The sequence below is a fragment of the Macadamia integrifolia genome, chromosome 12, assembly GCF_013358625.1.
Source record: "Macadamia integrifolia cultivar HAES 741 chromosome 12, SCU_Mint_v3, whole genome shotgun sequence".
Classification (NCBI taxonomy): domain Eukaryota; kingdom Viridiplantae; phylum Streptophyta; class Magnoliopsida; order Proteales; family Proteaceae; genus Macadamia; species Macadamia integrifolia.
Window position 1 is genome coordinate 21,759,088 of NC_056568.1, and position 72,089 is coordinate 21,831,176.

General features: G+C 36.9%; 3 protein-coding genes across 6 annotated transcripts in view; 1 reads left to right on the forward strand and 2 right to left on the reverse strand.

The window, feature by feature from the left end:
• The window catches only part of LOC122058371 (E3 ubiquitin-protein ligase PUB23-like), a 1,519-nt gene extending 215 nt beyond the window's left edge, over window positions 1–1,304 (forward strand). The window contains exon 1 of the mRNA XM_042621031.1: window positions 1–1,304. This exon is cut by the window's left edge and continues 215 nt beyond it. Coding sequence (XP_042476965.1) covers window positions 1–1,176 — 1,176 coding nt within the window. The 3' untranslated portion in view covers window positions 1,177–1,304.
• Window positions 1,305–7,317: 6,013 nt separating this feature from the next.
• LOC122058235 lies at window positions 7,318–33,511 on the reverse strand. Its single transcript, XM_042620825.1, has 6 exons — window positions 33,201–33,511; window positions 32,993–33,105; window positions 17,242–17,484; window positions 10,550–10,711; window positions 8,270–8,359; window positions 7,318–7,743 (listed from the first exon to the last, which is right to left on the reverse strand). The coding sequence occupies exons 1-6, from the start codon at window positions 33,494–33,496 to the stop codon at window positions 7,556–7,558; spliced, it is 1,092 nt and encodes a 363-aa protein (XP_042476759.1). The 5' UTR covers window positions 33,497–33,511; the 3' UTR covers window positions 7,318–7,555.
• Window positions 33,512–53,137: 19,626 nt separating this feature from the next.
• On the reverse strand, window positions 53,138–57,845 carry LOC122058098 (BEL1-like homeodomain protein 1). Of its 4 annotated transcripts, XM_042620567.1 has the most exons (6): window positions 57,501–57,845; window positions 55,560–56,765; window positions 54,640–55,013; window positions 54,495–54,555; window positions 54,162–54,384; window positions 53,138–54,041 (listed from the first exon to the last, which is right to left on the reverse strand). In XM_042620567.1, the coding sequence occupies exons 2-6, from the start codon at window positions 56,517–56,519 to the stop codon at window positions 53,488–53,490; spliced, it is 2,172 nt and encodes a 723-aa protein (XP_042476501.1). In that variant the 5' UTR covers window positions 56,520–56,765; window positions 57,501–57,845; the 3' UTR covers window positions 53,138–53,487. The 4 variants fall into 4 exon arrangements, with proteins under 4 accessions (XP_042476501.1, XP_042476498.1, XP_042476499.1 ...); XM_042620564.1 differs by having other exon boundaries at window positions 53,138–54,384; window positions 57,501–57,843; XM_042620565.1 differs by lacking the exon at window positions 57,501–57,845 and adding an exon at window positions 57,100–57,472 and having other exon boundaries at window positions 53,138–54,384.
• Window positions 57,846–72,089: the final 14,244 nt, after the last annotated feature.

Sequence of the window (72,089 nt, forward strand, 5' to 3'; positions counted from 1 at the left end):
GAAATCATGAGAGATCCGGTGACTGTATCCTCCGGAATAACCTACGATCGGGAGTCCATAGAGAGATGTATATTTTCAGGGAAGAACAAAAACACTAGTCCATGCCCAGTCACGAAACAACCCTTGTCGTCAGATACGGATCTGACCCCAAACCACACTCTCCGACGATTGATCCAAGCATGGTGCACTCTCAATGCATCCAAAGGCATCGAACCAATCCCAACACCAAAGCCTCCGGTCGATAAAGCCCAAATCCTTAAACTCATCAATGAGGGTAAGGCCCTTCAACATCAGATGAGATGCCTCCAAAGTCTCAGATCCATCGCCAATGAAAGCGAAAGGAACCGAAGATGTTTGGAATCTGCAGGAGCAGTTGAGTTCTTGGCTTCAATTGTAGCCAACGAGAGCTCAATAGGTACTAGATCCAGTGATGAAGAAGCTCTCTACATTCTTTATTGTCTCCAGATCTCAGAGGCTGGCCTCAAGAAACTTATCATCAGTAGATCAAATGGTGAGGACTTCACTGAGGCCTTGATGCGGGTCTTGCAACGTGGGGACTACCAATCTCGTGCTTATGCTGCATTGCTTCTGAAATCCATGTTCGAGGTTTGTGATCCCATTTATCTAATGAACTTGAGAGTGGAACACTTTGTTCAGATCGTGAACGTTTTGCGTGACCAGATCTCACAACAGGCATCTAAAGCTTCATTACAGATCATGGTTGAGCTCTGTCAATGGCGTCGAAACAGGATCAAAGCCGTGGAAGCTGGTGCAGTTTCGGTGTTAATTGAGATACTCCTAGAGACAACAGAGAAAAGAGATTCTGAGATGTTGTTGGTGGTGTTGGATCAGTTATGTGGGGTTGCAGAAGGGAGAGCTGAGTTATTAAGGCATGGAGCTGGAATTGCTGTGGTGTCCAAGAAGATACTTAGGGTTTCAAATGTGGCAACTGATAGAGGAGTGAGGATATTGTCTTCGATGTCGAGGTTCTCTGGGACTTCATGTGTTGTTCTGGAGATGCTACAAGTTGGGGTTGTTTCCAAGTTGTGTTTGGTGCTTCAAATGGACTGTAGCCTCAAGACCAAGGAGAAGGCCAAGGAGATGCTTAAGTTGCATTCCAGGGTTTGGAAAAACTCTTCTTGTGTCCCTGTCCATGTACTCTCTTCCTATCCATAAGGTTAGAGTAGTTAGTTTTGTATATATAATTGGATAAAAGAAATACTATATGGGCGTGAAATTTTTGTATCCATCCAGCACAAAAGTAATTTCCATTAAAGAGAAACGTTTAGTTTTTCTTTTAGCAAGTTTCAATTTATGTTTCAGACTTTCTGGTTTAGTTGAAACAATGTGATGTATATATCTGTTAATTGATAGCATTGAACCCTATTACAAAGAAGGGCAATCTTGTCCTCAACCGTCGTTGAGATAAAATGGTATCCTAACCAGTGATCAGGATGTTAGCCTCAACGGCTACTCAAAGACGTAGGCCTCAACAAAGAATACTAAGGTGGAGAAACAAGAGAGAGGTCCCAAGCCAAGGCTAGATGCCTATTTCAAATAGAGTCAGGACTATGACTAACAGTCCACTTTGAAGGATTTTGTTTCTAATCTCAAAATAAATCTCTCCAAACTTGCTCAATTGTACATGAGGAGGTAGTCCATCTCCTTTTATTTCTCTCTCACTAGATGTGATGAATCATTGTACTAAAAAACAACTTACCAAGGATATCATAAGAAGACTTGCGGTTAAAAGCTTTTGAAATCCACCTCAATTTTCTGTCAAAAAGAAGGATAATTCTAGGAAAAAAATTTTGTTGCTGCCCGGGTTGCAACTAAGTAGCTGCAACCCCTAGTAACAGCCAAGGAAATAGAATCCTGGGTGCAGGTTTGAAAATACCCTCATAAGGTGAAATTTTTCACCCCTACCCCTAAGTACCTGCAACCCAGGCAGCAGCCAAGTTTCGTTCCACCTCTTGGAGCAAGCCAACATTTTGAAAGAATACCACCCCAGACTGACCTAGAAAAGGTATAGGAGAAAAAAAGAACTGGAGAATTCCTCATAAACCATCAGACTATTCCACCATTTTGGTCAATGGTTGAACCTGAAAGAGTCTTTAACAACTGATGTTCAACTATTTCCATTGTAGGGCCAATGTTCCAGGTGATTGAAATTTAATTAATATAAAGTATGATATGATAGGTGGCATTTTTCTATAGTAGTGTATTTTGATAACTCGTATAGTATGACATTGTAATCATATATCTCTTGATGAGAATATTCATATGGTATTGATCTTGAATATTATATTTTTTGGGGAAAAAAAAATTGGTGGAGGTGTGGCCCTAGCGCCCAAACATATGAAGGGTGAAATAATCAATATGCCCCCTACGAAATGAAAAATAACTCATTTATTGATGCTTCCTTTTACACTTCCATTAGCCCATGCACAAGCAGATGGAGGAGCTATAGGATCCATAGTCCCCCCACAAGAAAGAATTCGCCTATATTTTATAAGTGCTCTTAGCAAGTACATTGCTTTGATAAGAAAAAAAAAAAAAATCCCTTTTGTATTTATAATGCTTGTGATGATAGGATAAAAATTTGAATATTTGAACTACAATGTAGTTTACAAGCGATAGGGACAAGAGACAATGCCCAGCTTAGAGTTTGTTCAACTCTTTGAGTTTGAATTGGTAGACTTCTCATCCTGTGATGGAAATGATTTCAGTAGTTGTTATTCTATTATCTACAATAGTTTTGGTAGGATATCCTTTTCAAATTCACTACAATCCACTCTCACCACCTGCCATGAGCCATTGGTCAGATCCTTCGAGTTGTCAGTTGACTGATAACCTTAATTTAAAATTTTCTCAAGCCCATATCCTCCAAAATATTAGAGATTAATGTGAGGATTATTATATATATATATATATATATATATTGGAGGAGATAGACCAATTGAACTGTGACACAGTAGTATCAGTTCAAAACTACAATGGATGGTGATATACATGAAATCAATCCTTTAATGGTTAATTGACACATGTTAGGAGATTAAGCCAAAATAAGATTAGGTTAAAACCATCACATTTGATTGGGGCTCATCACCACACAAAAGACTGAGACTCTTGGTAAAAGTAATTCTCAATAAGGATAAAGATAATTTTTTTTTTCATTCATTGGGATTAGGGTTACATCGATAAAGATAATTTTTTTTTATCATTCATTGGGATTAGGGTTACATCACTCATCGCCTTCCTATAAATAAGAAAGGTGAAGCACAAGTTATAAATTACATTTCTTGAATCTTTTCTCTAGGCTACTATACTTTTTTATCTCAACACAAATTCCTGTTGTTGTAAGGAATTCTGATTTAAACTGTTCGAAGAATCCTCACCAAGTCTACTTCGACATTCATTCTTCAACCAATCTTTGTTTCTTGATTCAGATGAATACACGACGGGACGGCATAAATTCCGGCGACAATAGACCGAAACTCCAACCAATGAGGCAGAGGTCATCCACTCATGTCTGTCACAATTGACACCTCAATAGGGCCCAGCCCGCCAGTTTCTGAGTCTTGCATGTGCACTTTAAAGTTCTACTAAAAGGAGTGAGAGAAAAAAATAGCTGTAGCGTTTTAATTTTGGGATATAGCATATAATCATATATGTCTATTGTGTTTGACTTTTCAACACTGAAAAAGAAATTTTGGTCCATATGAGACTGGTCCAACTCTAACAGCACCTTATGTACTATTGAGATTGAAAGTGACACCACCATCTCTCATAGCAAACCCATGGTGTGGAATTCAAAAAAAAAAAAAAAAATCTATGGTGTGGAACAACTGTATTTAATTAATAGACCTAATTCATTTATTTTTTAATACAATGCAGACAAAAATAGAGAGAGAACATTAGCTTAGCTTAGTAAAGGTTGTTTCTGCTAGAAGAGTCGGCACCTATAAGGGAAAAGATCGTGGAATCGAATCTTATCTTATTTTATCGTATATATATGTATGTGTGTGGATATATGTATAGAAGTAGATGATCATTGGTTCTATCAACACCTAACAAGCTGACCATTGACTAGCGACACTTATAGAATAAAGTAGATAAGAGAGAGAGAGAGGGCCGTGGAGGGTTGATTGTTAGAAACTGTATTTGGAGAGAGAGAGAGCGAGTGTCTAATATATGGATAGATTTGAGAGCAAAAACAGTAGAAATGAAAGAAAGAAGAAAATTCCATATGGATGCTTTTTTAGAGTAGGAGCTAGCGTTGGTGTTGGTTTCAAAGGTTTCAAATTCTTGAATACCGTTCAGTGGTCAAACCACTTGACAAAAAAAAAGTGTTCAGTGGTCAAACCACAGAAAATGTGAGCCACGAATGTCACGAATTCTTTGCGCTTTTTCTCCAGCGGACGCACATACTGCAAGGCAACCGGAGTACATAATGGTGGGTATTGAAGAAAAAAAACAGGGCATTACAATTTTGGCCAAGAGAGGGAAGGGAATAGAGAATGAGTTAACGAGATAGTAGTTTTTTGGACGAAATTTAGTTGTTGCCCGGGTTGCTGTAATCCCTATAGCAGCCAAAGAATTGGAAAATACCATTAACTAGGAGGGTATTTGTGAACCCTAGGGGAAAGTGAAGATTCCATTTCTTTAGCTGCCAATATGGGTTAGCTGCAACTCAGATAGTAGCCAAATTTTTTCCATTTTGATAACTAAGAGGGTTCCTAAAAGGGTAGTGTGGCTGTTTTTTAAGTATGGGGGGAAGGCAATGGGAATGAAAATGGAATGAGAATGGAAACAGGAGAGGGAACAAGGGACATATTAGGTTTTTTTTACCTTTTTTGTAACTTGATGTTTGATCTTGTCCAATAGTTTGACTTTTAAATCTTCATTTCTAAACCTGAGAGATGTTATTCTACAATTAATGGATGATTTTAGTTTGCCAAATTTGGAAGGCTAGTAGCAATGCTTCTATCATGCTCTTGAGGAGGGAAGGTTGGATATCAATTGGGACCATACCAAGTATCCTAAAGACCCAATTCCAATTTCTTCTATCCCTACCACTTTTTCTACTGATACTATGCATTCGGATAGGGCTTGGAAATCTAAAGGTTCTTGTGGTGGCAGGGGTTCCATTATTAGAGTTTCCAGAGGTTGATTTCTCTGTCTTGTCTATGGAAGCAAAGGCACTAGGGGATGGAATTTTTCTGGTCTAGGAGCTTATCACTTCGCAAGTTTTTCTGTTACTCCAACTCTCTAGGGCTTATTTCTGCTCTCAACGGGTCAGTTCCTGCATCAGATTGGGCAACTGCCATTTTAGTTGTTGATATCAGAGGTGTCAACCTGTCAGGTTCGGTCGGCCCTAGTCTGACTTAGTAGGCTTCTTGGTTTGCACCATTGACTGCTTATTCAAGGAATTAGTCAGACTAGATTGGGCTCGATCGGGTTTCAAGTTTTAAGGGCCTCTATTAATCGAGCAAATCGGACTGTGATTATGTCTTTAATGGGCTAATGTACCATTAAAACCTTAAATGGGTATTGAATTGCTTTAATTATCTTGGATTTTAGAAATTTTAATATATTTATTAAATCATCAACAATGTAGAAATATTTTACACTTAATTACCTTCAATAATTGATTAAAATATAAATATATACCTTATTTTATGATTAAAAAAAAAAAAGAGAGATCAAAACATATCATATAAATGGTCAAATTTGTAAACATGTCAGGCAGGTCAAGCGTCCATCGAGTTTATATCGTGCACCATGAATTACTTCTATAGCTTTCTTTTTAATGGAGGAATTCGATTTAACCCATCAAATTACCCTGAAAGTTTCCAAGCCCAAGGAACATCACATTGTTTATGTACTGACACTAGAAATAATTAGGTCTAAATTTCTTAAGAGCTAGAGATCATTGCATGGTGGTATAACCCCTGTACCGTCATAGGGGCCATGAGAAGGCATATTGAGACATCAATATAAATGGAATTTTTTTGACTTTACAGAGTTAAAATGATAATTCCGCGTACCGTGCTTAGTCACAAGGGCCACATGACTCGACAGTTTCTCTTTCCTTGAACTGACAGTTTCTTAACTTTCTTTCTTCTTTTTTTTTTTTTCTGTTTAGAAACTGATAGTTTTTTAATTGGTATATGATAAAGAACCACATACAAAGGCAACTTTCTTTTTTCCCATCCCTCATTCAAAATTGACAATTTCTTAATTGGTTTTTTTTTTCTTTTTTCTTTTTAAATAAAGCGGCCAATTTAAGCTTTCCCAGTATTAAATGTAAAGAAACTTGAATAGATAAGACTATAAAAACAACAAATTCAGCCCTATCTCAACTTAATAGGATCATTACTATGATCACCAGGAGGTATGGTACAAAGCATTCTTATTCCAAAACAAGAACAGGCATTTCTGATTCTTTTGTTTTGATTACAAATTCAATAATCAAACACCCCTCTGGTTTCCCCGTTGGTGGGATCAATATGACCCTATGATCAATATCCTGCCGCAACAAATACAAGCATCTTTCCAAATATTCTACAAACATACCCAATATATATATGTATATATATATATATATATAACAAGAAGAAGAAAGAGGCATAACCAATAAGACGGGAAAATCTCAGCTAAATAGAATCAGCTACACGAATCATTACCCTCCAATAGGTTTTATTCAAGGTCATACTTGGAACAAGACCAAAACTATGAATGTCATTCCTCACTACTTCGCTTATGGTCATTTTAGGCCTGCCCCCTAGATCTTTTAGCTCCTTTAATCTGAATCAAATCACTCCTTACTGAGACGTCCTCAAGTCTCCTCAGAACATGGCCTTACTATCTCAAACGACTTTCACGAAGTTAATCTTGAAGAGTTAAAGACTAATAGTGTGAATTCCAGACCTGAACCAGCAGGCCCAACTTAGCCTGATTAAAAAACCCAAGACTGGACCAGCCATTTGTTAAATGCGTCCGGCTTGAACCCAGACCAAATAACAGTCAGTCCCTCCCAATGACGGGTCCAGCCCAACGATCATCCCACAAAGACTGACAAACTAATAGCCCGACTCAGCCCACTTAGAGCTCATTTAGAGCCCGTTAACAGACCTATTCAGACCAACATGCTTAACTAAAAGTTAAAACCATAATAAGCAAGACAGCTCGATTTAATCACTGGAGCTTCGGCCTCTTTACCTTTTTTGTTTTCTGGGAAAACGCAGAGTCAGCTTCGTTAATGCTAGCCAATTGATCAGAAAAGTTAATCATCAACAATATACCAGTCAAAAGTGGGAAGAAGTCCAACAGGATCATGTTTTCGTTGCAGTCAATATAAGTTATATTTTGGCATCGCAAAATGCATTTTCTGTCACATGAACCAATTTCCTGATCCTCTTATGTAGTAGTATGTTCATCAAATCCAGGAGCTCTAGTTCAGAACTCAGATGATATTGCTAATGGGTTAATTCAAGAAAATAGGATAAGAAACATCAGCAAAGAACTGAGATATGGAACACAAATAGTACTTCTAGTCAGCACCCCAGGCCTCATCCCTCAAGTTTTGCCTCGTGACTATGCGGTTCTTTCTGGCTTCCTCTTGTTTCTTCAACTCACTGGATCCAAAGGTTGGCGACAGCTTCTGTCCAATTATCTGAGCAATCAACCTCTGGGCTGTCCTTGCAGATGTTTTTGGCCTTGGAATAGGAGGTTCAAGATCTAAACATAAAGAATGAATCCTAGTTAAACGGTATAAAACAAGTGAGAATATACAGCCACAATATACAAAAATAGGCACAAGGTACAGTTGTCAATCCAGTACAAGGTGCGCTGGTTTTGAATTCTGGGCCAGTGCCTGGCTGAAACATGTAAAACAGTAATAGTATGAGGTTGAGGCCATGGTGGCAAGGATATGGGTTTCACCTTAAGGCAAAAGATTCCACAATGATCGTCGTTAGGCGAGACAAGAAGGAAGACTTTTACGATTTAATAAAGCTCACTCAACCAGAATGAAAACATGAAGGAATCAAAACCAAAAGACCCGCAAAAGTCAAAGGCAATAAAGGCAGCCAACCCATAAATGCTATCATTCAAATTAAGCTTTTGTAACTCCACTGAAACTGTTATTAATAGTTGTGTTTGCCATGGTGAGGGTAGGTGGGGAAAGTTTTCAGAACACAATTATTCCTAGGTGGTTTTTTGAAAAGTTTCAGGAGGAAAGCAGAGGAGATGATAAATGATATACCTCTAGTTGAAATTGAGCTCAAAAGTTCATCATTCTCATTAAGCTGACGTACCATGAATGGACAACAGACGCTTTTTACTGCCTCATTTGCTGTATCAAAAACGAATACACGAACTGAATCCAAAATTTATTTAAAATAAAGAAAAGAACATAGATAAATAAAGAGAAGAACATAGATAATGATACAATGACAACAATAAACAAGAACAGTGCCAGAAACACAAGAGACCCAACCAAACCCAATGGCTCCATCTAGTTGGACGTAAAATGATGAAAAGTAGTGTAAAATATTTAAAGGATAGAAGACCAATAACATTATAGGAAATAGCTATTAAATAGCAGTAGAAAATTGAAAATTTGAGGGCCAGATGGGCTGCCAAGTAGCAGATACCAGCTGGGAGTGTCATTAAGCTTGGTAACACACTGCCACCTAAAAATATGGCAGAACAAAAGTGTTGCTAACCTTAACAACATGTCCCAATCAAGTTTGGCCACGTGGCTGCTGATGTGGCAATTTCCAACCTTGTGGATAGATAGGATTAACCACATGTCAAATTCTGTGGTCAAATTCAATCAAACATCCAATTTGTATTCAATTATTCCCATGTTCTTTGAATGACCTGTAGTTTGGCTCTTATCATTGACTTTTTAACCAAAATTTGACCTACCTTTTCTTCATGTACAAATTGAGGAAAGTTTTTTAGAGGTAGATATGGAGTGGCAGAGCATGATTGTGTACCAAATTTGAGGGCTAGATGGAGTGGTAGAGCCTACTTGTTTACCATATTTGAGGGCTAGATTGACTGCTAAATGGCAGATATCAGCTGGGACGTGTTGTTAAGCATGGCAACAAGTTCGTGCTGCTATCACCTACCCGTTCCCCCTCTCCCTTGATCAGCACCAAAAAATTGAATTTCCTTATAACGAAAAGTAGAATTTGGCTGCCATACCTCTCCACTAAAATCTAAGTATGGATGATGAGTAAAATTCACTTGCCATATTCAGAAAATACTCAATTATTTCTGGTAACGATTAGAAAATTTTCTATTTTGTTATTCTTTTAACTTTACAACATTTTACATCCAACAGGGTGGACCAAACATATTTGATGAGTACCATGTACTCCCTATTCATTTCTCTTGTGGCTAGCTCATCGGCCAAGGAATTACCCAACCTCAAATCTCCACCACAAGGAGAAATTCCCACAAACACACAGTCCTAGCTCCCTTGATGAGGTGGATATATCTCCAAAGGCTATCCTCCCTAGCCTTTACCCACCGGATGACCAAATAATGGCCACCTTCAATCACAACTTCCAACATGGTCCATTTAGATTATCTACAAGGCGCTGAATATCTGCGAGAAGGCTGCTTAGTTGGATTTCAACTTTCGTGGACATATTGTCCACACCTTGCGTCACATGCAAGTTTCAGCCTAAAGCATTAAACTACAAGGCAGAATCAAAGGGCGACTTTATATAAAACTTCAAATGGCGATAGAAAAGTCTCAATCCATGGTGAGCCATATGATCGACATTGGCATTGAAACTTAACAGATGACCAATACAAATGATCTCCTATCTATCCAACCGTTGGAATTACCCACTTCAGCCCTCCATTGATTTGATCATTGAAAACACATAAGAGAAAATCCACTGGATGGCAGGTCATATGGTTGCAATAGGCAATGATATTTGACATACAAACAATACAAAGGGTGTTCTATCGATATAAAGGTCGAATCAACTAAATCAACCATCCACATTTCTCAGAAATGGTGGCCATGTATGTAAGCTTATCTACCAGGTACCTTGTAAGAAAGTTTCCCATAATGGTATAAGGGAACATTGCCACTTCAAGGTCCAATGTGGATAAGCTTATCATCGTGGCCCACCTAATTCTGTCACATTGTAGAATGATGTGGCAATTCCATCCATTTGATAGGTAAAACAACAACATTCAGATTGGCCACATAATTTCAAAACCTACATTCAATATACCTGGCATGTATGTCTGCACCCCCTAGGCATTCCCAGATATTTCAATGCATTGTTTTGCCACATTTGCTAACTCAGATGAGTCGAAACTTGACATGTGGACAGGGGACCATGGGGTCTGCCTGTCCACAAAATTTGAGCCCCATCCAACATGTGCCACATGGTAGATAAGCATGGGACAGGCAGATGATATTATCTTAGTGCCAATAAGGAAACATTCACCCTTATCATAATGCACACAAGGTCTTTTTAAGCTCAAAAAATTAGTTACGTTGAGATATTACCGATGGATGGATTTCGAAATACTGCAAGCGCGACAGTATCATGGACCCAGCGGATTGCAACATCAGAGTCACTGTAGTTCACAAAAAACTTCTCCAAATCTGTTGTTTTTGTACTTGGTGAGAAACCATCCAGAACAAGTACATGACTCATACCAAATCTTGCTGAAAATCACAATAATAATTGTTAGATTCTTAATTATTTTTTTACCAGCTGATCCTCTCAAAATGGAAAACAAAAATAACGTTCAAGCATGAAATAAAAGTCCAACAGCAATAATAAGTATAATTTTTAAGGCGGTAAGGCGACAGAGGAGTTTGAGGGTCTTTCGGAGCGCCTTAGCGATAAGGCGGGCATAAAGCATCGTCTTATCGACTAAAGCGTTCCTGTGTAATTTTTTTATAAAACCAATCTATTTAGTTCAAATACTAGTTGAATCATATTACTCATATGTTAAATAAATATTAAAGATTCATATTCATACCAATGTAAGATATTTATCAAGAAAACAAATCAATAAAGTGAATAAACTAAGTTCATCTTCATCAATCATCAATCATCAATCATCAATCATCATAACATATTAACATATAATATAAATACATAATTATGAAACAAAATTATAAATATAAAGAAAAGAAGACAAAAAATATCAAGTATTTATTATACTTACCTCTATGATGCCAAAATGAGTGCCTAAGCCCTAAGGTCATCCACTATATTTCTACTCCTGTCAAAGAAGAATGAAGCTCACCGCTGCCGAAGCAAAATGGTCGTCTGGATCAATGGTTCTTCCTTGTTCCTTGATTCCTTCTCAAATCCCTTTCATAAAACCCTTGACAAAATCCAAACCCTGTTTGTGAATCGTGTTTTTGTTTTGTTTGTTTTGGTTATTTTTTGTGGAGTAAAGTTGATCCCATACATCTCAAGTGTTAACAAAACCATACACCTAACAATAAAAAATCTATTTTTGGAATCTTCATCAAGTAATTTTAAAATGTGTTTTAAAAAAAAAAAACCCCATAAGGAGCCAACTTCACATAAAGCGGAGCACTGCCTTACCATCTCTAGACCATATCAGCGTCTTAAAAACTATGATAATAAGGCATCAGAGCATATGGCACAATTGCTTTCTCAAGCATGAATCATGCACTCCCTACATATATTCTAGGAGATGAGGAATGAAAAATAAAATAGACCAGTCTCCCCATTCTCCCCGCCCCCCGCCCCAAAAAAAAGAGAGAGAATGAGCCACTAGAAAATTTTCTTTCTTTTCATAAATAACAATTTTACAAGGCTAAAACAATGTAGTCATTCAAGACTCACAATAGACATGATCTAAAGACCCACCCCAAAAAAAAAATAAATAAATAAATAAATAAAAAATAAAAAAGTATTCCCCCTTTTAAATTCCATCAGGACCAATAACCACTTAAAAATCTTCAACATTAGGTAGGATTTCTCAAAACTGATCTTACAGTTCATTTGAGACAAAAGAACTTGCAATGAGAACTCCAAGTTAAGGCAATCCCCATACTTAATATCCCAAAACACCCAATAAGAACAAAATTTGTTGCTCACGTAAGTTAATTCTATCATCGTAATAAGCATCCGTAATGTAATTTGTAAGCAACAAATATGCATAATTTCTTTGATATGGGGACCAAGCTGAAAAAGGACATTCAGAAGCTGAAATCTGAACTCCAGAGTATCCTTCCAGGGAACCAATAGCTTTTGAGAATAGCATCCAATTCTTAGAGCTGATTTAGGAGTGGCCCCAATTAATGACAGGCTCCGAGAAAGTCATTTGAGATGGTATAGTCATGTTCAATGGAGGCTGGGGGGAAGCACTAGTAAAGAGGAGTGATATGATTAAGATTAAAGGAGACAAAATATCCAAGGGCAAGCCTAAAATGACCATAGGAGAAGTTGTGAGGAATAAAATTTATAGTCTAGGGCTGCTTTTGGTAGTCATCTAGAAAAACGTTCCTGATGTTTTTCTGTTCTATGGGAATAAAGCGTTTGGTGTCAACTTGGTGTTTTCGGTTTTTTTGGAATGAAAAGGGGAAAATACACTAGAAACTCAAAATGATGGAACGACGAAACCTTGTTCCGTCATTTCGGTTTCATTCCATATACCAAAAAAAAAATGTGAACTAGGGTAATCGTTCCAAACACTATTTTTTTGTTTTAAAACAACATTTTGAGACAAAACTAAAATATTGTTTTTGACACGAAACGTCGTTTCTGGAGCTGAATGACTACCAAACGCAGCCTAGGTCTTGTCCTAAGTATGACCTCGGATAAAGCCTATTAGAGGGCAAGGATCCATGTAGCCAACCCTATTTAGCTGATTTTCTCCTTACTTGTTGAGTTGTGCCTCTTTCCTCATACTCTTTCACCTCTGTCATTTCTCTTTTATCATTTCCTATTTTTTATTTTCTTCATTTCTACTTTTCAGTTTGGACCTCAATTTTCCCTACTTTGATTTGCATGGATCCTTGTAGCCGACCCCATTAAGTTGGGATAAGGCTGAGTTTGTTGTTGTTTCCGGCTCTTAGATCCAATGATTGACAAGGTGTTGTCACTTATTTTCTTATCGTGCTCCATTTTCTAAAGATGTCAAGGAACATATGTTCCCTTTGAGATGCATACTCTTGTTTTTCTTTGTACATTTTCTTCATTGATGGTTAGAATGCAATCATTATGGCAACAATTCGACTTTTCCCTCCTCTATGATTATTATTTTTTGGGGTAAAGAGAGAAGATTTACTCTTCAGCCCCGATTGTCTCAAAACTGTCACATGTAAAGGACTTAATTATGGGGTTCTCCCTTCTAAATTGAAAATGGAGTTCTCCTGTAAATTCATTACATGCTCCTTATCTATCAAACACTACCATCATAAAAATAATAGGGCTTTGCACAAGGAATGCAGCTTGGCTGGGTATCAGGGAACAGAATGCCTCTTCCAGCCTACTGGGATTTCATCTCTATTGTTATTTCCAAGTTTTGGGCATCTCTGCCACACAATCTCTGTAAATGGCTTTGTTCTGGTTCCTAGTGGGGTTACATCAACCATACCTTTCACTATCCTACGTCAAATCAGTGTGTTTTGGTTTAACATCATATTCATATTAGAACATTGGTTTACACCAGTAATGAAAGTTATTTTCCTATTAAGTTCATTCAAGCCAACAACAACAATAACTCAGCCTTATCCCAACTAAATGGGGTTGGTTAAATGGACCCGAACAAAGGCAGCAAAAAGAAAGAAAAAAAAAAGACGTTAAAAGAAAAAATCACCTAACTGGGGTCGGCTACATGGTAACTAGCACTCCAATTGGATCTAGTCGAGCTCATACTTGGGACAAGACCTAAACTATGCATGTCATTCCTCACTACTTCTCGTATGGTCATTTTTGGCCTTCCCCTAGCTCTTTTAGCTCCTTCAATCTGAATCAGGTCACTCCCCCATACTGGTGCATCCCTAGGCCTCCATTCAACGTGGTCATACCACCTCAGACAGCTTTCTAGGATATCATATGCCCTCATCCAAAGCCTGTATATCCCATATTAGATCTATCTTTACTTCTTCCCCCACCACCTAATTTTCTGTTTTACTCTTAAGAGATTTCTAACTGGATTGCATAATCACTGAAAAAACAGGATTTAGCATCTTTTTGTAATGTAGTTGAAAGGTCATCCACTTGATTGTGTCCACAGTATCTTCCAAGCTATAACTTCATGAAAAGGATGTAAATATACTTTATGTACCTCAGATTCTTTACATTATTGAGTAGGATTCACGAAACCCCAAGCTTGCCTACAATGAGGGAGGGGGAGCAAAAAAGACCACTACAAAGCCTAAGGGAGTACTTCCCCTTGTGTTGTAACTCTTCCCTTTTTAAAGTCCAATTCATTCATGCCTAAATCAAGAGTAGAGATACAACTTCAACGAAATAGCTGAATGTTTGAGAGGAAGAGGTGTGGATGTGGGGTACGTCATAATGACACTGGAATAACAAACTCATGGCATTATCTGCATAAACATAAATCACCTCAAACATAACTTGGATGGAGAGAGTGAAAACATGCGGAATGGGAATGAATATTTCTATATAAAAATTAATTATTGTTCATCTCCCTAATTTATCTCTCTTCCAATAATATAACAACAACAATAAATACATCCTCCTTGAGAGTTGAGATTACTTGAACACCACTACCACCAAGGATTTCCAAATTGCACATGTGCAGCAATGATAAATCAGAATTCTAAAGGATGAGGAATTTAAAGGCATGGTCCAATGGTTAGGTAGGAATGTTGCGACTTGGTGGTCAAGCGGTCGAAACAACCTCTCGACATTCTGGGGGTAAGGCTGCGTAGTTATCGCCCCTGACCTAGCATATGAGGGAGCCTCGTCACCGGGTACTAGGATTTGAAGGGCATGCTTTCGTTAGGTGAGCAATTGTGATGTAGATACAGCTGCCCTTGCCTGGTTGGACCAGTATGATCAGCTTTGGAAGCCAAGAGCCAAGAAGAACCAGTCCAACCCAGGGTTTTGGTCCAACAGGGGTTGAAAATAATTTAGTAGTTTATTTTCTATCTTTTATTTCACAAAATAGGAACGTAAGAATGTTAGTAGGAGTTGGTCGGTTTATGTGTTTTCTTTTGAATAAGTTTCCTTTTAGGATTTGATTCCTTGTTAGGAGTTTCTATTTCAGCTGAGTTTCTATTTTTTGTCTTTTATTTTCCTATATATTGGCTGTAACCAATGGATAATAGCTAGAGTGATTTGAAGAATTGGTTTGATTTGTGCTCTGTGAGAGTGTGTGATTCCCCTTCTCCCCCTACTATTCTGATCTTCCTTTTCTTCTCTAAGGGCCCTCCATCAAATCGAAAGAGGTATTTCGAGGTGTGACATGCAGCAGCTTAGTTGGAGTTCAAACTTTGTAACAGGTTGTGATGCAGTATGTAAGCACCAGTGGCAGCACCAGGAAGGAGAAGAAGAGCTCTTGCAGGTGTAGTTTTCCCCAATTTTCCTAAGCTTGCGGTTCCAGAATCCAGTCACTTCAGGAAACTGGAAGTCAGTCCAATTGCTGGAGGGAAGGAGGGAAGGAGGGAGGAAGGGAGGGCTTCTTAGATGCCTTATTTTTGTTTTTTAAATTATTAATTGTTACTAGTTTCAGGCTGGATTAGGAAAATATAAATCCAGCCCTGAATGGGTTTTCTTCTTTATTACCTAAAGTAGTTGAGTCAGTTTAGGAATCCCCAATAGCCTGATCGATTAGGGGGAGTTTCCCAGCCTCTTTTTTATTTCTTCTTTCCTATTTTTGAGTCCAAAACAGCTATACCCTATTCTACAAATAAGTGATAAGGCCTAACAGCTTCCCAATCTATTTACATGAATGAAGAAGCTACTGATTTGCTGATTCTGTGGATTTCAGACTTTTCTTCTCTGGAATCTGAGTGATCTGCTATGGACTCAACAGCTGATCCTGGTGGATTCCAGATCTCCAGTTTGAGTGGATTCCTGAACTGAATCTTCTATCCTTTCTTCTGCTTATCTCCATCAATTTTAGATTAAAATATTTACTTCATTCCCTGCGAGTTCTAGCTCTGCTGGAAATTATCAACTTCAAATTTGTGCTTTATTTCAAGATTACAACATTAATTCTTGATTAACTTCTGCTAACGTCTCAATTGAATGACCCGTTGGTTCTGAGATCTGTTTCCATTTTAAAAGCTCAGTTTTCTAAATCAAATTCTGGTTTCCTATTTGAATTCGAACTCTGCAAAACCTAACTTTCAGGTTTGGTTTTCTAGATCAGAATTCTATAACTATTCCAGGTTTCAGTTTGTTCCATCAACAGATAATCAAATCCTTATATCTCCCAGATTAATCTGTAAAACTCTTCCATCAATTCTGAAGGTTTCAAAATTCTGACTTGCATCAGGATTCTTTCATATATTAAGATCTGACCATTAGATTCAAATCATACTTTGCAGAACTAAACTTCTGCTAAACAGGTCACTTGACCAGAGTTTCAAGCTAATCTGACCATCTTACTGAATTTTCTCTATTCTGGTTAGTTCCTATCCCTGCAGTTCTGGAATTTTCTGAGGTTTTCTAAACCCAACTCCCTTAGTTGAATAGAAACCCCATCAGGTTTTCCACATAGCCCTCAACTCATATGCTAAGTTTCAGCTCAAAAGGATTACAACCTATGGTATAATATTTTCTCTTACCCTAATTTTAGCATAAGAGAAAAGTTTCTACACTGACTTTGGTTTTGAAAGTTTAGAGATGGCTAATCCAAAAGGTTCCCTCTCTATTCAATGATTAGAATATATGCCTCAGCCTATAAATGATGCTGAAAATACAAGGTAGAAAAATCCATTAAATGATTGGCCATATAGTTTAGATAGCAACAAAATTTGACAAGTAGAATCATAGGGTCCTCTATCTATTCAACAGTTGGATTAGCCACATGGTCCATATCAGCCATCCATACTGTAGAACCATGCCCCTGACCAAGAGATTTCTCTCCAGGTCTGTGCACCTAGAGAAACTTTTGCCCTTGTAAAATTTCAATGAAGTGACGAAACATAAAAGAACATAAGCTTCCACAACAGAACATGCTTTTGGATGCAGACAATTAGACCAAACTGTTGAAGTTCATGTGACTTACAATTTCTTAGTTCTGTATTTCCTTCTGAACTACGGCTAGGAGCTTCATCATCTGACTCACTTTCCCTTGCAATATCAAGTTTTTTATCACTATACAAGCCATTTTTCCTGTACAAGAATGCCCCCCTTCCCCGCCGCTTAGGAGTCTGAACTTTGGTATCTTCAAGTGAAAGTTTTTCTGCACCCCCTTCATTGTGTGGAGAGAATAATTCACCAGGTTCACGATCAGCAATAGCTTCCCAATCTGAACAAGATTCAAGATTTATAGTTTACAATGAAATTAGAACCCACAATATGTTATTTTTGACATATTTGTATCCAAAATTTAACTTCTTTTTCTCTTTTGAAGAAGACAACATGTAACATTATAAGAGTCACTAAAAGTACAAGGAAATTTTATTACACATTCTACAGCAAAGCAATGAAAAACTCTTTCTAGTTGAAATGCAGAACTATTCTAATCATGTTTAAGGAGTTCTTTGATCGGTAATAGGAACACAATATGAATATCAATACAGAATAAACTACGAGAAAGAGACTCCATACTAACTTCACTAATACAATAACTATAGAAATTACAATAAGGTAAGTGGTCGAGAGTTCCCAAAAAAGTAGAATTAATGTTACATTTCATTAGTGCTAATATGGGCATCAAATCTCTCCCCAATGCTGCACAATCTGTACAAGAAACTTCTTCAATGAATGTCCAGTTCGATAAGATAACACCGACATGAGCAAGTATCCTATGCAAAATTCTATCAGACTTGCCCTCAAAGATTTGTCTGGTCCACCTCCTCATACCAAAATAATATTGAAACATCCTCTAGAAAATATATCTTCTCACAAAACAAGAGGTCTTAGAGATCGAAATACAAATGGTTCTTGATGGCTAATCCAATCCGCACCAAAAAGACTAAGAGCCCGTTTGGTAACTTTCCCAGGAGGATCTTTCCTGTTCTTTATTCCATTTGTGAACAGAAACGGTGAAAAAAGTGTTTGGTGTCTTTGTGCCCAAGAAATGAACCGGTTCAAAAAGTCATCCCAAGATTAGGTTTTGAGAAACACCTCTAACCATGTTTCTCACTCCCAAGATGATTTTAGAGGAAATTTGTTCTCTAAGAACCCAATGAAAACCATGGTTTGCCCTCACACCTCTCAAGCCAAAACCCATCCGCAGCGAAACTCTCCATCAACCTCTCCCATTCAGAATTCTCCTGCAACTTGAGGAACACTTCCCTTTCCACCTCTCAATCTCTCTCCCATCAAGCATTCTCACTGAGAATCACAGCAATTGAAATCTCTTGTTTGAGCCAATCGAGCATCCCTTGCTGAGTTCTGAGTTGCAGAGCAAACCCTTGCTGAGAGCTTGAGAACCCCTCCTGCAACTTGAGGATCCCAGCTGCTCCCACCTCTCAACTTCTCTCCCACCGCGCATCCTCGTTGAGAATTGCGGCAACTGAAATCCCTCGCTTGAGCCAATCGAGCATCCCTTGCTGAGTTCTCAGTTGCAGAGAAAACCTTGGTGAAACCCCTTGCTGAGAGCTGAGAAATCCCTCATTGAATCAGTAGTGAAACTCACCATCAACCTCTCTCCCACTATTTCTTTTTCTTGCCCTCTCCCCTCTCTCTAGGTATTTTTCTTGGGTTTAAAAATCCCCATTCAGGGTTTTTCATCTCGTGGACCAAATTTCTGTATAGGAATGAAAGCTTAGGTAATGACAAAACCCTGTTACTCTCGCTTTGGCAGCATTCAGATGTCTTTGTTATAATGGGCACCATTGAAATTGTGTCCTTATTTTTTGGGTGACTGCTTGGACTGCTTGGATGCCCATATAATGGGGTTTTTTTTTTTTTTTTTTTTTTTTTTTTTTGGGTTGGGGTTGGGGGGTGTTGGATATGGTGTCTTTTAGTAAGATTATGGTTTATAGTTAAATATCATGTGATATTTGGCACCATCTGTACCTAAATATCAAAGAATACTGACACTTGCTTCAGGAAAATGGTTTTCTTGGCCATTAAGGTTAACAAATGGTCATACACAGTGCCTAGTTAGTTTTACAGAGAATTTGCGGGAGCTGTTTTTTCTTTTTTGGTAGGTTTTGAGGGAGCAGTTCATTGTCTTCTTAAGCTCATTCTTCAGATTCCAGGTCTGACAAATCAGTGAATGTGGATGCTGAATCGGGATTTGTTAGCCTGCTAAGTTGTCTTTTGAGTTTTCAGTTGAAGTTTGGCATTTTTCCAGACCTCTTCTTTTTTTTTTTCTCTATAGATCATTGTATTAAAAAAAAGACAAGAATGTACAAGAAGGAGATAAAACTCTGACAAGACTTAGACTAAGGGAATGAAACCAACCCCACCTTTGGCAAAGCCATCAGCAGGAGGAGACTTCAAACCTTAGACTAACAGCCAGGAAAAACCGAAAAAACTAAGGGAATCGGAATCTTGGCCGTAGGGCCGCTTCCAAATCTAGCTCCATAGACATAAGCTGAGGCCAGACCTCGACAGGGGAGTTGGTTTCAAATCTTGCTGCTGTTTCGCCAAGAAATCAGCGATCACATTTGCTTCGCGATAGCAATGAGTCACCTTCCAAGAAGTTGAGCCCAAATAAAGAAGAACTCCCCTCCATCTCTGCTGAATAAACAACGGCACCAGCCCTTTGGAGAATAAGATCACCACTGCAACAAAGTCACACTCGATCCAAAGATTTTGGATACAAAGATTCTTAGCATGCTCCAGCACGGCAATGAGAGCTAAGAATTCAGCTTCAAAATTCGTTCTAACACCAACAAATTCTCTAAAATCCAACAAAGCTTCACCCTTGTAATTTCTAAACACGCCACCTACTCTAGCCTTTCCAGGGTTCCCTAACGAGCACCCATCAGTATTTAGCTTAATCCAGTTTTGAGGGGGAAACACCATCGAACTTCAAAGATTTCTCTTTGCCTGCCAATTACACAGGGAATTCCCACTCTCCTAGCACAAAGTCATATACCGACAGATTCTTCCCGAGGTGCACTATCGAAATCATGCCTATATCTCCTTTAATCATCGCAAATCGTTGGCTATGATGCCAAGATTTCCCGTTGTGGAATCTCATGTTCCTCTCCATCCAAACAGCATTAGGATTTAAGACCGCTCCACTGAGCCACACTTTTGAAAAAGTGATAGATTTTGCTTTACGTTTCCACCAGCTTAATAGATCCTCCATCCTTGCGAACTAATGCCATCTGACTCCAAATAACTCGCAGAACATATTCCACAAGGCCTAGATATACTCACAGTGAATAAATAGATGGAGAATAGATTCTTCCGCTTTTCCACATAAACCACATCTCGAAGGCATCACAATCCCCCTTTTACGCACTTGATCATCAGTCGGGAGTCTACTATGAGCTAATCTCCATCCAAATACAGCTTGCCAGGGCTGTAAGTAAGATTTCCAGAGGATGGAAAACCAAGAAACATGTAGCTTTTTGCTTCTTATCTCTTCCCAAGCCGAGGCCAAAGAAAAGGCTTCAGAAGTAGACAATTTACAGTCGCAAACGTCCTCTAAATTCTATAGGGAGATTCTCTTAGCCTTCTCAAATGTTTCGGACAAAAAGGTTGAAAAAATATTGGGGAAGCACCACTCACCATTCCGAATAAAAGCAGCCACCCGCAGCTGCCTCCTAGTGAATACTTCTAGATCCAGATTTGAAGATTCTGCCAATGAAGAATTTTCTAACCATCGATCCTTCCAGAAGCTGATCTTATTGCCATTTCCTACTGTCCAACTCTCCAAATTGGAGACAAAATTCCACACCCTTTTAAGCCCCGGCCAAATGGAGGAGGACTTGTACCTCTTGAGATCGCCATCGCCAGTAATAAACCTCACTTTGAAAAATTGGCTCATTCTAGAATCCACATGCTTGATCTTCCATGCTAGCTCACATAAACATGCTCTGTTGACGTCTCGCGGCTTCCGAATGCCCAGGCCTCCCTCCGCCTTTGGCTTACAACAATCCTCCCATTTGACAGTGATTTTTTTCTGACCCTCCATTTGGCCTGACCAAATGAAATTCCTCATCCATGTTTCTACAGTTTTAATTGATGTCTGAGGCCACTAATAAACTGCAAAATTATGAATAGGAATGCTCGAGATTACTAATCGAACCAATTCAATGCAACCTGCCATCGAGAGCAGCTTCCCTTTCCAGGCCGATAGTCTACTTTTGATCTTATGTAGCAGAGGCAACAGGTGAGATTTAGTTACTCTTCCCTTGAAGATTTCCACCCCGAGGTACTTTGTAGGGAATTTAGAGACTAGAATACCCAAATACTCGCTAACAAATTGTTTTCTGTGAGGAGCCACCTTCCCAAAGAAAATCGTGCTTTTATCCAGATTAAAAAACTGACCAAAGAAGGACTGATATTTAACTATGAAAGAGTCCAGATTTCTTACATATTTTGCCGACGCATTCATGAAAATGAAGATGTCGTACGCAAAGAGCAAGTGAGACGGAGTGGTTACTCCTCTTGGCCCAAGCAACGACTTAAGAGCACCCTCAGCAACCATGCTTCTTAAACCTCTACAAAGCACTTCTTCTGCCAATATAAAAAGGATGGGAGATATCGGATCGCCTTGGTGAAGGCCACGACCCACACAAAAGAAGCCCACCAGTCCCCCATTTACTAGACCAAATCCTAGTAGATACAAGGATTTCATGAATCCAAGATATCCACTTCCGAGGAAAACCAAACTTCCCTAAGACTTCAAAAAGAAAATCCCAAGAAAGAGAGTCGTATGCTTTCTGAACATCAATTTTGATCCCCATACCTCCTCCCCTGACTGCAGAATACATCAGATTTGCCAACTCTGAAGCTAGGCTGATATTCTCAGATATTATTTTCCCCTTCTGGAACGCACCTTGTTCCTCTGAAATCAACCTGGGAAGCAGCATTGAAACTCTGTTTGCCATAATTTTCGATACCACCTTGCAAAAGAAATTTCTCATACAAATCGGCCTATACTTGTCTAGGGTCGCAGCTGCCGTCACCTTCGGGATTAGAGTGAGAAAACAATTGTTCACAACCTTAGGAAAAACACTTTTTCTAAAAAAGTGCTTCACAGCCCTGCAAAAATCCGCTTCAACAGTATTCCAAACTCTTCTAAAGAATTTCCCATGAAATCCATCAGGCCCAGGAGAACTGTCTGGATCCACATCCCAAACAAAATTTTTAATTTCCTCCAAAGAAGGCATAGCCTCTAAACAAAGAGCATCTGCATCAGAAATCTCCTGAGGAATACAATTCAATAAGTCATGATGAGGTGTAGTCTGAGCCAAGCTATGAAATGCTTCATAATACTCAGAAATATATGACGACAACCTCTACTGGTCATTAATCCACTAACCATTCACACTCTTTAAGGTATAAATTTGATTTAGAGACCATCTCATTTACAGAGAGAGGTGGAAGAATTTTGAATTTTTATCCCCCTCTTTCATCCACCTCTGTTTGGCCTTTTGAGACCAAAAACAGTCTTGCATTTGGGATGCTTTCAAAAGAGACGTCTTGGCATATGCCTCTCTGTCAAACAGATCATCCGTCATCCCTGTTGCCTCAATTTCTTCCTAAACCGAATTCAGATTTTCCAAGGCTTTCTTTACTTCTTTATCAACGTTAGGAAAATTATTCCTGGCCCAACTCTTAATAAAAAATTTTAAATGCTTTAGCCTCTGAGAAAGCACAAAAATGGGGTTTCCAAAAACCTCCTTATTCAACACCTCCCTGATAACATCCTCGAAATCCACATTTTCCATCCAAAAATTATTGAATCTAAAAGGAATATTATCTGGTCAAAGGATGACGTCTAAAACCACAAGAACAAGGGCATGGTCCGAGGATGTTCTTTGCAATACTTTTTGAAGAATATTCTTGAACACATTAAGCCAATTCCCGTTCCAGAAACTTCAATCCAGAATAGCTGCAACATTGCCTCTGCGACAATTGTTAGTCGACGTGAACTTTCTTCCCTAGGAAGGAGCTTGAACCAAAGCACACGTGTCCACCATTGCTTGGAACTCTGCCGCCGAGCTAGCATTAAATCTCTCTGGCCCCCTTTTCTCATTAGAAAGAAGGGTAGCGTTAAAGTCCCCTATGACTGACCAAGGGATATTAGGATTTACCACTGAACCCAAGTCTGTCCAGAGCTCTCGGCGATTAACCTTAAAACAGTTTGCATGAACGAAGGTTAATCCCACTGTACAACCAAACCAATCCACCGTGACTGATACTTTCTGATTAGACAAAGAAACAACCAATGGACGAGAAAATCCCTGCCTCCACATAAGCCAAAGGTTTAGAACCTTGTCTAGCCGATCATTATGGATCAAATCTACATTATACCCTAATTCGTTAACTAACGAAGACGGAAAATCAATGACCTTCACCATCAGCTCATCCAAGAACAAGGATTACAGTACTGGTATCAGTTGTCATATTGATCGACCAAAATTAAGATACGTATCGGAGGTATCGTATCGTATCGTATCAGAGATAACGCTAAAGATACGCACATAAATGGATATGAAACACCTTTTTAAACACTTTTGCATAAAACATTTGTTAAAAAAAGCTATTGATAACATGTATTATGCATAAACACTAAATTGAGGGTATCGCACTAAGAATTCAAGGTTTGTAGTTGTCCCATAAATGTAAAATCCTTGTTCCCAACCTTGATTTCCATTTTAGTTAGAGAGAAATATGGCTGGCAGCAACTTTGGAACAAAAACCCCTCAAAAAATCGTGGTACTCAAAAAATCGTGTTTTTTTAAAAAATACCCATCTTGGCCATTATATGACCGTAGCGCACTGTATCGGTACATACCAATACGTACTGATCAATACATATCGACACTCACCGATACGTATTGATACTCATCGATACGTACCAATCGATACATACAAATACTCACCAATACGTACTGATACATACCAAAACATATATTTCATCTCGATTTTATATTTTTCAGAGTATCAGTACGTATCGATAGTGTATTGGTGCATATCGGTATGTATCGTAGGATATATATTGATACGAAAGGATTTTAAAATTTTCATGTATCGTATCGATGTGTATCGTATTGGTCGGCTAAATTTAAGATACGTATCAGAGGGTATCGTATTGGTATCGGAGATACTTTAAACCATGGCCAAGAAGACAAAATCGGGAGAGTGCTCCTTTAGGATTAGCTTCAAGGCTCTAATACCAACAGCCTTTTGCACACCTCTAATATTCCAAAATAAAATCTTCATGGAGAACGATTTTAATTTTGGACCTTGTTAGACTTATTTGTCTGACCAACCTTCTTCTTATCCTTCTTCCCTCCTTTGGAGATAACAGTATCAGATTTTTCCTTTGCGAGAAGATCACGATCAACCACCCCTACTTCCTAAAAATTTAGAGTCACTCGCCCATTGACAATTTCTGCCTCTAAGATACAGGAAATCTGAGAATCACGTTGATTGTGAAGAATTCTAGTAGAGTGACCGCCTCTTGAGGACTGTCTAGCACCACCACCTCTTCCCCTAGTCACCACATTCCGTCGAGGACGGCTCGGCCTGACCGTATTCACAGGTTCCATGGTTCCAAGGCAGCTTCCTGAATCTCCTCTTCAGACTCAGAAGAATCACAATCTTCTGGGTCAGAACCCGCGATCCAGATCCTTGATCCGATCCAACAACTTGGCCTTCCTCCAAAGAAGGTAATTCTTGATTTGGAGATAAATTTCCGCTTGGACGTTCCATATAAAGAGGTTTTAAATTTGAATTTGAATTTTGGAAGGGTTCCAAATCCACATGGTGATTGCCTTCCAAACCAGGACTCTCTTGATTGGCTGATGAGGAAGCGTTTAAGGAAGGGGAACGATTTACTACAGCTGCCACGTTTAGAATACTCCCTGCAACTCTCTGAGGTGAGATGACTCGTGCTGAGTCAACTCCATCTTCCATATAGACTGCGCCTAGGATTCTAACATTATCTTTTGCAGCCTATTTTTCATCATCTTGCTTCTTCGATCGGCATTCTTCCACACTATGCCCCAGCCGCTTACAATGACCACAACGAGTTATTCCATCTTCATACAAAACCTTTCGCCTGAAACCAAAGATTTTTGTAGTTCCAGGCTCCAATCTCTCAACCTGCAACTCCTCAATACGAGGTGCCATTTCAGTTTCTTCAATTTCAACCAAGACTCTTGCAAAGAATCCCATCAAGCCTTGCTTCGTGTGACGATCCAGCGCAACAGGTCGTCCAACATTTTTCGCTACTGAGAGCAAGACATTCTCATGCCAATATTCCAGGGGGAGGTCAGGGAAACGGATCCAGACCAGTTTAGTCCAGACTTGTTTCTCATGAATGTTCCGATTTCCAATGTTGGAAGTGGATTAACCGACCCCCAATCTTCAAAGGGCTCCTCTTCCAAATAGCAGCCTTATCTCCCTCACAACCGAATTGAAAAATAACATAACCTTTGCCAAGAGGGTGCATCACCACTCCTTGGTTCAAGTTCCATTTTTCAGCAGCTTCTTGTCGCAACGCATCTAGGGAGATCAATCTGAAATCAACCTCCCTATAAGAGCAAACCTGAAGTTTTGCCTTTTAGACTCATAGTCGCGCTGGGGAATCATGATTCTTCTGATATTACCGGCTTGGATTGGTTCCCGGAGAGAATCCATCTCTCGCCATGAAGCATTCCCCACAGCCCTTGCATATGATCTCTTTGGTGCAAAGGCTCCCTCACCATTAGCAGCGGCAGCCTGATTTGGAGGCACTCTATCATTCACCTCCCTCACAGTTCCCTCACCATTTTCAGGATCATCACCTCCACCCTCATCAGCGAGGCCTTGACCACCGGCCATGAAGCATCCGCCGTCAGGAAGGGAAAAAAAAAACAAACAGAAAATCACCTCCCAAATCGCCCCTAAATATTCGGAGCCAACAGCACTGCCCTTTCAACAACTCAACAAGCTCAATGGCACTAAGGTCATTCTTTCTGGACCTCTTCTGTTCCAGTATGATTAGCCCTAATCAAAAGGCTAGCAGCAGTTCATCAGTAGCTCGCCATAAGGTTACTCAGTCCTGATGGCATGATTGGAAAACACTGCTCCTTCCCTTTGTTTATCTCCTGGGAAGGAGCTAAATTCATTGAAAGGTGGTTTACGAGATGATCTTCCTAATGTAGTCTATATGGTTTGCACAGAGAGAGAGATTACTATAGGAACAGGGTTTTCTGTCTTTGTATGAATTCAAAAATAACTGCATTCAGTTGCTGCATTTTGATTCATGAAATCTATTATTATCTGACTCCTTCATTCATGAAATCTATTATTTTTGCAACTCTTTGTATGGAATCATGTATGGCCACTAATGAGAATAATGACATTTATGTCAATATTGGCAATAGTATTATACATGTGCCTGGGCACAGGTTTTACCAAACACCATTTGGTTCAGGAACGCTCCTGAGAACAGTTCCAGAACAGGTTTACCCAATGCCCAAGTAGAGGAAAAAAATCATCTTTCAATGAAGAAACACTAATAGATGATTTTTTCGAAGAACGGCGTTTTCTAATGCAGAAACGTTGCCAAACGGGCCCTAAGTAGTATCAAATTCCTCTAGTGGCCTTGGACGCAAGATCAATGATCACATCCACACAGGAAGCACCAAGTCCACTGAATCATTAACTGCAAGAACCCGATTAAATCCCAGCATCGAACAGAAAAGATGAAAGGGGGAAGTAACTAGAAGCTTCCGAACATTAGGAAACAGGGAATGGTTAACATAGAGTGTACTGGGTCAACTGACAAGAAAACTGTATTGGCAACCCCAACCATCTGATAACCATGAAATTTTAACTCTTAAAGAGTTTCATCTATTGAAAATTGGCTTAAATTTTTGCACCAATCTGACGTGTGGCTGTGGAGACATCATAAATCAACCTATCAGACAACAGGATTAGGTAAAAAAAATAAAAAATCAAACGTCAGATAAGACTAAATACTTTATAGGAGTGGTCACCCAAGCCCTTAGACAATTTGCCAAAGATTGGTAAAGTTTAAGATATTAAGATTGGTTTTATATACTAATCACTTTTCTGTAGTTAGTTTCCTACTTTCTATGTAAATTCTTGTAGGGCACCCAAGGAACATTTAAGTGTGTGATCTGATTTTACATTGGTCGATAATTAAGGTAAAACTAAGAAAATAGTTGGGGCATAATTACCTACATGTCTGACCAGCTATATATAGCACAGCCTGCTTCATATAACTAGAGGCTTTTGAGAAGTTGAGGAATGAGAGAGGGACAGAGAGAGAGAGAAGCATCTCAGCCAATCATCTCCGTAACTGTCTGATATCAGCATTCCCTCTAGAATGTCTAGTGTCAATATCTTTGCTGTTCCTTTTTTCCCACTTGAAAAAATAATGATTTTATTTTCATCAAATTATGGCTCTCCAAAGCATGAGTATGCAACTAAACAGAAGTACAACTACACTATCAAGATTCCAAAAACAAAAGGAAAGAAGAAAAGGATGCACTAATGTCAACAAAACATATTAGGATATAAAGAGTCCCTTGGGAAAAGTTATTCTAGAGGCTATCTCCATATCAGCACCAAGTTTTGCCATGTGGAAGGGTCATGTGGCAAATTTTAGTGTATGTATAGCTAGGACATGGTCTAGATTGGTCAAATGTTAATTTTCAGAACTTAGTTCTCAAGGCATCTCCTAGGTGGCCGCCTTGGCATCCAGGCGGAAAATTGGTGCAAAACAGTGGGCTACCTTACATGAGTCATGAAAGGCAATAACCAAGGCATCCAAGGCAACACTTTGGCACACGTTGTTGTACGGTTGGTCACCTTATGTGAGTTTTTTATTTCTTATTTATATTATATTTTGGCTTGATTCTGTTTTCTTGTTTCTCATTGGCAGGGGGTACATATTAGACAACACCCTGCTGCATGGAGTAAAGTCTTATAAAAGGGAAAAGAGGAGTAAATCGATCATTCATCTTCGAAGGCCTAAGCTGAAAGCCTAAAACCCAAAAATCAGAAACCCTCACAGCTCAAAAGAGACACTTCTCATGCCATTCCGGCTTCCGGCGAGGCTCTTGCAAGTCATCTTCTTCTTCCCTACTGCCACGCTTAGTTTTCTCCTTTTTCTTCTCCTCTTCCTCTGTCATCGTCTTCTTCTTCTGCTTCTTTACTCCCCTTGTTTTCTCTGCTCTACCCCTGGACTGACTATTTGTTTCATTTTCTTCTTCATGCTACGGCTGGTTTGCTACCGCTTGGTCTATAACTATGTGTTTGTGTTATTGTGTATAAGTTTGTGTTTTGAACATGCTTGCTTGCTTAGTTGATTTTCAGGAAACAGCAAACCACCTTCTACACCCTAATCAACAAAATCCTGGCTTAGGATTGATACATGAACAACATCTTGATTCTTGACATCTTCAATAGTTCAAATTTTCCATTTTCTTGACAGCATTCTGGGAAAGGTACGCTATGCAGCTATGTCCTTGATTCCAGTTTCTTTTTCATTTACAAATGGTGGAATAGTATTCATTTATCGGTCTCTGAATGAATATGATTCTGATGATTTGATGATGATAGTTAGTTTCCTTACCTAGGAATTACTAAAGCTATAAGAGAATGCTGATTTGTGCTAGTTGGATTTATGCGACATTATGACTTTTTTCTGCTACATTATTCTTTTTAATTCCTATCATTATTCACTTATTTGTTATAATAATTTAATTATTCTCTGATATTTCTGAATTTTGATGTAGTTTAATTATTCTTTTTGATGACTTATGTGGTATAATGTTAATTTTTTTATGAAATAATGTATATGTTGCAGATACTATTTGTGTTTGGATCCATGCAGCCGACCTCATTAAGTTGGGATACATCTTAGTTTGTTGTTGTCGTTATAGTGTATATGTTGTAGCATACTAAATAATGTTAGAAAAGAGGGGGCAAATTAAAACTTGGGTGGCTTGATGCCCTAGGAAACACCAAACCTAGGCTCTTAGGCAGCCCTCCACCGCCTTGGGTTGCCTTGTCGCCTTGACAACTATGTTTCAAAATCAGATTTAATCATATACTCTCCCATCTATTTGCATATTTCCTTGTTTTCAGCCACCTAATTCAAACAACCACAACATCCAAAACCTTATCCCAACTTAATGGGGCCGGCTACATGGAGATTCCAAGCAAGGACGAGCGCAAGGATCCATGCAAAAAGATTGAGGGTAATGGCTAATTATAATAAGTGCCGGCTGTCAACCTAAGTACATAACGCACCTCTACAGATCAGCCACAAGCTTATAATGACAAACTATAATAAGGTACCAACTGTCTCCTTGACGAACCATACAGATCGATCAAGACAAAGCGTTCTACATGCATTACGTCCACCACCTAGACAATTTATCACCCAACCTACTTTTATGAAAGGAGGAATGAGATAACGAATTCTTAACAGCTCACGAAGCGCGAAAATAACAACTTGAACTCCGCATTAACACAACTCCGCATTGAAAACTAGATACGTAAGACACAACTCCACATTGAAAACTAGAAAAACATCCCACAACTCGAGCCAGAGGTACCTGTGAATAGCGCGATGACCAATTGTGTGAATCAACTATTCCTCTTATACTAGGTTGAATTACTATCGTGACACTGTCATCAGTAGGATAAAACTAAAACTAAACCTGTGACCATACTCCCTTTGGAACCCAAAAACTTTGATTTCTCATAAAGTGCCGGCGGAGTCCTAAAAGCAACATTCGCCGATCCTCCTAAGTTTCTTCTCCTCCGCTTATTGATATGCATAAACTCAGTGGGTAGCCCCGCCTGACCTGGGGTCACAATCAAAATGCCATCAAAAGACGATGGACAATCAGGGTCACCAGATCCCAATGGGACCGAAAAGCACACACAATATCCAAACAATGGCAAAGTGGCTTAAACCACCACTCATTGTGACACTCGCCACACAGGGGCCCTTGACTTTGGGCCGACCGAACCTCAAACGACAACATGGGCATCAATGCTCGCTCCACAATCCACACTACCGCCACAAGAGGCAAAGGAGGTGGGGCAACTCAATGCATGATGCCCAAGCAGGCATGCCCTCAGCCCGATGACCTAAGACGAACCTTGCATTCAAAGACTCAATAGTTCACAAGATTATACAATTCACACCAAGTATCGTAGTTCAGCCATCCATTTCTTCTTAGAAAAAGCTTCAATTCTTCACTTGATTTTCAAAACTTAATTTTACCACTTGGCCAACTAAATTTCAGGTGAAATTTTACGTGCGACTACATGTATGCCAAATTTCAGCTCTATGCAATCCATAGTTGTCAAGGCACTGCCTAGGCATCCAAGCTCTTTCTCGGGTCCAAGGCAACAGCACACCTTGTTGACATTTCATGAGTTTACATTGATTTATGTTAATTATTTTGTTTTTAGATGAATGCATTTATATTAAATCATATGCTTTATTTATCATATATTGGTTTTCTCATATTAAGTCATTACTAGCACGGTCCCAACAACTGGTGATAAGAACGAAGAAGCAGTGCTTGATGTTCCTACTGTAAAGGCATACATTGAAGTGGTTCAAGAAAACGAGATACAGAGTGCACGGTGATCTGATTAAGGAACTCAATAATACAGCCAAAGTGGAGGTTGACGAAGCCGTTCCGAATACTCCTATCAATGCACCTTCATGGATGAGATTGATCCGGAGATGGGGCACATTGAGTTTGTGATTCCACCTAAGTTTTTCGAGGACAAGAAGCCACATCCAAAGGACTAAATTCTAACTACCATGAATGGCCAGAATAATTTAATGCGCTGAAGTTGGATGTGCACCACATGGAGTTGATCCCTCGACTTACTCAAACTCAAGGTCGAGTTTGTTCCAAGCTAGGGAAAGTTGATGCATATCATATACCGTGGAAGAAGAATTTTCGGATTTGGGTTTAGTTCAGTTTTGGGGGTCAAATAAGTGAAGCCCAAATTTTAAGTTCCCAATGGGTTATATGGGTCATGATCGAAGTAATTTTGAGTTTTTTATTATAATGGGCCCATCCTCTTAGCCCAAATATTAGGGATTTAAGCATATACGGGATTAAGTATTAACTTCTAATTCCATGTAATAAGTTAGTTACTGGTTAAGATGGATATTAAGTAGAAGTTTCTAATTTTGTTACTTTGAACTTTGCATGTAATAGCAATGGATCCTCTAGAAGGATTCCATCCTAGTTTCTATTTTATTTGCATTTTATTTTCCTTGTAATGTCTAAAGATACTTTCTAGAAGGATTCCTTTTTAGTGTTTGCTTGGCAACCAAGTAGCATGGAAAGTTTCTAATTCTTGCAATCAGTTCATTGGTTATTATAGATAAAGGGAAAAGGGCACTAGCACACAGATTTGATGTTTTGGAAAACTAGCCCTATGTGAGTGTGCGCACTACAGTGAATCAAGTGGCAACCCAAGGTGGTGAATCCTTGATTCGGGACTGGTGGTGAAGCCTATTGGTCATATACCTTTATATATTCCCATCTTCTTCCTTCTCTTTCTTCTTCTTCCATAATATTCTGTCAAATTCCAGTAACCATCTTTGTTTCTATTGTAGTCATCAGTAGGTAATCTCTATCCCTCTTAGTGTCTTTTTATTATGTTTTAATATATCTCTTGTTAGTCATTTTTCTGAAGGATTCTCTCCTGTTTCCCTCCCCACTTGCGTTTTCTGTTTTCCTTCCTTTTTTACTGCAATTTTGTCATATTGTTGTAGCACATCCAACCGTCAGTTGGGCCTCATCTTCTGATAAGTTCTTCACCCCTCTTAGGGTTTCCTTCGACCAGAACTTGTAGTTCATCAGAATTCCAGAGCTCAAGATATAGCTACTCTCCTTTAATTTCTAATTTCTGATTTCTAAGATCACTAATTCCTATCTTTGTTAGTTACTACAGTTCCAACAATTGGATCATTCTCATCTATTGAGCATATATTCAGCAGGATCTCTACTCTATTAGACCTTATTTCCAGCCAAACCCAAGTCCTGGTTGTCAAGTTACTTATGTCTCTTATACTCCGTTCTGTTTGTTCTATTCTTTCTATCGCCACCAGCTCTGTCCTGTGGCTTGATGTCCATTAATCAGTCTCACAGTTTATTGGTCTTCATCATTCACCAATGAAAATCTCATGACACATTCAGAAATCTTTTAAGACTAGACGCCCTGACTATGATTTAATTTCTAACTTCTTTTTTGCTTCTTTCCTTCTCCCAACCACTGTAGGATAACACATCTCCATAATTTTTTAACGTTCCCACATTTACAGTACATTTGAGTCTCAAAGCTAAGCTAAGGATTTCTCTACAGCTGTAAAGCTCAATGGACAGCGTGCGATGGTACCTTTTGAAAATGTTTTCTGCACTAACTGTGATAGCCGCAGCGAAAATTATGGAATGAGCCTCACAGTAGTTATTTAAGCAATATCCCTCAAAGTTAACAATCAAATTAGCCTTACATGATTTATGCAGAAATAACAAAATTAATTATAAAAAATTCAAGACAAATCAAGGCAAAGGCCTAAACAATTAGAAGTAAAACGCATAATCTGAATTCCAAAGAACAAAAATGCTAAAGAACACGTAAATCAAAACCAGATGAAGGCCAGAGAAAAGCACCATCATCCGAAGAAACAGAAGCATTGGCGGCAGAAGCATCGCAAGAAGATGCTGCGTCAGAAGGCGAAACTCTATTCCCCTCTTGATCTTTCTTCCTTGCAGTATCTGAATCCCTGGAACACGAAATAAAATGAGGAGGAAAGACGATAATAGGGACTAATTTAAACTGATTAGAACGCAGAGGAGGAGGATCAGGAGCGTAGCTAACCCTGGAAGACGAATATGTTGACGACCTTCTTCTTTTATGAGAAATGCTTGGCTTCGAAGTTCGTCCGCTTTCAGAGAGAAACCTCGAGAGGAGTAGAGATTAGCCAAGTCACCGAGAGCAGTAGCCAACTCCAGATTCGAAGGCGATGAAGTAGCTCCAGGTTCGAGCTTCGAAATCACAGATTCGAGAAGTGAAACTGCTCCTTCAACGTCTCCACCATCGACAAGATCTTCCACTGCTACGCTCCAATTACTTTCTCCTTCCATATCTTCTTGTTCCTCTTCTTTCCTTTCCATCCCAACCAAGGTTTTAAAACTCGGGATCGTTCTCAACCGATCCAATCCGGTCGATTTGACCGAACCGATCCGATGTTTAAAACTATTTTCCCAACTCTACTCTCCAACTCGCACTTGTCGGTTACCAAAAAAAAAAGCTCCTCCCCACGCCTCAGCTGCTTTTTTTTTTTTTTTTTTTTTTTTTTTTAAACTCTAATAGCCTCCTACTCCTAGTCTCCTAGACACGTCCATCCGCACCTACTTGCATACCACAAGGTTCGATCCTAAAACCTCCTCCCAAAGTCGTTCTCGTTAGAGGCAGGGGGAGGGGGGGAAGGGGAAGGGAGAATTTTAGATGATTAGCTCAAACATATCTTTTGAGCCTAAAGGTGGGGCCAATCGGCTTCAATCGACTCAAGCATAAACCTAAAAATGATGGCTATCAAAATTAAATTTTCTATTCTCACTTTAAAACAAATTGGTATATATTAATCGATTTGATTTTTACCCAAAAATAAAATAAAATTAATTCGGTTTTAATTATTCGATTTGATTCAAAGTATGAAATGTCGAAAGCAAAAACGAACTATTTATTAAGAGAGAGGGATAGGTATGTTGCCGGTATACAATAAGCTAGCGGATAGCATCAATGAGGATGCCAAATGAAGCATCATATAGAAGGGGTAGGGGATCATTTCAAAAGGAGGAAGAGAGAGATAGACATAATGGGTGCTGGCATATGGTATACGACGACATACTCAACATTTTCCCATTTATTAAATAGTTATAATATCTCAAACTAAAAATCTTAATAAGGTTCATGTCAAACAATTTTATTGGTTTCAATTTTGGTTTTATTATTGATTCAAGTTATCTGTTATGATCTTATATCTATCATATGGGGGGTTGATCTTACATCAGTTTCACAAGAGAATTGATGTCGGTTGATATGGTGTTGGTTCCCTCACCTTGTAAGTTGGTTTATAGAATTGAGTTCTTTCAAGTCCATAATAATAGTATCAAAGTAGCTTTTCCTTGGCCCAATCTGCATGCAGAATGGGTGATTTGGTACCAGAGTAAAGCAACTAAGAAAATACTACTTACCACTAGGAAAAAAATCCTAGAACAAAATAAGAGCCGCTTAAAAAGGTTACCTAATCCGTAGTGGGCCACTATAGACGTTGGATTCAAGTAATTTGTTACGATCCCATATTTATCATATGAGGGTTGATCTCACATTGGGTTCACAAGAAAATTAATCACCTTGTGAGTCAGTTTATGGGGTTGAGTTCTTTCAGGTCCATAACAGTGGTATCAGAGCAACCCATCATCGGTTCAATCTGCACACAGGATGACGACTTAGTGCCAAAGTGAAGCCACTAGGAAAAGACTGCCGCCAAACAAAAACCCTGGAGTAAAGTGAGAAGCATTTAGAAATGGCTACCTGAATTGGAGTGGATTGACGTGGAATGTGTTGTGATATGTTACGATCCCATATCAGTCATATAGGGGGTTGATCTCATCAGTTTCACAAGAGAATTAATGTGGGTTGATATGGTCTTGGGTTTCCTCACCTTGTAAGCCGATTCATGGATTGAGTTCTTTCACTTCTATATCTTATCAATTTGAGGTCCAATTGAAAATAAACTATTTTTATTATAATTTTCTCAAATTGTGATTTAAGAATTAAACAATTAAACTAATTTATATGATGTAAATCCATTATAAAACACTAGAAGTTATATATAATACCAAGACTAATTGGTTTTTTAATCGATTTAAAATATATAATTTATTCAATAGTATATTGATTCTAATGTAAACTGAATCATTTAATAACATTTTAAAATCAAAACTAAACTGTTTAGTCAATAATTTATCATATCTAGTTTAAATGATTCGATTCGATTTTAATAAATGGTTTCGATTTGCAATTTTTACCCCTAAAATTAATAATAAACCTATTTATCAATAATAAGTCGTAACCTGAGCATAGGTGTCTACATGATTTAGGTCTGGATGGGTTAAGCTAAACCTAAAACCTTATCAAAGACCAAATGATTTGGATATTTGCTTTTGTACTGGAAATAGCCTATTCCCAAAGAAAATTCAAACATAAGTTCTCAATCTTGGCTCATATCATATGGTTTTGCCCTTGTTTTTCTTAACAATTGGTTTTTTCATGTTTTTGCCATTGGTTTGTACTATTACACCGATACGTGATATGTGAGTGCTGATACTGATCGATTGATCTAAGACCTATACCTCAAACCAAGTTTATGAGATAGATTATTCACCTCTAATCGATTTGATATATTAAAAAAAATACACATTTAAAAAAAAAAATCTAGACATTCACCTTTTTATGCTTATCTTTCTTGATTTCTTCTAAAGACCTTGGTCTTCTAGAGATTTGAGAGGAATGTAAAAACTATTGTGTAATTCTATTTTCGTGTGGAATACATGATGATAGTATTACCGTTTTGTAATTGAAAGAATCCACTAATATTTTTCCGTTCTCTCACATCACTTTTGAAACTACTAATCTAATTTTTGTGAAAGAATTTTGTGTTCCCTTTTTCCTCGGTTGAAAGAGTGGGAGGGGAGTGAGAACATGAAAGTGGGAATTCACCAAGGGGAATAAAGCTTTGTAAGCTTTGTTGATACTCTGTGAATGATCGTATAGGCAACCCATGAAGGGGTGAATTGGATAATATAAAATATTTGTCTAAATTCAAAATTCCTTTCAAGCTACATCAAAACCCCAACAAATGTTAGTAAAAAAATTTACAAATTAATTAGATGGAGGGAAGATAGAGAGATAGAGAAATAGAGAGTTCACATACCAATTTTATAGCAATATAGCACAGCCTCAATATTGTCTTACGTCCACTCTAGCATGGCCTTAATATTGTCTTACAACCACTCTTCAAGCTCCTAGCTAGCAATCCACTCACACGCTCTCTTTGCAGGGTAGGAGAAACACCTTCACGTACTTGCCTTGCAGGGTAAGAAAAACATTACTACAAAAAGAGTTTTTTGAAATCTATCAACCATCACAATAATCACCTTGTGATCAATCCACACAAAAGTTGGGGATTCACTTCTCCTTTACTTAATCTAGATAAAAGTTATAAATCAAATGGTTAAACAACCAAACAAAAAGTTACCTCTTTGTAAGCAGATTACAAGATGAAGTTCAATTAATCAATCCTTAATGCTAAAATGTTCTTTTTCAGATGCTCATATGATCTTCAAGTTTTAGCTCAAATGGATTGTGAAATATTCAAGCTTCAGATCATCAGTAGTTTCCCCACGATTTGTACAAAGTCCATTTTTTTTTTTTTTTTAAATCTCAACATTCTTTCCAATAGTCAAATTTCTGGTCATTTTACACTCCAACGGCTCTATTTTCAAATTCATTGGTTAACCACTAAACAAAGTCAGTTAGTAGCTCGAGTATCCAGCTTGACAATATGAATTATAGGTATGTATGCAAGATAAGAGTGACCAAGGTTAATGAAGCCCTAAAGAAGATGAAAGTAGGGAAGACACCAGGTCCGGATGATGTCCCAATTGAAGTGTGGAAGAGCTTGGGACCACGTGGGGTTGTTTAGTTAACTAAGTTGTTTAACAAGATCATGAACATGAAAAAGATGCTTGATGAGTGGAGAAGAATTGTTATTATCTCAATCTACAAAAATAAAGGCGATATACAGAGCTATAAGAACTATAGAGGCATAAAACTTATGAGTCATATTACAAAACTATAGGAGAAGGTAATAGGGATATGCATAAGAAGATAAATCAATATCATAAGGAACCAAATCGGTTTCAAGCTTGAGAGATGTACCACACATACGATTTACTTTCTTAGGAGGCTTATGGAAAAATCCAAAACCTACAAGAGAGATCTTTACATGGTCTTTGTCGACCTAGAAAAGGCCTATGGGTCCCCCACAATTTAATTTAGCAAGTTTTAGAGAAGAAAAATGTGTCAAGTAAATATGTGAAAATAATTAAAGACATGTATGGAGATGTGGAGACTAGTGTGAGATTAGTGAGAAGCCAAGGTTCTGAGTTCCCAATCACTATCGGGTTACATCAAGGATTCGTATTGTCACACCCCGTTCACACAGAACTAGACCGGTGATTGAGTTAACTCCGGTTAACCCAAACCTGTCAGGATCATTTGATACAGTACCCAACCACAGCATACCCACATCTAAGATAAACGTTCAAAAATTTAGCGGAAGACTTAATTTACCTGTAAATACCCCCAATATACTTGATACCCAAATTGTAGTATATAGATAAATATATGTGGGTCTGCAGGCATGATATTTACATAAAAAGAATAACAATTCACGTATCAAGTACACAAAAATGGGTCATCAAAAGAATAAAAAAGTAAAAGCCTGTACGGCATCAATACTGCGGTCCTGCAGCACGGCCCTTGCATGTGCAATCCGTACCATGCTCATATTCCTCGGGGACCCACCAATCGTCTTCGGAGAATTCAACTGTGGGGCCCGACCCTTGACCTTCAGGCTGGTGACCTGCAAAATCATCTAAAAGAGGTGCGCACGTGGGATGAGCTCACTAGCTCAGTAAGTGAAAAGAAGGGTCACACAACAATCACATCCATATGCACTACATGCTACGCAATTCATTTTAAACCCCATCCACCTAAACATTACTAAGTCTTTGTTTTAGTGCTACTACAACCACAGTGCGCGTATACTTCGGGTACGAGCCGTGAACTCCATCCCGCGATACGCCCATAGGGCTGTCGGAGAAGGCCCACCGTGAGTACTCAAAAAAGTAAAACATGCTGACTATCGACTCTCAACATAAAAGTAAATGATAAAAAGTAAAGGTGCTGATCCATCAATTTAAAAGCAGTAAGATTGTCCCTCTTGAATATACCACCGAGGTTGCTAACTGTCCTAATGATCAGTCGGGCATATGTCTAACCGCCACAGTGATCCAACAACCGCGACCATGCTTCCCCCCAAATGGTAACCCAACACCTCAACCCCTGTGGGGAAGGGTCGTAACACAGGAAGATGATAATTCTAAACCGCATGCTCCTATATGACATAGTACGATTGCATAGTATCACCTCGTCCTATTCCATGGGCCACCAATGCACTCGTTTCCAAGTCGACTACTGTATCTAGTCTAATAATGCACCATGCACAATGATCCCATCATTCACCATATATGCACATCATCATTTAGCATTTAGAAAGTAAAACACAACACACATGTCATAATCATATGAGGATGGCTAAGCTACACATAGTTTGGATGATGACATGACTAGTCTAGATAGAATTGAATGAATGCCAAACAAGCCTTAAAATAAGGCCAAACGTCCTCTCCCTACTTACTTATTGTGTACAATGACTCACGTCCGGTATGAGTGAGATCCGACGTGAGAAACGTAAACTTTGGTGAACCTATCATAAGTGAATGGGGTTAGCACTTCACCACTTTGGGTTCATCACTAACAAGATTTGATGACAAAGTCATGTTTAGAATCATAAAAGAAGGTTGCACGTCTATTTTGGGTCCATTTAGACACAAAAATCACGTTGGGGGCCACTCGGGTGGGTCACTTAGGTGGGCGGGTCGGCCTACCGGTCGACCCACCGGTCATGACAGGTGGGCAGGTCGGCCCACCGATCGGCCCATTGGTGGGGACCGAGGGCCAGGTCATGATCGACGGGCAGGTCGGCCCATCGGTCGGCCACCGATTGGCCTCGAGGGCCTGCCCTCTTAGGCGGGTGCCCTCAGGCGAGCTATGCGGCCCACCGGTCTCAGCCCACCTGAGAGGGCGAAAAAATGCGTTTTTCGCTGAAACTTTTCCCAACCTTTGGGGAATCAAATGGGGCTTTTCCAATCACATTTTCCACACATTCAATGTCTTATAAGATGATTCTAGCCTAGATCTAAGTTAGATTTAAGGATTGAGAAGCCATATAACCTTCTTTGCTCAAGAACTCTATCAAAACCCAAAAAATCACTTCCTTGCTCAAGAATCACCAATGCTTCTCCAACCTTGCAAACACTTCTTCAAATCCTTCAAAATCAACACATAGACTATCCATTAAACCTTAGATTCATCATCTCAAGGGGGATTTACAAGATCTCAAGGAACTCTTCCCAAATCAAAGGTTTTACTTGGGTTTGGTGAAAGTTTAAGAAACATAGTCTTTGCTCACCTCCAATCGTAGATCTCGTATTGGGGATCACTCTTCCGGCGTCGAAATGGAAAGATCGAACATTGGCGCCGCTTAAATCTCTTTCTTCTTCCTCTTCCTTCCCCTTTCCTCTTCTCCGTTCTCTTTTTCCCTTCTTTTCTCTCTCCTCTTTACTCTTCTCACCAAACTCCTTAATGTAATAAATGAGAGAATGAAAAACATAATAATGTTATTTATACTTTCTAAAACAACTAGTAACTACATGGGTGGGTCACTTAGGTGGGCGGATGTGCCCACCTGTGACCGCCCACCTGAGGGCCGAAAATGGGCCTACAAGTGGGTTTTTGATGGAATTCGACTCTCGGGATAAGGTATATTATACGTATGCGCTTTAGGATACGGCTACTTACCAGCATTACCCGTACATGGCCTTATGATACATACACGTGCACGGCTTGGGTACACCCGTCTCCTCTGGCACTAACTCGGACTTGTCTGGCCAACCTGTGTTCAGAGTCACCCTTGCCATCATGGTCCATAAGGAACCCGCCTTAACCCTCTCTGGTTTGGGTCCTGCAGGGTTAAACCGGGTCAACCATGTAATTAGACCGGGTTTAAAAAGTAGGGTATCACACGTATTAAGCCCCTACTTGTTTACACTTATCATGGATGATTTAACCAAGAATATTCAGGAGAGATCCCGTTGTCTATGCTTTTTGCAGATGATAATATCAACTTATATCACTGGGACATATTTTTAAGGTGATTCATTTACCATACCAAGTGAACCAATATAAGATCCATAGAGCTTACCAAGGGCAAAGTCATGGTTCATTCATACCATTAGTGCCAATTAGTCAGTCTACACTATCAACTATCTATATCTTAGGTATTAAAGTTTAGGTTTTTAGGTGATCGAATGAGCATGAGCATTTTGGACCTTTTCATTCTAGGATCATATATATAATAGCAAAGTAAAAACTTATCTTAAGGACATATTCAAGCAAATTTGGAATGTCTTCAAGTCGTGACTCAAGTTACTTGAATTATATGGATGGCTTGACTTGATCTTCAAGTTGTACTCCACTTCATGGAAAAAAGGACACATGAATCAATGAACACAAACAATAAACAAAATGAAGATTCGATTGGAACTCGGATCCATAACATTTTGTTGAAGAACTTCGTGAATGTTAGTTTTTCTCATTGTCTAAATTGTCAACTCCCCTCTTTTTATATAAATTATGAATAATAGCAACTAATGGGAGTAACTATCTTTATAGAAATGGGGAGTATAAACTGACCCTCAAATAGAATATAATTATGACTCTCCCATAATAAAGCTCAATTGTAAATAAGCACACTAAGTCTTTACTTCAAGGCGGTAAACTGAAATCCATAATAAATATTAGGAGATCACTTCCAATTGGGTTTCATCTAACCAAGTTTGTCAATCACCACCTTTCAACTAATTCAACTCTACACAATGATGGCTGCACACCCATACATAAAAAATGTAACATAATAAAGAGAACAAAATCCACTAAAACACATTTTTTTTTAATGTTGAATTAAAATATAGGTGAAAAATTACAAAAATTCAAAGATGAATAAAAAAATATCGTGGATAAAAAAAAAATTTGAAAAAAAAAATCCACTCAAACACATTTTTTTTTGAGGAAATTTCACTCCCCTCCCCTTTCATTCCATTTATTACACTCTCCCACCCTATGAAGTTTAAAATTATATAACGATCCCTTTGATGTTGTAGTTTCTATCAATCGTACCTATGTCGTGAGTTGCCCACCGTTAAGTGATGACACATGAGGTAAAAATTCATATTAAACCCCAAAATACCCTTACCTTAATGTGAGATTACATATTTACCCTTATCAAGTTTCATCTTCTTCCTTAGGCGATTTTGGTTTTAGAATTTTGAAGCCCAAGTATAATGCTAACAATAACGGAGGAAACATTTTTCAATCATCCCATCTGTTCGATTTATGTAGGGTTTCCCAAAGAATTCTGGAAACTCTTCCTAGGACGTTTAATATTACTCTCACGACAATTGGAATCTACAAGAAAGCTTAAGCCGTATCAATATTCTATAGTAGGTTTAGTAATTCTGGTTCATTGCCTGCAATTATGTACCAAAATTTCTGATTGTAAGGAAGGTGATTGATTTCCAATGGATTTTAGGGTTTTATAAGGTTTTCGTCTTTGTTTCAGTGGGGGTTGGTTGCAGCCTTATGGGTCTGATTCGCTAAAGCTAGGATTTTTATTCAAAAGGGATTGAAATTGGTGATTAAGACGTGCCTAAATTTTGTGGATCGATAAAGATTGATTGTCACTGACTACGAGCTGCTTCTTCTTTTTGAAGGAGTTTTGTATGGAAACGTGGAGTTGGAAGCGGGCAGAGGCCTCCTCAGCAAACCCTTCATCTCAACCCACAACCTATAACCTTAAGAGAGCTCGTGTTTCGGCATTGTCATCATTGGTTCCCTCTGTTTCTACAATCTCCACTCGTTCCCGACAGAATTCACGGTCTCAAGAATTAGTTGTAGCGGTTACTCCCATGTATTCCACCACTGAATCATCTGGGTTTGTTGCCCACCATGAATCTGGAGGTCAGTGTGGAAAAAATCAGATTTTGGAGCGGGAGATAACAGAGGAACACAGGTTTAGCATCCAGAAAAAAAATTCCTTGTGGAGATGGAGTAAAAATGTCATTTGACATGTAACTCTAACAATATTAACACTACACGAGACAGAAGTAATTTTAAACTTCACAGGGGAGGAGAGTAATAAATAAAAATGCCAGGGTAGGGGAGTGAAATAATTAAAGAGGAAATTACAATGACCTCCCCCTGGAGAATTTGACAATAACATTACACCCCCCAGCAGAGAAAACATTAGGATTCAAGACTTGAACACAACAGCAATTGCAGGCTTGAACACAACAGCAATCGCAAGCGAAGCTTTTTTTCCTTAGTAGAGAGAATTGCCTTCGATTTAGGGTTCTTCGACAACGAGAGAGATCGCGAAATCATAACGGTAATTTCCTTCGATTTAGGGTTCTTCGACCTTCGATTTATGGGACTGTAATGCAGAGAAGGGTACTTTGGTAACTTAAGTGTTCATAAGGGTATTTTGGTCATTTAAAAAATAGTAGACTGAGGACGTCAGCATTTAACCACTAAACACTAACAGAGTGGACTAATGAGCAATAATTTTCTCTGCTGAGGGTGCAATGTTATTGTCAGATTCTGATTCTCCAGGGGAGGTCACTGTAATTTCTTCTAAATTAAAAATATGGGTGAAAGACTATGACATTGCAAACATGAATACAAACTCCCATGGATCGAAAAACATGAATTGAACAAACCCAAATCATAATAGAAAAGCAAACTATAAGAAAAAAAAAAAACTTTTGTTCAATGATCCAATTATATTGGCCCTAATACCAATAATAAAAAAATATTATAGATTCAAGGATTAAAGTATCGGTATCGGTCGTTGTATTGGTCGATCAAAATTAAGATATCTATCGGAGGGTATTGTATTGTATCGAAGACACGCTAAGATACGCTAAAGATACGCACATAAATGGATAAGGAACACATTTTTATACACTTTTGCATAAAAAAATAGTTAAAAAAAGCTATATATAACATGTAGAATGCATAAATACTTAAGTAGAGGGTATCGTATTGATAGACAAATATATTGAGTTGAAAATGTTCAAAATGATGAAGTTTGAGTTTCTTATAGTTTTTTCTTTCCTCATTACCATTGCCACTGTGATGAGTGCCGTGAAGAGTGTCGTGGTGGTTCAAATCCTTGGCTAGGACCTTCTTCTTCAATAGGAGCAACTACGATGATATTCTGCACTTGTCGAATATAGGCACAATATTTACCCCAGTCGAAATATTTATGGTAGTGGGTCTCCCATTCATTGTAGAAAAATTAAATTTTTTTTTATAGAAGTTGTAGATTAAATGTTTTTAAAGAACATATAAAAAATCAACAAAGTGTGGATCAATATATTTGAGTAGATCTGAGAAATAAAAAATAATAATTTGAAACCCTCACTTTTTTGGGGAAAAAATGTGGGTTTCATTTGAAATCATGTATTTAGTAATTATAAGTTATGACATTATTTTTAAGAGTTGAATGAACTAAATTTTCTAAAAAAAAAATTTTTTTTGTGGATTTTTATTATTTTTTTTTTAAATTAATTTCGGAATAAAAAAATTTTAAAAATATATTTTTTTGAGAAAAATAAAAAATTTCCATGGAAGTTGTAGAACACTTGTTTTTACATAACATATAAAAAATCTAGAAAACTGTTGGTGAGAGTGTGAAGTGTTTGTTTCAAACAACAAAAAATTCACACTTAAGTAGCCGTATCATACCGATACAGTACGATACGGCTCGATACTACACGATACCTTCGATACGTACCGATACTCTCGAAAATTTTCAGATTTTCAAAAGTTCGTATCGTAGAGTATCATACGTATTGGTACCAATACGGTACGACACGATATGATATGTACGATGCACCGATACACAAAAAGAGGCCCAAAATTCCCCGTAGCGTGTCGGTATGTATCGTGCCAATGCCTACCGATATGGATACGTATCGGCCGATACGGCACGATACGCACCGATACTTAAAACCATGTATAGATTAATATAATAGATCATTAAAAAAAAAACAATATACAATAATTGAGATTTGATTGAAACCATACCTACATCCCAATGCCTACCGATATGGATACGTATCGGCCGATACGGCGCGATACGCACCGATACTTAAAACCATGTATAGATTAATATAATAGATCATTAAAAAAAAAAACAATATACAATAATTGAGATTTGATTGAAACCATACCTACATCTATATCGTATTGTTGAATAACTTGAACACTAGCTTTTCTTATAGACCTTGATAGACAACTAAAATTTTCTCATAATAAGGTCCAATTATAAATAGACCCACAAAGTTTTTACCCCTTGAAAGTAGTTAATTAAAGCCCGTAATAATACATAGTAGGAGATTATTCTCAATTTTGTTTTATTCAACCAAGTCTATCAATCAACAACCATCAACTAATTCGACCCCATACAATGACGGATACGCCCTCATATATAGAAAAACATAACATTACAAAAAGAACAAAATCCACTCAAAATACCCTTTTTTTTAATATTAAATTAAAATATGGGTGAATAAAACTCTTGTGGACAAAAAAACTCAAATTGATCAAACCCAAATCATAATATGAAAACAAACTATAAGAACAAAAAAACATTTGTTTGATGGTCCAATTATATTGGTTGTTATACCAATATAACGGATCAAACACAAACAATATACGATAATGGAGATTTGATTGGAATCATACCTAGATCTATAATGTATTGTTGAAAACTCCTTAAACACTCGATTTTTCTTATAGTTTCAGTCTAGTCTGCTTCCTTCGTTATGTAAATTGTGAATAGTAGCATCTGATGGGTATAAATACCTTGATAAAAATAAAGGGTAGGAACTAACCTTGATAGATAACTAGGACTCTCCTATAATAAGGCTCAATTATAAATAAACCTACAAAGTCTTTGCCCTTTAAAATGGTTAATTGAAGCCCATAACACATATTAGGAGATCACTCTTAGTTGGGCTTCATCCAACCAAATCTGCCAATCAGAACCATCCATCAATCTAACCTTGATGAGCACATTTATGTGTGAAATCTTATGTTGTAAAACATGCATTTTTACATACTTAGAATGGAACGACGTTGGGTTTTTCTTTATTTTTGTAGGTTTTATATTTAAAAGGCCTTGGAGACTATTGGCGCCATATCTCCAATTTTACACGTAAAGAAGTCCCATTTCTTTTTATGATTACGATGAGGATGAAATTCTGAGCAACATGAATATGTTGCATTAAAAGTACAAATTTGTTTTGGCACACGTGCACGTGATTATTCTTTTTAGGTTAGAAAAAGAATAATGGACCGGAACAGAACCAAGATTCAGGCCCAAACCTTCTGCAATTGTCCCAGTGGTATAAGAGACAGTCCAGATACCAACAAAGATGGAGGGACCCACCTTGGCGTTGAAGATACTCTCTCTCCTCCACCTTGGGCATTACTCTCCTACTTTTTTGAGATTTGTTGAAGATCTCCTCCTCTCCTACTTCCACTTACTTAAAGGTCAAGGCCATGGATGAAATTTTCATATAAAATAGAAGATTTTTCAAATCATAGAAATCGCCCAAGAGAGGCTGTGCAAGTTTGAGAGGAAAAAAAAAAAGAGAGAAATAGAATCTTTCCTACTTTGTCTCCCTATCTCTCCCAATCCAAACCAAATTGGAAGCCCAAATCACCCAATTCATTCTCTTTCCTTCTCCCCTACTTTCTTTCCTTTTCTCTCTTCTCTCCTACCTTCCACCACATCACAAACAATAACCAAAGATCCCCCTTGGGGCGTTCTCTTCTCTCCCTTATTCCCTATAAAAGAGAGTTGACCCAAAGCCTAATGGTCTTTCTCTTCTTCTCTAATTTAGTTGCTCTTTCTCTCTCTCTCTCTAGTTCTTTGTTTTTATTTCAAACACTTTTGTAATTGGTTTTATTTAATTAATGCAAGTCTTTTATTTTTATTGTTTATGCTATTCAAGTTATTCAAGTTGTAATTTTAATTTTCTAGTTCAAGGCTTAGATCTAAGTGACAAGAACCAAGCTTTGAAGCATCTCTTTTCAAGTGCAGTTTGTCTTTAAGATTTGTTTTCTCCAGGCCTAGAAATTTCAGATTTGATTTATTTTAGATATGGTTTTTAGGACTGGTAATATTTCAAATCAACTAAGTTTTTTTCTAATTCAAGAATTCAAGTTCAGGTAAGTAGGCTTCTACAGTAGTCTTCTCATCCCCTCTTCTTGCCACCCATCATTCTGAATTTAGGATTTTAATTTTCAGTTTTACTTTGTTGATTTCCCTTTTCCTCAAGGTTTTTGGCTTGACGATGTTTTGGTTTTGCCTCTCTCTAGCCATGGAATCATCCTTTTATTTTTATTATTTATATTGCCTCTTTTCCCCTAAAGCTAAGTAGATAAGTCTTTGTAAGAGTTACTCTCTGGTCAAGTAGGAAAGCTCATACTATTTGCGGTGCATCCCTCGAGCTAAGTAGAGAAACCTACTTATGTGCCTCTCTCTAGCTCTATTCCATTTTGTTTGCATTTTTATTTATTTTATTTCAGTCATTTTCTTTTACTTTTTCTTTATTGTTTTTTATTCAATTGCTTTTAGTATTTAAATTGCTAGATGATGAATGGTTAGGTTTTTTTTTAATTTCAATTTCAATTCAAATTTTCCTAGTTGTGTTGGTTAGGACATTTTTTTAGATGCATTTGTTTTAGGACGGTAGTTAGAAGTAGATCACAATCATCAATTTGTAAACTTCGCATTACTAGAAGAAGCCAAAAATAAAGTAGATGCCTCCTTGTGTTTGACCTGTAGCTACGATGATCCGTACGCTTGCAGTTATTTTTAAATTTCAAACAAACCCCACACAATAAATGATGCGAACCTGATAGACTAAGACTCTCACATAATAAGGCTCAATTGTAAATAAGCCTACAAAATCTTACCTTTTAAGGTGATTAATTAAGCCCATAATATATATTAGGAAATCATTCTCAATTGGGTTTCATCCAACCAAGTCTGCCAATCAATACTCAAATATTATTTAACCCCACATAATAACCATACAAACCCATACTTTAAAAAAAAAAAAAATGTCATATTACAAAGAGAGCATAATCCACTCAAAGCACCACTTTTTTTTTAAAGTCGAATTAAAATTTGGAAGAAAAACTACAAAATTGCAAATATAAATAAAAACTCACATAGATCGAAAAACTTGAATTAATTAAACCCAAATCATAATAGGAAAGCAAACAACAGTGACAAAAAAACTTTGTTCAATGATGTAGTCATATTGACTATGATACCAATTGATAGTAAATATTAAGGATCAATAAAACAGATCAATTGACACAAACAATATACGATAATAGAGATTCGATTCAAACTATATCTGAATCCATATTGTATTGTTGAAGAACTTCACGAACACTAGCTTTTCTTATTGTCAGTCTTGTTTGTTATTCGCTCTATGGAAATTGTAAATAGTAGTATTTGATGAGTGCAACTATTATTACATAGATGCAGAGTAAAGATTAATTCTAAAATAGAGTACAAACTACGAATCTCCTATAATAAAGCCTATGAAGTATTTACCGACTTATCACAAGGAGAGAAGTGAAGACTTGTAAGGTTCGGGGGCTATAGTTTTGTAGGTGGTAACTGAGTAGTGGTTGGGAGATGTAGGGGTGGGGGAAGAAGGTAAATGGGGGATGCATTTTGGTGGGGGAGGTTTATCTAGTAAAAAGGAGTAAAGCAAGAGATGTGGTTGTGCAAGAATTTACAAGGGGAGTTCAAGTTCTGGGTCCCGCCAAGGCAAGTTGTAGGTGTTGGGGAGGTGTGTAGGGTAGGGAAGGGTGGTTGGATTATGAGGCCAGAGAAGGGGCAGGTGGGGGTGGTTTGGGGTTGGGTTGCAGGGGATAAAGAGCGTGGGATGCAGGGTGAGAGAAGAGGTGGGATAAGGTTTGGTTGCAGGGTGAGAGAAGGGGCGAGTGGTTGCATCGCAGTGGTGTCACCAATAGGGGTAGGGCCAAGGGTCGTAGGGGGGATTGCGATGGTTCGATTGGGTGGTGACGGGGAGGTTTAAGAGGGGTGGAAATGGTGTTGGGGTAGCTGTGGGACTAGGCTGGGAAGGGAGGGGTGGGGATGGCGGGTTCACCGGAGGTGGTAGAAGTAGTTGGGTTATTTATTTATTTTTTATAATAAAACTATTATTTTTAGTAGTGGTACTATTTTACCACAGCTATTAGACATTACTATTAATAGCAGTAATACAAAACCATTGTTAATTACGGTATTTAATAATAAAAATAATATTTCTAGTAAAATTATTTTCTTTAGCAATGGCCGTTTTTTACCACAGCTGAAACTAAGCCCATCATCGAGTTTTTAATGATACAATAATGTTTTTAACCGTTGAAATGACCACTGCTATATTACTTTTAATCATCAAACCACTGAAACCCAAGGGTTAATTCTTCCACTTTATGAAAATTACTGAAGGCCCATCCTTTTCATGACAAGATTTAACATTTTATGGGACACTCTTTTACAAGTCCTAAGTTGTTTCATTCAAAATTTCCATCTTTATGTCAATCGAGTTATTAACATTCCTTTCCAAGATTGTTCAAAGTCTTTCATTTTTTTTTTTTTTTTTTTAAATAGAGTCTCCAGGCTTTCGATTTGACTAGTCTCACGAACTCACATTGACCACACAATTGCTTGGAACGGATCATATCGAGGTTGAATGAGAATCATTCAACTTTCACTAAAAACAATAAAGAGCACTAAACATTCCCGTGTGAATGCCCCTAAATAGATAAGAGAAGTCAAATTTAAAACCATACACTTCTTGAGACGAAGTTCCCTTGCCAAGTCAACTACCCTTAGAATCTAAATTGATTAATAAATTAAACTCAAAGTTTTTTCACAGATATTGGGGAAATCACTCTTCCCCATCTACAGGTCAAGATGCCTACCACCTAGGTCCACAACCGACTTCTTCAATTATTGAATCTGATTCTCAGTTTCAAAATACTTGATTGTGGTCAAAATCACCCAACCACTCCTTATTTATGATTGTTGGTGGAGCCTACTCATATTGGGCTATACTTATCACCCCCACAGGCAATGGGTACCATATCCATCCATTTGGTATTTTGCCTTTAAAGCCTTCTTGCATGTACCCAATAGTGGTGAAAAAAGAAGATGAGTGAGGAAAGGAAATTAACTATAGTCTAGTTGCCAATATCTTCCATGCCACACTGTGAATGTTTTACTGCCAATGTAGAGCTATCTAGTGGGGCTCTGATGGATATAAAACAATATTATTAAATACTCCGTAGGGCTTCTTTTCAATTTACTTTGAAGATCAGATGACAAATTTCACTATCATAAATAAATTTACATTCTCAATTATTTATGATTTTTTAATTTTTTTTTGGATGAACGAAAAATATATTAAAGAAGGAAAAGGAAAACAAAAACAATAGCCTCAAAGACTAGGCTAGGGAGAAAACCCTAACGAAATAAAAAAAAAAAACAAAACAACCATCAAATGCGATACAACAAAACCCAGAAAAAAATAAAGAACAAAGGTGATTCAATTATGATCTTCAATCTACAAATTTTGAAAATTATTTAAACAAGTAACCAATGAAGGTCCATATAGATGTCTATTCAATAAGAAAAGTCAATGATTAATTAAGAAAGGGACTTAGTTGAAGAGAACAAATACTGACATATTTAATTAAATAGCTAGAAATAGAAGATCATCTCTAAGCCTCCTTTACCAAAGTAGAAAAGCTCATCAACTGGTCATGTACTTATTAAGATTCAAATAATGAAACCCTTCTGTAAAGTTGGTCAAACATACTTTGGTAGTTAGTACTTATAACCAGGACTTGATAACTAATATTTCCATTGAAGTTTGAAGTTGATTCTGTAAATGTGAAGTTAGATAATGAAACCCTTCTCTTTGGGTCTAGCTTGACAGAATCTTTAGGTGACAGAGACTGTTAGTAAATGATAAAATCTAAACCCCCTCTCTCTCTCTCTCTCTCTCTAGTTTATTTATATTTATGCACACACACGCCCATGTCATTTTCATAATTACAAACGTGAAAGAAATAATATAAAGTAATTTAGAGATATAGAGAGATAATTACACTTCGGAGTGATTAAAAGAAAGCATGAAAAGAGGATTGTGAGGATCTCTATACACATAGAAGCCTTTTATTGTCGAAGAAAGAAGAATATGAATATGATATGGATAGATGTAGCCCCTCCCTCCCCACAGGCACTTAAAGAAATCCAAATTCTTCACATGTGATAATATTTAGCCAGTTTGTTGGGTATTGGGTCCAATTATTCTTACTCTAAACACCAAGTATCTGTAACTCCATAGAAAGAATATCATTACCTAAGCCGCAATTGGGAAACCATATCAATCTGATTCTTGGACCATCACAAGATCATGGTCTTGGTAGTTACACATTCCCCGTCGCCATCGTCGTCACCGTCATGTTGTTACCGTCATCGTTGTCGTCGTCGTCCATGACATGTATTAATGGAAACTTTTATAAGAATTTTTTCCATGTTAGATTGTCATCAAAATTGGGTACTGTACTTTCTAAGATCATCAGCTTATCCTTCTCTTCAAAGGGCAAAGTACAATGTGGCATGGGTGGCTCCTAATATACCAAATAGCCATACCCAATATATATCAAAAACAAAAGCTGGTGGAAAATGGACAATATCTTCTTAATTTCATATTATAAGTAGTACTACAAAAAGATTTGGTACCTTACAAGACAAGAAAGGTAAAAAAAAAAATATAAAATTTAGATAGATGAGTAAGCTTGGAGCATCTACTTAATTAAGTGCAATTCCATGTATATTTTATGTAAATATATTTAATAATCATTTGTTTATAGAAGAAGAAAGCTTATCCTTCTCATCTTTTGTCTCATGCATAAAGACTTTCTTAATTGAGTCTACATCTTCATTAAATATACATTAGGAAATTATTTTCCTTTCTAACTAACTATGCACCTAAAAGCATGGACATTGCATGCATCCAGCCTATAGTTTTTAATTTGAATTGATTTGGACAACTGAATTGGTCAACTAGGAAATTGACAACTGGCCACATCTCTTTTTTTTTTGCTATTAAGGACACATCTCAATATGAGAGAGAGAGAGAGAGAGAGAGGATACTAGAGTTGCAAGAGTTTCTACATCACCAACAAAATGAAATATCAATTTTTTTTCTTTTCAATGGAAGAAATTACATATGTGAAAAGTTTTACAAGAAATTTTTTTTTTTCTTTTCAATGGAAGAAATTACATATATGAAAAGTTTTACAAGTCAGACTGATACTCCACCTATGGCATAGCCATCAATAGATAACAAGATTAACCAAGGAGATTTTATTATCTCACTTCACCAATTTCGTGACAACGAGTTACAACTGGTAATTAATTATTCTTTAATATATTTCAATATATTATTTATAAGAATGAATTTACATATTTGTCTCTATATATTTCCTTTTCCAATAGATTTGTTTTGATTATCACCTTCAAGTTGCGAATGTAGGTGTTAGTTTAAATTCCACAAGTGTTACTTGCCAAACAATTCATTAGGTAGTTAGTTATATGATTATTTGGCTAAAAAAATGTCTTCATGGATTTTTTATGGACACAGTGGACCACCTTATAATCAGTATCCACATACAAATTCTCCATTACATCTAATTATATTTTGAGAAAACAAATTATATTTTAATTAATAATTATTTAGTATAATTTATATATACTGTTAGTTATTAAAATGAATTATTTGTCTCTAAATATTTTTTTAACAAATAAAATTTGTTTCATTTACACCTTCCACCTTGTATAGGTAGATGGTTGTTTAAGTTCTAGAAGCAGTGTAACATATAAAACATAATTCATTAGGTAGGTAGTTAGTTATATAGCCATTTGGTATATGTCTTTGAAGTTTAATGTGTTTTGACATCTCTCTCTCTCTCTATATATATATATATATAATTGACTACGTACCTAGATGTCATCCTTTATAAGCAATTTGATCAAATTATTGGTAGATATTTGATTAAAACAATTGGACAAATATCAAATGAAAAATGAGAAAATTCAACTATGAGATAGGCAAAACATGAAAATATGCCAAAATTTTTGTTCATCTTAAATCTTACAAATTCGCATATGTTCGTTCTCTACTTTCTTCCTTCATTCTTGACCCCTTGTCTAACTTGCACACCCCACAATCAATGGCTGCTTCATCATTTTCTTTTAAGGTGTATAGAAATTAACTATAAATGATACTCTCTCTCTCCCATTAGGAAGATGCATTTCTCTTTGGAATTAATCTTGTAAAAAAGGGAAAAAAAAAAAATTCCTTCGCTAGCATCACTGACTAAATTCTATGCTAGAGAGAAAAATTCATATCAGAATATTGATGAGTGTCTGAATGATATTTCTATAGGTGTATTTAGAACTTGACACCTTTATTTGATTTCTTGTCTCATTCCCAAAAACATTTAATGCAGTTTTTTTCTAATGAAAGTAAATCTATCAATATTTCACATAGAAACTGCAAGAAAAAATAAGATTACAAACCTATTAACAGCTTAGGAGGTGTCTATAAGAAAATCCCAAATGTGATGGATTACACTTATAAACATGAATCAAAATAAAAGTCTACAAACATATATTTGTATACCCAATAACTGATTTGCATATTTATGACATCTATATATATCTCCAAAAGTATAAAATTGATATACAATCCCCAATCACAGAATCTGAGCCCCTAAACTATCAAAGAAACACAAATGGATCTCCTCAAGTATTAATCTAGCTGTACTAAAAGTATCTTTCCTTCTTTCTTTACACTAGGCTTATAAAAATTCCTCTCTTCCTTAGAAAATTAAGAAGGCAAGAGGAGAGAAAGAGTGTGTGACATTCATCTCCTCTCCTTTTCTGTCTTCCCTCCAGTAATGGTTTGGAGGATTAGAAACCCCAAAAGCTTACCAATGAAGTCTTCAAAGAAAACATCTAGGATCAGGCCACGAAATCCGGTAACAACTGAGCTGCAAACCTCTTTCTGTTCTGAAGGTTGATGTTCTCATAAGCAGCAGTGGAGTGAGAAGTTGGAGTAGTATTACTGATCCCACAGTAGTCATTAGGTTCTCCGGTACCGGCCATCTCGACTCTCCTTCCCAATTGAATATTGTTCTGGTTTGATAGGTAGGTCTGTTGATGAGTTCCTGACAGAGAGAGGTTTTCACAATGTGGAAGACCAAGAGTTAGGGAAACTCCATTCCCAGAGAACCTAGGTGGTGGGAATTGGTCAGGATCAAACCTTCCTGCAAGCTCCCCAATAGAATATCCACCAAATCCTCCTCCTCCTCCTCCTCCTCCTCCTCCATGACTCGTCGCTCCCATTAGTAATGAGTAACCATCTCTGCTCTGTCTTTCATCATCAAATTTTGCACAGAAATCCCTGTTGTTCGTCTCCCCAGGCTTCACGTCCATGTCCATAGATGCGAAGCTACCTGGTGAATTCTGCAAATGGGTGGTGGTCCTGGACTTCTTGGGACTTCCTTGCATCAAACCTGCTCCCACATCCGATGGTGACCCGATAATGGAGAATCCACTTTGGGATTGGATGTTTCCACCCATTGTAGATGTTGAAGGACTCGAAATTGTAGCATTGATTGGGTTGGCAGGATTACCTTCATTAGACTTGAGATTTCTGTTTCGCTGATCAGCTCTAACTGGACTGTTCTCTTGCTGAGCAGTTAATTTGGTCCCAGTTGATTCTTCATTCAGTTCACTCTTACTTGTTTTCTCCTCAGACCCACCATTCTGTTCTTGTTCTTTGAGTTCCTCTGTATACATTTCTTCAACCATTGGCTTCCATAGACGAACTCGAGCATTTATGAACCAGTTGGAGACCTGCATCCATTTTCCCCAAATTAACTCTTTCTAGGTCAGTTCTATATTAACTTTAAAAGAACAAAAACTTGAAAAATCACAACTGGGGGAAGAAACAAATTGTTATTAACCTGGCTCCTAGTAAGCCCTGTTTGCTTTGCAAGCATGTGTTTATCTGAATCTTTGGGATATCTGCAATATAGCAACACAGGTGGAGAATTTCAATAAGAAGAATCACAGAAGTTGGAATTATACTCAAACTATATAGATACTTACGGGTGAAGGAAGTGCTCGAATAGCCAGGCACGAAGAACAGAAACAGATCTCTCAGGCAATCCTCTCTGAGGTCTCCAAGCATTGTGTTGCATCATTCCTAGTTGTTGAAGTGCCCGTTGTTGTCGAAGCTGATGATCCACAAACCTGAGTCTAGAACCTTCACTCTTACCTCCTAAGCACTCTTCTTCACCTAAACTCTTGCTTGTAGTTCTGATTTGAGCTGAAATTGCATCTTTCAGACACCTGAATTGCTTTGAGATTGTCTGCAGAGCAAGTGCTGTATATGTTTTCGCAGAACCGAACCCCGCTGCTTGTTCAAATGAAGAAACTACTATCTGCATCTGGTGATGATAGTGCCTGTATCTTTGTTCCACCTTCAAATTAAATCACAAAGAACACATTGGAAGGTATTAATGAATGATCAAGGAAGAATAAAAGAGTAGTCAGATTATGATTCTTAGCTCCTTTGGTTAGACTAAGGAATCCAAAGGACAGGTTTAACGGGCAAATGAAGTTCAAACTTCACAGCAACCAAGAAAAGAGAGAGATTTGGGATTTCTCCTCTATATTCAAGTTTGAAATTGAAACTAATTCAAACAATAAAAAGAAGAAAGAAGAAAGAAGAAAGAAATTGAAACCAGACAACCCCGACCTTAAATTCTTCAGTAATCCACAAATATTAAGAGAGAGAGAGAGAGAGATTTTTTTTTTCCATGAATGAAATATTTTCATAGATTGTAACCCAACTTAAATTGATGGATACCCAACTTCTCAAAATCGATCCTTTGATCTGAAATTCTGAATTGATGGGTTCGCTTTCAAACACCAAACCTTACTGGAACTGCTGAAATGAAGTCCCCTCTATGTACAGATTTTTAAAGAAATTTATGGGAACCTCACTAAATGAGCCATAAACATACCTCATCAAGCATACTAACAAGCTTAGCCTTCTTCATCTGAAGCTCTTGTCTCTCTGCAGTTGTGAGCTCTGCTCCACGCTTTGTGCTTGTTTCACCACCTCCAGCACCACCGCTTGAACCTTCTCCGGTGGTAGCAGTAGACTCTCTGTTTATCTTGCTCTGCCCTTTAACCCCCTTTGAAGATTCATTTTTTATTCCATTTCCGACATTAACGACTTCATCGAGGAGCTGTTGGGCAGCCTTTAAGTATTTGGAACCCAACAGAACACTCTGCATACCAGAAATCCCATTGGGCACCGCAGATGCCGGCGAAGAAGAGCCGCCGCCTGCCGACATCCTCATGTCGTTGCCGCTTGTCGGAGATAACGCCGGGGCTTGGCCTGCAGCCGAGATGTCAGATTCCGGACGGTAAGACCCATAAACTGACTGCTGCGGCGAGAGGCTCAGAGACAGAGCTTGTTGAGAAGGCGGCATGACCGACCGGCGAAGACCCAATTGTGAAGAAACGTCAGTGACACCACTACTGACTGAATTGTTTGCAGCTGTGGTCGGAATTTGGTGCTGTTGGGTGGTTTGCTGTGCTCCGGCCGCCGCTGCCGCCTCTATGGACGTCCATAGATTGTAGTGAACGCGAGGGACAAAGCCATGAATGATCGACATCTCGTTCTGGGCATGCACCGATTGGCGGCTGGGGTCTTGGGAAGCTGCCGAAGTGGCGGCGTTAGCAACGGTGGTGGAGTGAAGTGGGATTCCGACCAAGTGGTGGTTCGGCTGGGGTTGTGGTGGTGGTGGATGATGAGGGAGATTTGCAGAGTTGAGGGTATTGCCGGCGGAATTGAGGAAGAGCATATTGGTTGGAGCTTGTGCGTCAGAGTATCCGACATAGCCAGGGTTCATCAGATAAAGCGTCTGTAACCCGTCAGCTTGAATTTCCGAAGGTCCATGAAAGTACGTCGCCATCGATTTGAAAATAAATCTTCTTATATTCCTGAAAAGGGACTACGTTAAGCTTAGACCACCAATCCAATTCCAATCTCTTTCACTCTTCACAGTCACTACTTCTTCCTCTTCTATCTAATAAAAGTATCAATCTATCTCTGCAATTCAGCCCATTTTGTAGCTCTGGTTGTTGGTTTGAAATCTAATTCAGTTGCAGATTTCTATGCTGCTAACTCCAACTCCTCTGATCTTTTTAGAGAAGAACACCTGAAAGTAACCAGAAGGGAAGAAAACGATGATGATCGGACAGACAGCAAGAATTTTGATCTGAAACCCATATATACCATAACTATGAAACTTCAATCAAAACCCATATTTCATAATTCAGTTCAATTCAAGATTGAAAAGATCCGAGAAGGAAAACAACTTTGCAGCATGCGTTTTATATATACTGACAGAGAACATGAGAGAGAGAGAGAGAGGGGGGGGTAGAGTTTGGATTAAACTATTATTAATTGATATGGATATTGATATTGGTAAGTTCTGTGATGGAAATCTGATTGCACGTGGTTCATCATCTGCAAAGGAGGATTTCACTTACAGTGACTCAAAACCCATCAAAGACCTTTCAGAGACAGAGCTGAGGACCATACTATTATGACTAAAACTCTTTAGACTGATACATCAGAGCACAGAACCCCCCAATTTATCTCTCTATCGATTAATGTATCACTTGGGATTCCCCCTTGTCAGATTCAATTGTTGAAGCTCTCCCACTGAAAAGGAAAAGGCCCGAGAGAGAGAGAGATAGAGAGGATTAAAAAATTCAGAGAAAAAGATACCCACAGCTTTTTTTATTGATTATCCAAACATTTATAACAAAATTTTCTATAGAACAACTACAGAAGGGGGGTGATAATAATAACAAAACAATTAAAGGGTTGTTGATTTGATGATGGAAAGATCATAGAAGAAGAGGGGGGGGGTGCATACGGCTCTTACCCTTCTTCACAAATCACACGGTCCCTCACTCTTTCTCTTCTTATGGTTACGGTTTTGGGTGGAGCACCTGCGAATGGATCAAAACAGGGGAACTTCACTGATTTGACCCTCTCCTTTTCAAATCATTAGATGCAGGCACGTTTGATGAGAAACAAAGAAAGAAAGAACCTTTGAGAGAGAGAGAGAGAGAGAGAGAGAGAGAGAGAGAGAGAGAGGGGTGTTAAAACCTCTTTCTATGTGTGTCAGAAGAAAAGAAAAGCTGAAAAACGAGGAAACGTCTACTTCCACCCATAACATATTATAATAAGAGAGAGAGAGGAGAGGGAACAGTGGCGTGGAGGGAGAGAGAGACAGGAGGAGCAGGAGGGCCTTCTCATTAAATTAAGGGAGATATCTGCTTTTGTCTTCTATTTTATTTTATTTTCTTATTTATTTATTTTTTGTGGTTGGATACTTGGATGCCAAAATTCGAACATAAATGCAATTAAAATGTCAAAAGAACCCATCCAACCACCATCATAACACCAACTACGCGGATCTGATCAATAAAACTAATTTCAGTAAGGAAAAAGAACGCTCCATATTCGTGCAGCCCTCTTCGCAAATACAAAAAGCAGAAAGTTAAAATTATATTTTCACCTCTGTGAAATCTAGAAAATCCATCCCTTGCTGATACATGTTTTTTTATTGGTCTTATATTGATGTTGAAAGTACGTAACCATAAAATGATCAATTCCTTTTGGAGTAAAAACTGTTTTGACGAGATTAATTTGAGATAAAATGAGAATTATCTAAAAATAGAATTTAGTACCATTTCCCCTGATCATCAAAGGGGAGTGGAAATTAAAAGAGAATAATAATTAAGTTGAAGTTCAAATTTTTTGACTGTCCAATCAAACTGGGTCTTGGACTAGGAGGGGGACCATTAAGCATCAACTGAAATGTCTAGATCAATGAACAAAGGCATAGGTTAGCCAGCATAGACCATATAGTTTTTTTTTTTTTTTTACTACATTGATGTACATAAAAGAAGTTCAGTTTATATTAAATTAAAAATAAAAAAAGTTCATTCTATATATTTCATCAAAATTTTCTCCTGTTACATATTGGTGCTCTAGTACTGTTCTATTTACTATCACTATCTTCACAACATATTCCATCAACTTCTTTTGCTGAGAAAGAGACTACAGCAGAAAGTCCATGATATTTCATTCTCACAATATTTATTATGTTATTAAACTTGAAATAAATAAATAATAATTTGACAAACACAGGTAGTATGTGTCTTCTCTCTAACTTGCTCAAGTATAATATATCTGATATTTATAGAAAGGGTTTTTCACGCTATCAGTGTGGGAAAGAATCTACATACCACACAAATGACAGTCTTGAAAAAGGTATGATTCATGTAAGGCCAAGTATTCAAAATAGGAGAAAAAATATTAATAATAAAAAATATGTGAGATTTTCCATAATTATATTTTTCCTATCTATTTATATTTATCTTCTATACTCAGGTAATTAAAATATATATATATATATATATTAAGTGTAATTTTCAGAATGTAAGAAAGAAAAGGATGAATTAATAATGTGTTTTTGATCTTATGTAAGAAAGTCATTAGAAAGAGAAGTTAAGGAAGTTGATTTTGATTGATAATAGTGATTTTAATAATTATCTCATGCAATCATTAAGTGTGACACTAATTAAGATTTAAAATTTCCATGATGGACACATCTTTTGTTCACTAAATCAAACTAGGGAAAAGGGGGACATGCATGGGAGACTCTATCTATATTAGTGTCTCTCACCGTACTTCAGCTAAAATATATAACATATAAATCCTGAAGAAGGTAAGGTCAAAAGGAATTGTATGTGAGAAGGTATAAGAGTAAGACCCATAAGTTCTAATCCTTTATTACATTAATCCTTCAAGCTAATTTCTCCATTCTTACATAACAACTTGGTACTGTTAAGGAATTGCTTCAAATAATTCTAATCTTATCCTTCAATATAATTTTGATGTCCATTAATCCAACAGTGCAGGTAAATGTGGTATTAATTAATTAACCATCTATACAACAACTCAACCTTTTTCTAATTAAATAAGGTCAGCTACATATATCGTGAGAGGGCAAAAAAAATAAAAAGAACACAACAACATTTTAAAAATACATGGATCCTCACCCTCTGATCAACTTATTTGAGATCATATTAGTCAAGACCTTAACTCTGCATGTCTTTCCTCATTACTTCTCCTATGGCTATTTTAGATTTGTCTCTAACTCGATTTTTCACTCATTCCATTTGAATCTAATCATTCTTTCTTCCATTTAAATCTAATTAATTATTTGCAGTAGAAGAAGAAAAAAAAGATTTTATGATCCAATAAAAAAAACCCATCTAGGTAGTTAACAAAATACTGATGTAAATTAATTGAGGAAAAACGAGTTTGTCTGCTTGCGTATTTTTATGCCAGGCAAAGGAGGACATGAAAAGACTACGCTACCCTCTATCGAGATACCTCCATGCGTCTTCCCCTTGCTTTATGCATCGACGTAGTGATCGCTCAAACAGATAGAATCCTCTTGTCCATTAATTAATATTTTACAAAAGGGAGTTTGCATGGAGAAGGGAAAATGAATTTAACTCAAGAACATGATGAAGTGGGCTATTAATTGGAGGAGCTTCAACAGTAGCAATCGCATCCCTAGCTTTTGCACGTCCATCGTCAAAGAAATGACCCATCAAAATTTAACCGAAAAGTTTGAACAGAGATGGTTGCATTTATTCATTTATTCACACAAACCTTTAAAAAAGCATGAATCATTTGTACAAATGGATGAGACCACCCAACTATGTCTATGATAGTACTACAACTACAACAGCTGATGAAAAAGTCATAAAGAGAGGGAAAGAAAGGAGAAGAGGAGAAAAGTGAGTCTATGAAGGAGTATTGAGAGAGAAGGGGAAATGGGGATGAATCCTTTGCTAGAAGACATTAGAGATATGAAAGGTGGTGGTGCTTTCACAAGGGGGCTGGGTGAGGGCCCTATCTCTTAATTGGGAAGAAAATGTGGGTGTATTTGTGGTCTTCGTGTGTCTTGTTTTTGTTTTTTCTAGAAGTCATTTTCTAGACGTAACCCCCCTTCTCTCCCTCTCTCTTTCTCTCTCTCTCTATCTATAGATCCTTTCATACACAAACGATAAGGCCAAGTACTAGCCAACCATTAGTTACTAATTAACCCCAACTCTCCTTGTCTCTCCCTTCCCTTTTTCCAAGCTGATCACCCTTTCTGCTGATTTTTTTTTTTTTTTTTGGCTTCATGGCTTATGGTGTCTTTGTATTCCGTCACACGGATTTGTGGATTAAGTCCGTAGGACCCGAAAGAGGGCAGCAGTCCCTCCAGCTTGAAAGTCACGAGTATTTTAATAAAATGTACATATATAGTTGGGGAGAAAAATAGTTACTTGCTCGCATGGCCACTACATCAGCACATCAATCAGTGAGGGGTAAAAATATCTTTTTACGATGTCCTATGTCTAGACATAGGCTGCGTTTGGTAAGGTTCTAAAAAAACGTTTTTAGAGTTTTTTCGTTCTAAGAAAAATGTCTAGACATATGCTGCGTTTGGTAAAGTTCTAGAGTTTTTTCGTTCTATGGGAACGAAAAAACGGAATAAAGCGTTTGGTGCATTTTATAGTGTGTTTCGGTTTTTTTGAAATAAAAAGTGAAAAAAAAAAAGAGAGAATTTACAAAACGACAAAAGGTAGTTCCGTCGTTCCAGTTTCATTCAAAACAAAAAAAAACATTTTAACACAAAAACTGCAATTCCGTTTTTGACACGAAACATCGTTTCTGGAACAGAAACATTACCAAACGCAGCCATAGAAGGCACAACCGAATAATTTTTTTTTTTTTTCATTATGATAAATTTTAGTGAGTTTATCATTTATAATATGACAGAGGTGCAAAGACTTGCAAGAATCGTCTAATAAATTATGCATGAATTGCACTCTTACACACGTCGTCTCTAGAACAAAAACATTATCAAACACAGCCATAGAAGGCACAACCGAATAATATATATATATATATATATATATATTTTTTTATTATGATAAATTATAATGAGTTTATCATCTATAATCTGAGAGTGGTGCAAATACTATTGCAAGAACGGTCTAATAAATTATGCATGGATTGCACTCTTACACACGAAACACCCCAAAGAAAAAAGAAAAAAACAAAAATCTTTGAATCTGAATCATAGCTGTGCCAATTGACATCAGTGTGAGATTGCCGGGATAACCATCGCTTCAAGATCTGACCATCCAAATTTCCATAAAAAACTCATCACTCAGTAGTCAGTACTAACCGACAAGTGTAGCATGTAAGGTGGGCCACCTTGCTTTCCCTTAACTAATTATAGTTACACTAATTCAACGCTCTAAGAACCCTAATTTCGACCTACCATAGCCACTCAATGATGCTAGCTGGAATTTTTAATTTTCGTGACTCAAATTAATTAAAGTGATGATAAAAGTATGCTTGTGAATTCCACATTGTTTTTGAACTGATTTATACCTATAATTACAACTTCCTTTTATTAACTTATATGTTTACAGTTGATATCCAAAATTAATTAAGTTTAGTTTTAAAGTTCTCTTTGAAGGTTTCGATATCCGCTAGGTCAAAGATTCCCATGCGGATAGTATGAGGATGCTTTTCTATGTATTATATTCTAACCATGTGGATCTCGTATTGACACTTTCTACTAATACCTATAGATTATAATTGACCTTAATAACCTTATACAATGGAAGCCAACAAAGCCCAACTCGTTTTCTTTATTTAACAGTTTAAAAATGGACAAATGATTTCGAATATTCAATAGATTAAATTTCTTAATTTGTAGTAACAATAAAAAAAACCTCATGAAACATTTAGAGGGGGGAAATACATGAACATCTGCATCCATGCAATGAAATAGGTCATTTTGATATGGTATAGAAGTGTTGATGTATCGATCCAAGGCTAGCTTTGGCGGTTTGGCATTACTCCCTTAGGATAGTGTTCAAGGACTTGATTAGTGGATCAAGTCCCCTTGATGGCATATAAGTTATCGTTTTTATTGTTTTTCTTATTTTTTGGAACAAATATGTATGTGATGGCTGGTATTTTTTATTTTTATTAATGAACCATGCTAGAGATTTTCCATCGAGGATTAATCGAGGTGTGCTTAAGCTGACTCGGATACCTTGGTTAACAAAGAAAAAGAATCATGCTAAAGAAACTTAAAAGAAAATTCTATAGGATGGTCATATGACTGGTTATGATATACGGGCAGAATGTTAGGTCATTAAGAAGTAGTATATTGATATGTTATGTGTAGCAGATATAAGAATGTAAAGATGAATGCATGGAAAAACAGTGTGATGGCTGGTGTATATATATATATATATATATATATTAATGAACCATGCTAGAGAAACTTAAAGGAAAATTCTATAGGATAGTCGTATGTCTAGTTATGATGTACGGGAAAAATGTTAGGTAATTAAGAAGCAGTATATTAATATGTTATATGTAGCGGATATGAGAATGTTAAGATGGATGCACAGGAAAACTATGAATGATAAGGAATGAACGTAATATAACAAATTTGGGAGTTGCCCCAATCAATGACAAGCTTTGGAAAGTCACTTGAGATGGTATGACTATGTTCAACAGAGACCATCAAATGCACTAGTAAGGAGAAAAGAACTTATCTAGATAGAATGATCTAGAAGAGCTAGTGATAGACAAATATGACCATAGGAGAAGTAATAGAAAAGACGTGTAGATTATGTTTTATCTTAAGTATGGCCTCAAATAGAGCCAATTGGAGGACTAGGATCCAAGTCACATATCCAATCTAGTTGTGTTTGACGTCTTTATTATTTTTATCATATGCTTCTTTTCATTTTCACTTTTCAATTTCCTCGTCCTTTCTTAAATCCATGTATCTGACTCCATTAAGTTGGAATAAAATTTTTTTGTTATTGTTGTTGAACCGGGCTAGAGTAAAAATTTTAATCCATTTGAAAAACAATAAAAAATTATGTCAAAGAAATGAAAATTAATTCTTCAAAATTGAGCTCATGACTTTTATAGACTAAAAAAAAAAAAAAAACTCTAGGGGTTCTCAATTTGACAAGTTCTTATCATCATCATCATCATCATCATCATCATCATCACTACTGTCATTACCTCCTCCAATGCAACTTTAAGTAATATTCATTTTACGTAATTTGATAAAAATAGAAGGAAAACTGTTTCTGTTAATATGCTATTCTATGTTTCTGTATTTCTATAACAGCAGAAACAGTATTTTTTTTTCCCCCTCATATTTACCATAGAGCATTCGTTGGTAAGAACAAAAAACCAGAAAGAGAGAGAGAGAGAGAGAGAGAGCCACCAATGGATAGGTCCCACTTAGGATATAATATCCACCAAAACCCAACCTAATATCACTATTTTTAAAAAGTAGAAATCAACGATCCAAAGTGAAAGTAGGCAAATCAAATTAAGTTAATATTTTGCACACTAAAGAAGAGGCATCCCAATTGGTGGATTGTACTTGTACCATCCCAACATAGCAAGAGTGCCAATACGTAGGTAGGCATTAGTAGTGGGTATTGGGTCTGACAAATGAGGAAAAAGTGTATCTAATGGAAGCAAACACACAAATGAGGAAAAAGTGTATCTAATGGAAGCAAACATATCAAAAGGGTTTGGAGAATCCTACACTGATCAATCCTTTATTATCTATCCTAAAAAAATCAACTATCACCTCCAAAACATGATATGGCTTTGGAAAAAATAAAATGAAGACATGGATGGATATGGAAGTCCGAACCAAATCAGGGCCTATTGAATCCCTAAAACTATTATATATTATATTGCCTACTCGTTACAAGACAAATTGGAAAGAAGTAGAAAGACATATTAAGTGATAGCTTAGAAATAATAATAATGGTGGTTAATTTTTGGGTTTAGGAATGGCCACACGGAGGTGCATGCATGGGTGGATTTACATATATTTATATTAAAATAAGAAAAATTATTGCCACTTAACCATCCCATGCAATTAAGTCTATCTTTGTGACCCAATTAAGAAAATTGATGTGACAAACTCTCCATTATATTGGCATGTAAGGGTTTATTTTGAAATATATATATTTATATATAGTTGGTTTGGCTTAAATTTAGTTCGACTAAATTGGTTTTAGTCTGGGAATGAGTGAGACCAAAATTAAATTGTTAAGAAACTTTGGTTTTTTTTTTTTTTATCAGTTTTAATTTTGATTTGTTATGATTTGGTTTATTTTGATTTTTAGTATCGAGTTAATATTAGTTTAGATTAGTTTGTTTTCGGACTTAAACTACATTGAAATCTAACATTCATAACTTGTAGTAAGAAGAGATTCGCTAAAAATACTTTAAATCATCTTTTTCAAGTTAAACAAGTAAATAACTAGGAATAGGGAAATTGAGTTGATGTGTTCATGTAAAGAGAAGATAACTAATATTGATGAATAAATAGAGGTTTTAGTGAAATCATTGTTAGAAATCAAATCATTATTTATAATTGTAAATGGAATTATGAAAATTAATATTGTAACGGATTGAGTTTACCTAAGGCCATGGTGAATGGGAGGCGAGAGGTTTGAGGGGGGAGGGGATCTCATCATTTCAATCTCTTGTGTGAAGGAAAACCTTGTCCTATTGAAATCAATGGATAAACTAATCAAATCATTCATTTAATTTAATTTTTTTTTGGTAAAAAAATCATTCATATAACAATCTAACTAATTCTATATAATGAAGATCAAGGAGATCAATGAAAGCATTATTACAAATCAATCAACTTCCCTATTTATAATGTAATACTCATTGATTTGCAACAATGTCCTCACAACCAGAAATCTTTTCATTAATATTGAAATCAGTTCACCTATTCATAGCATCATACTCAATGATATTTTTTATTAGTTTCATTTGGTTCGGTGTAGTCTGGAAATTTGTTGATGCAATGTAGTCCAATCTTTAGCTAGTCCCATCATATTCCGGTCTAAAATTTGTCCAATAAGAATCGATCTAATTCGATTCGGGTCTTTCAGTTGGTTATATCAGCTCAGCTGGGTTTTGACACCGCTAATTAGGATGACCAAAACATATTTTGCCTATAAAATTTTAAGCCTTTAATTTTAGGCAAACATTTCTCCACCTCTGAGGGTATTTTTTATGACTGATTAATTTCACCATAAGGGTGATGTGCACAATCTACATATTATCTACTTGTCAAATTATGTGGGCCCAATTTAACCATTCTCCATATCGCCTGCTTCTTTTTGTAGTTATAATGGGGGCTGATGTGATAATTTTAACGGATTGATCTATGGGTGCCGCAACATTCTAGAATTTCTTCCATCAAATATTGAGAAAATCTATAAAATTTTGAAATAAATTTGAACAATATGACTCATCATGAATTAAAATAATTCCATAATCATATAAATATTGAACAACATGATAACTACGCATATGAGTCAAGGATGAATTGAATTACAAGTGTGTGAAATTTGGAATTGAGGTATGTGCTTAATGAAATAAACCTAATTCCCCAAGACATGATTTAGACTATGTTTGGTAGCCAAGTGAAGAAATGAAAAGAAAAAAAGAATATAGAAAAGAGAAGAAATGAAATGAAATGGTAAAAAAAAAATGGTATATATGTTTGGCTAGCATGAAAAAGACAGAAGAAATTTTTTTTTTCTTATGTTTTCTTGTGATTGTGGTAGGATTTTTTTTTTTTTTTTTTTTGCAGCAAAAGAAAATTCATCATTTCTAAGGTGAATTTTAAAATAAAAAAAAAAAAAGAAAAAAAAATCTTCTCTTGGCTGATGACATGCAAGCACAAAAAGAATTTCTTTTTGTACTTTTTTCTTTTCTTCTTTTAGCTACCAAACACAGCCTTAGAGAAATAAGTCACTTAATTTTATTACACTTTGGTAGACATATAATTTAATTTGTTGAGAAGATTCACATGAAATAATAAGCATTTTAGGTATCACAACCCGTTTCCCACCTAAAACATATAATGAATTATCATATATAAATTACTCTTTTTTTCTTTTTGGGAGTGGGGGTGGGGGTGGCACCTTCATGACTATGATCGAAAGATGAAAGGCTAAAGACCTCAAATCTCCCACGAAAAAGAAAAGGGGCAAAAGTTTTTCTACTATGGCAAAACAAGAGATTTATTTATAGTTGAGATCAAATTCTACCACGTGGAAGAACTATGTGATAATTTGGTTTAATTTATAATGGTCACAAATCAAATTTTAGACTAAAATTCAATCATAAATCCTTCCATATAACAGTATATTCCCATAATTTTTTAGGTGTTCATTTCTTGTTAGAAAAACTTCATTTTCACTAGGTTTTTAGAGTTTCATTTGCTACCTGACCAACTCCATTTTGATTGGAACTTTACTAATGAATACGTACTTGGTTTTACTTATTAATTTTTTTCTAGCTCTATCAAATCTATTGTGTGACAAATATTAGTGTAGATTAGAGGAACTCTCCTATTAGAGTAGAAAAACTTGTCAAAATATTGACAGTAGTTCAAAATATTTAAATAAATAAATAAAATAAACGAAAAAAAAAAGGGCAACAAACAATATCGGTTTAAAATTGCACAAAAATCCAAGCAGTATGGTATACAAAAACTGAAAAAATAGGAAAAGTACATTACGAGTTTTAAATAAGTAGATTTAAAAAAAAAAATCAGTATATTTATACAAATTAAGAATTATTACTTTTTTTTTTTTTTTTAAAAAGATGAATTATTACCTTAATAGCTACATTTAATATTCAAAAAACAACTATAACATCCAGCATTAATGCATATATATTCCACAACTTATTATGAGTTTCAAGAAAGAAAATAACAATAATAATAATAAAGGGTTAACGTGAAATGAAAGGGATTGTAGTTTTTGCGTAGAGAACTGTTTCAGCATAAATAACTATGATTATAAATTAGTAAGAACTTATGCCAGATGAAAGTATGAGTCTCACGTTCCTCTATCGGTATATACTCTCCACGCTTTGGGATTTATTACAGTTGTAGTTCATTTTGAATTGGGAACTTCACTTAAGATTCTCAATAAGTGACGTTAGCGTAAAGAAAACCAAATTATTCCGAAAAGTATTCTCCGCTAACCTCCTTCAAATTGAGGTCGTTGCTACTTTAGAAAGTAGAGGCAGGGAAAAGTCTTTGTTTTGAATGGAAAATCTCCTTTCTTAATTAAGTTTTTTTTTTTTTTTTTTTTTTTTTCCTGATCCAGTAAGTAGGATACATATGGTGTGAACGGGTTTAAAATGTGAACGTAAAAAATGTGTAATTTTTCTCATTTATTTACACAATATCAATAAAATGTGTTTAAAACTCCATAAGCTAAACAATATTTATAAACGTATTTTTACTAACAAAGACCCAACCACAACAAATGAGCAAATTATTAAATAAAAGAAAAGAGGAAATGAACATTCTCTGATCACGTGATCCCTGCACCCAGACGCAGAGGATACAAAAATGAGATCCATACCCCTGTGGAATGTTGATGCCCACATGCACCAAACAAAATTTGGGAGAGGGAAGCATTTCAGAAAGAAACTTTCCTTTAATGGGTTACTATGCAAATACGTATTTTTCCGGGATAGATACAAAATTACGTCTGACTCAGACGCGTAAAATTAGCCGAAAAATATGCCCTTTTTTCCTTTAGGAACGGAGCCTGTAGATACCCAACCGGCGAGGGACATCAGGCACCCGTGGTCTCGCCCTTTCTTTCTCTCTCTCCCTCTTCTTTATCTCTCTAGCCTACAATTCTACAAACACCTCTTTATCCTTTAAGAGGGGTCGAAGGGTTCAGAAGCTGCCACGTAGACAACGCACTAGTAAGTTGGCAAAAGGAAATAGGTGGGGTACCCCCCACACCCCAACACCATAGCGTCGATCCCACGTGCCAACTAACGTAAAGCTCTTGGCGACTGGTAAGGTTTGGTTTGGACTTTTGTCCGCATCATGTGGGCCCCACTTCCCCTCTTCTTTCTTCTTCTTTTCCTTTCTCGTAGCACGTGTCGACCAAACGGGTCATTCGCGTCAGTGCGTCCAAAGATTCGGTCTCCTTAAGCAGGCGGCCGTGGGATCCACAAGTCCAATCAAAACCTGTCTTTTTCTGCCATCCCTTCGTTCCTTTGGGTCCCACGTACTGAGAAGTCAACTAATCAACCAATCAGAAGTGAGCAGGATTTCTCAGCAACAAATTATTAAATTTCCCTTTTTCGAATCCATCAACCTTCCCTTCTTCCTAGGCCCCACTCCTTCGAGCCCGTCGTTTTCGGGCAGCGGACCAGACGCGCGTCACCAGGGCCCCCTTGCCCTTTTAATGCCTGACCGACTGACCGAGTGAGTGCCCCTGACCCCAGGGCAGCAACTCCTATTATTGCTCCTCCCCTTGCCACTTGCCACTTTATTAGCCCCATCTCTTTCATCAAATAACGCTTTCGCCCCCTTCACTCTCACAATTTCACCTTTTCGACCCCTCCATTATCTTCTTTTGTCCTACACTCAGAAAAAGCTCCACAGCTTTTCTAGGCTTTCTATTTCCAATTAAGACCATTGGATGAGAACCCTAGATTGGAACCTTTCACCCCTATGCCAAGGAATGGAATATTAAGATTCTGATCCAATGGTTTTTATGACATGTACACCAAAACCAAAAGCCTTAGAGATGTCGTTTAGGAAAGAGACATATTTTTTTTTTTTAATGATAAATCCTACCCCATTGAGAAATTCTCAAGAAAATTTCTATAATCCCCAAAAATATCCAAAGAGAGAGAATCAAATTGTGGAAAAGTCTCCTTGAGGATAACATTTTCCTTTTGGCTCTCTTTGTCAAAGTAGGGGTTTTATGAGTAGGGTTTCTGTTTGTCCCCAGCATTACCTATAAAGAAGAAAAAAGAAAAGAGTTTTGGTTTTTGGGGAAAGGGTGGATTTCTTTTGTTGCTTTTGGGTGACTTAGTTGAGTGTGATTTACACACAAAGCGTACCAGAGTGATCTACCCTTTAAAAAGGGTAAAGAGAATATTAAATAACTAGAAGGATGACATAAGTCATTACGTAATGTGTTCTCTTACTAAAGTGGAATTATTTTTAGGGAAAGCCAATTAGATCATGGTAGTAGGATCATATTACTAATCAACCCAAGTGGCCTAATTCCATTACCCATGGAATGATCTTAGCCACTCGATGATAGTAAGATTCTTGGAATTATAAATGATTTTAAATAGATGATTCAAAATATTGATTTATTTTATAAAAGTTTTGTTTGTAAGTTATGTTTTTCTCTAAGGGGTATTTAAATGACCAATATGTAGAACTAGTGAAAGACATTTGAATGATCAGTAAATATGTCTTGTGATATATTTTTTGGAGATAACCCTTGATGTTATTTTTTCCTCTCTTACTTACAGGGATGATGTTTTGCTCATTTCTCTAGCAATCTTGAAAGGAATCACATTTATATCGTTTTGTTATGTCTAATTGAGCACAACTTTGAAGTGTCCTAATGTGGTCTAGTGAGCAAGTGCAATGATTAATGTAGGGGTTAATGTAGTTGTTTTATGTTAATTCGCAAGAACTAAATTTGCAGTATAAGGATATCTATAATCTTAAGGAGAATAATTAGTGGCACAAGTGAGCCTCAATGATTCCTTAAGTTTCTCCATGTATTTTCATGTTTGTGATGTTGTCTATGGTACTGGAGTTTGTCGTCATCAACCTTAGTTTGTCAATTGTATGCTATAAATATTCTATTCCCTTCTTACATATGTTAACATGTATGTTTTGGATAAATATTTTCAACAATTCTTTAGGCTGCAGACAATTTGTTTGAGTAAATTGTTATTCAACCTTGTACTTTGGTGACAAAACATTAAAGGTTGATTGGCATTGAAAGGGTTTGCTTTCTAAGTAAGCATGTGTATGTATCCTTCATGTTAAATAAAAAAGAAGTGTGAATAGAGAGATATTATTCTACTAACTGCCGACATAATATTGAATTCTGTCCAATGTGTAAAGAGATTTATCGACGCCAGTTATATTGACAGACATATCAAAAACATCTGATGTCAGCCAATGTATGGCAATGCCAGAAAGTGTTAGTTTATGACAGTCATTCCCTAGGGTTATAATGTTTGGCAAATACATATGGCTATTGTTTGGTTGAAAAGGAAATTGAATGTGAGGGGAAGTGAAAAATTTTTAAACTTAAAAAATAAACTTCTATAATCATTACCCTATGTGATTATATAAATTACTTAAAATTTTTATTTTAAATTTTATGTTTTATAACCAAAGGTTTTGAATGAAAAGTAAAGAGAAATTTAATACCCAAATATAAAATAATTTAAAATTAATGATATAGTCACAATAGGTTAATGATTATAATATATATATATATATATATTTTTTTTTAATTTAAAAATTTGCCCTTTCCTTCTCTTTAATTGTCGTTACAATCAAATCAAAATGGTGCTTTTCCTCTATTAACTGTTGGAATGGACTCTTTGATTAATCATTCTTTGGCCTTGACTAAGTCAATTATCAAGTTTTAAAGGCCATCTCTGGATCCAGGAGATGCAACTTCTTGATTCTTCTGGGGTCATTTCGTTTGTGGGCCTAATGGATAACGTAAGCTCTTTCATGAGGTAAGTGTATGTCATCTTTTAGGAGAGATTGGGTCGAGCCACACTATTCTTGGATTACTCTTCAAAAAACTCACTTTTGAATTAGTTTTTGAGCATGACATATTAACAGTGGTTATAATTTTTATTATAACCATCTTTATGAATCAGGGTTTTTTTTTTGTCCAAGTTTACATACTTGGGATCATGCATATAGAAAGAATATATTAAATCCATGTTTAGGAAATTAAATATTCACTTGAGCTTTTAAAAATTATGATGCAACTACTAATGCAATGGTTCTTGTAGACAGAAATTTTTTCTATGTTGCATCATTAGTATGTATATTGGAATTGTTGGCTATTATTTTGTGATTATACTTTAATGTAGTTGGCCATCTAACGTCCGCTAAAGTTTTTTCGATGTCGAATATGGTTTTACAGACATTGGGTGTGGTTTCTCCAACATTGGCAAGTGTTTGCTAGACTGTGAAGGTGTGTTAACGCACACAAGGGGCTGACTTAAGCGAGTGTAGGAGGTGAGGCTGCCTACCTTGATGAGAATTTTAATGAGATACTCTATAAACAACATATATGATTCTAAGATGAGGATAAGACAACAAATTTCCACTTAATTGAAAGGATAACTAAATGGTCAAATGATAAAATATATATGGTAAATCAGTTGGTTACATCAATAAAGACATATTCGGGAAGTGTGATTTCACTTGCACTTTATAGCGTGTAGCATGATTTGTCACACTTAATGTAAATTTAAGTTTAAA

What these genes read in the sequence shown, in the direction of transcription:
- LOC122058098 (XM_042620564.1), bottom strand. Translation starts at nt 56,519, where the DNA reads ATGGCGACGTACTTTCATGGACCTTCGGAAATTCAAGCTGACGGGTTA. An exon ending in TTGTTAGTATGCTTGATGAG is followed by an intron (nt 55,014 to 55,559) that starts GTATGTTTATGG and finishes TTTAATTTGAAG; the next exon opens with GTGGAACAAAGATACAGGCA. An exon ending in TTCGAGCACTTCCTTCACCC is followed by an intron (nt 54,556 to 54,639) that starts GTAAGTATCTAT and finishes GCTATATTGCAG; the next exon opens with ATATCCCAAAGATTCAGATA.
- LOC122058235 (XM_042620825.1), bottom strand. Translation starts at nt 33,496, where the DNA reads ATGGAAAGGAAAGAAGAGGAACAAGAAGATATGGAAGGAGAAAGTAAT. An exon ending in CAACATATTCGTCTTCCAGG is followed by an intron (nt 33,106 to 33,200) that starts GTTAGCTACGCT and finishes TTCGTGTTCCAG; the next exon opens with GGATTCAGATACTGCAAGGA. An exon ending in TTCTGTTTCTTCGGATGATG is followed by an intron (nt 17,485 to 32,992) that starts GTGCTTTTCTCT and finishes AATCTTGTTCAG; the next exon opens with ATTGGGAAGCTATTGCTGAT.